Consider the following 72,089-nt stretch of genomic DNA (forward strand, 5'->3'; position numbering starts at 1 on the left):
AAGCTAAAAGAATTTTATTATTATAGTAAAAACCAGTTCATCAAGTATCATAGGTTTTCTTACATGATAAGCGAGGAGATTTATAACGCTTTGTTGAGAATATCATTTGATATATACTGTCTGTAATAATTGAAATTACTCTTTGTGCAAGTTTGATGCTTATGCGAAATTTACTTATTACTCTGAAAAGAAATTTAACGTTTGATTAGACGTTTAATTCTATTTTTCAGACGAACCTCGTGTCAACTAAGCTTAAAATGCTTCCAACTCTAAATAAAAAAATCTTTCAAGTCATCATGCTAGCCGCTGTTGATATCGTGTTATTTTTAATAAGATCTAATCATAAACTAAATTTCTTTATAAAGTGAAAATTGCTTGGTTGTACTCAACGCTTCAATGTGCAAGTTGTTCGCATGGCTTTCTGATAAAATCTAGCTAGGATCTTTCATGACTGCATTGTTACATATGTTACGTTAAAAAAAATATCATTGCAGTTAAATAAAAATGCTTATTGAGTGTAGCAATTCATTGACCATTTATTTTGTTGAATTAACTCATATTTTTTTTGCACAATGGAACGCTGTCTTTGCATTTTGTGTTACATCACTGTAACGTTATACTATCTTTTTTTATAAATTGTTTTACTGTAGATTCAGAACATAGGTTTTTTTTTAAGAACTGGTCTACACCAGTTTATTTATTCTATAAATTTCTTAATAAGATAAAAAAGACCTCTGTTGACACATCTTTATACGGGTCTGTATGTGTATACCGTCTAAAATTGTAAGAATTATATATTGTGCATATTAATCCTCTTAATCAAACTTTCAATTTGACTCTAACCTGGATTTAGATTTTTGTCCCACTTTAAATACTGTTTTAAGGATGACCAGCTTACAAAGTTATAAACACTTTCTTGTATCTATAGATAGTGATCCTTAAGTTGACAATTCAGCAATGATTATTGTCAAAGGTTGAATCTAGTTTACATTGTAAGGTTAGTGTTCAGTTTTGTACCTAAATATTTGCCGACAAACCTTTTCTAAATTTAAATTGCGTCACATTTGTTATCCTTATATTAAAGTTGAACTAATTTCCCGATCATACGCCTTTATCATCGCGTACATGTGCAATGCCCAAGAGACCGTTTTACCTTTACTCTTGTACCTTTATTTATCAATGTACTAGAAGTTTCTACTTTAACTTTTGTCTCTATAAATATTGCTCTGCGAGCATAGTAAGTTAGTTAGCGCGCCGCGGCAGCAGAGAAAACTTCTCTCCGCTTGCCTCCACTTGAGAACATTTTTATAATTTAAGCACTGTAAATATATTGTATAAATTTTTATTGCACATTTGCGTTACATTTATTTTCCGCTGTAAACCACTTCCACATCTACACGACTGAAATAGATTGGGAGCAGCATAAAACCCCTTCCCTCGTGAACATTTTGGTAGCAGAGCGTGGTTCCAGGGACCGACGGTCAGTGCACGAGTGGACATGTACTAGTGCTCAGTGAAGCCTTGAATTCTGCCTTGACCGTTTGATGCCGTGTAGGTGAACGCGCTCTTGCAAAGCTGCAGTAGTGAGTCATTCAAGGAATCAGAGTATGTGCATGCTCTCCGTGCTTGAATTTGCCAAGGCGGGCGGCCGTTAGCTGCCCAACACTCAGCCCTTTTATCAAGCGCTTCATCGTGACATTGACTGCTTCATGGCAGACGTCAAGAAACTCAAAATTTTATTTAAGCGTCAACAGGAGTTGTACAAAAGCATCAGCAATGCTAACAAAAACCTCAAGAAGCGTGGCAAGGATAAGTTTACTCGTGCAATCATCGAGAGCCGTATACAGCAACTACGAAGAAACTGGGATGACTTCAAGGACACTCATCTCAGGATTCTCAACATTGCTCCAGACGATACTAAGGACATCGGCTATTTCAATGAAAACAGCTACGAAATCGCCGAAGAAGCTTACCTCAATTCGGCAGCTTATTTGGCTGAACAGCTTGGAAAACTTCCTGCATCGCCCGCATCAGACCCAGCTCCTGTTCTACCAGCTAACTCTCGCAACCTGCCGTCCATTGCTGTGCCCACATTTTCCGGACATTTCAACGACTGGCTCGATTTTAAGGATCTGTTCTCTGTGATCATAGTCAACGATTCTCGACTTTCCAACGTCAAGAAGCTTCAGCACCTCAAGACGCATGTGCAAGGCGAGGCGGCTGAATTGTTGAGGACGATCCAGGTAATCGATGCCAACTTCGAGGCTGCATGAAAAAGGTTGGAGAATCATTATTCAAACAAGCGGCGCTTTGTTGCCACGCTAACCCGCGATGTGCTAGCCGCGCCGGCTGTAAGCAACGAATCGCCGCTCGAACTCAAGACATTGCTCAGTGGCACTGTAAATGCCTTGGCTGCACTTAAACAGCTTAAGCGTCCAACGGACCAGTGGGATGACTTGGTGGTTGCTGTTACAGCTTGGAAACTCGACGCTCGAACTTTCTGAGAATGGGAGTCATCGCTCAGCAGTACCCACAAGCCTCCTGCTTTTCAAACGCTCGTGCGTTTCATTGAACGAGCATCTCGATGCTCGAGATCGTTGCGTCTTCTACAGAGAAGGCAACACGGAAGAAGGACAAGACGGCGTCTTCTACTTCGCACGCATATGCTGCCTTTACGGAGAAATGCCGCTTCTGCCAAGGTGAGCATTTCATACTACGCTGTGCCGATTTCAAAGCAAAATCGCCACACGAACGCAAACAGTTTGTTGAGGCCAAGAACATGTGCCATAATTGCCTTGGCCCTCACAAACTCGCAAGCTGCAAATCAAGCAAACGATGCCTAACTTGCAACGGGCATCACCATACGCTGCTGCACGAGAATCCTGCCACTACAGTGTATCTTGCATCTTCTGCATGGCCTGCTACACTCACAAAAGGGAGTCGCGTATCCTGTCATTGGATGGCATCGCCAGACTCTCCAAACATCCAAACACTACGCTGTTGCCTACTGCGCTCGTCCGAATTCAAGGCCTGGACGGACACACACTCATCGCTCGTGCCATGCTCGACAACTGCTCTCAGCGATCCTTTGTTGCAAAGAGCCTGCTAAGTAAACTTCGCCAGGAATATGAAGAGGCCAGCATGGAGGTCATTGGCATCGGTGGCATCAAGATTCCACGAGTTCATGGAAAAACTTACCTTACTCTCGCCTCCATGGTTAGTGAGAGGAAGCTCACGTGCGAAGCTCTAGTGCTCTCGCTCATATCCGGCTACAGGTCAAGAAACTTCAAGCTTCCAGGCGACTGGAAGTATCTACAGGGTTTGGAGCTTGCACACGACGTTCGAGCCGATCTGACGGAAATTAAGTTGCTGCTAAGAGCTGATGTGCTTCCACGAGTTCTTCAAGAGGGCTTACGCATCGGACTACCTGGGACACCCATGGCCCAGCGCACCATATTCGGCTGGATGCTTTTCAGTCCATTACATTATTGACATTTCAAAATACAGACTCTAAGTTTGTTTTGCATAAGTGCAGTGCTAATTGTTAATACTCCGTTTACCCCAAACCGTAGTATGGCTGGCGGTATGTTCAGTTTTGTACTTAAATATTTGCCGACAAACCTTTTCTAAATTTAAATTGCGTCACGTTCGTTATCCTTATATTAAAGTTGAAGTAATTTTCCGATCATACGCCTTTATCATCGCGTACATTTGCAATACCCAAGAGACCGTTTTACCTTTACTCTTGTACCTTTATTTATCAATGTACTAGAAGTTTCTACTTTAACTTTTGTCTCTATAAATATTGCTCTGCAAGCATAGTAAGTTAGTAAGTGCGCCGCGGCGGCAGAAAAAGCTTCTCTCCACTTGCCTTCACTTGAGCACATTTTTATAATTTAAGCACTGTAAATATATTGTATAAATTTTTATTGCACATTTGCGTTACATTTATTTTTCACCGTAAACCACTTCCACCTCTACACGACTAAACTGGATTGGGAGCAGCATAAAACCCCTTCCCTCGTGAACATTTTGGTTCCAGCAGAGCGTGGTTCCAGGGTCTGACAGTCAGTGCAGGAGTGGATATATTAAGGTCTCGAAGGAACATTTCAAGGAACTCGAAGAAATAAGTAATAGTCAAGTGGCCATGGCTAAGACTATGGAAGAGGTGGTTGACAAGATGCTAGAGGCATCAAAGAGCAATCTAGAAGCCGAGAGGCTGCGCATGAAAAAATTAAAGGTAAATAAAAATTTTAGGGATAATCCTTATAAAATTTTTGACTTTGAAGTTAAGAAAAGTACCCAAAATTGAAGCATAAATAGAGTTATAATAGATGATTTAAATTTTATAAAAATATCAATTCAAAGCGATTAAAAGCATACACAGAAATTAAACTTTATTATTTGGATCGATTATATAAAATCAGAGCTGATAATTAATAATCAATACGATGTTGTTGACTTAAATCAATGATCCAAAAAATTTTACTAAGGAGGCCATAAATAAATGAAAGAATTTAGTAAAAGACATAATTAGTAATCGCTTTGATGAATGTTATCATGAAATGATTCTGGACGTTCAAGAACTGAAAGAGATCATAGAAAAATTAATTGGCTAAAAACAACTAAACTAAATGTGACTCATACATCTGTAAAAGCTGAATTATATCAAATTAGGATAAAAAAAAAAAATTAGATGATTTTTGTGTACACTTTGAATTCATATTTAGAGAGTTTAAAATATGAAAAGAGGCTAATCCTCTAACGGATCGAGAAAAAAGAGCAGCTTTCTATCAGGCGGTAGTTGTAACTGTCCCTGAGATCAGAAGTACTGATCTTATTAGAGGACAAACGACTCATGAAATGAGCGTAGAGGAGATAACATCGTCTTATTTCAGTTACAAGCAGGAAAGACAGAAGAGGTTAATAGAGGACAGATGTATGAAAATCCTTAAGCCCATACAGCGTACACCCAACAGGGAGCTAAAGTTTTAGAGGACCATTGCTACCCATGCAACAAAGATGGTCACTGGGCTAATGATTGCCCTGTACATCCCAAGAACTTGTAGTTTTGCTACTATTGCCAGGCAGTATGAAATCCCACAGGCACGGACTGTCCCTAAGCTAGAGGTAAGAGTAACAATAATATCAATAATTATAATGCTCATAAAAATGCGATTGATAAGTAACAGAATGTTCAAAATTTGTCTAACAATAAAGATAAGCCCAATAAGATTATTCTAAGTAGAGTAAACAAAAACAATAACAATAAGAGAAATCAGAGCAAACTTAGAAGAGCAGCAACTCAGTCGTCAGAGAAAAAAGAAGAAACTGGAAAAACTAACCAAGGTAAGAATATTTCATACACATATTTTATTGCTTATTTAGGTGAAACCTATCGCATATTTAATAAAAAAATTATTCTATCAAATTTTTAAAATTCAAATGAATTGAATCAAATTAAAATAAATTGTCTGGCATAAGGAAAAATGGTACATGTAATTTAATTTTGAAAACAGAAAATTGAGAGAATAACGTCGTTGAATCAACAGAAGTTTTTACGGTTCAAGATATTTCAGATAATCTACTATTACTTAGAAGGTTAGCAAACGTTTGGTTAAGAATTTACTTGGATGACGAGGTATTTAGAGTTTATAATAAGATCTCAAATATAACAATCTTAGAAGGCGATTATTAAAAATCCAATTGGACGGGACGATTTAAAGAGTTCTATCATAAAAACAAACAAAATCGCAAAAGCAAAGAAAATATAAATTACTGTTGTAGAAATCCAATATTTCCAAACAATGAATCCTTTTAACAATTGCAGTTGGACAGCACAAAAATAGGATTGTCCAATCCAGAGGGAAAGACACCTACTTTAGGAAAAAACCCTCCTGCAACTGGGTCGGAGAGAGAAAAACTCATTAAATTAGAGTCAACTAAAACTGCACAGAAATCAAAAAAGACTCCAATCAAATGGAACCCAAATCTGATGACCAGGCGAACTACGAACATAGATAAATTAGAATCAATAGAAAGCATAGAGAGCATGATCAGTTAGGATAAGTAAAAGAATAGTAGTTTAGAGAAAAACAAGTACACAAAAGGTATGATATGGCACTTTTAGTTAGGTCACGCATCTCTAAGTTATTTATAAAAACTTTAAAAATACGAGAAAAAGTAAAAAAATTTTAAGTTTCATGAATCTATACTGGATAGTGAGGTTTGTATAATGGCAAGAATGCATCGACTCCCATTTAGTGAACTAAAAGCAAGAACACAAACGCCTTTTTAAATTATACACACAGATATCATGAGACTTATTAAGCCAATCTCATACCCCGATAACAAGAGACTTACAATTGTATTTGTAGACAAATATTCAAGACAAGCTAGGGCTTATCCTATTAAAATAAAATCGGAGTCATAAAGTGCACTTGAAAACTTTTTTATATCAGGAAGAAATCTACTAGGTAAAAATGATAAAGTGTGCTTCCTTAAATCAGATCAAGGTACATAGTGCACTGGAGGTAAATTTCTAGAGATTCTTAAAAAGAACAGCATAGTCTGAGTTTTTACCACCTTAGACGCCGGAGCATTATGGTTCAGCAGAGAGATTTAATGATATATTACAAAGGACAATTAAAACATTCATGTTTGACTGAGGCCTACCCAAAAGCATGTGAAAGTTAGCCAGAGAATTTGCTGTACATGCATACAACAGATTACCACACAGAATAATGAAGTTTGAAAAACCAATAAGAAAATTTGCCCCAGAAGTAAAAGTCCGATTTAATTAAATAAAGAGGTTTGGATGTTTAGTGTACTGTTACGTAGGATAAAGAAGCTGGTAAGGAGGTGCAGCACGAAAAGAACTCAACTCGTTGGTCAATTATTTATTAGCTTCTTGAAGGCAGAGGCGTGTGTGTGTTTCGCGCGGTGTTTTCTACTTATCGTCCAGTCTCTTGCCTAAAAGACGCTCGAGTGCCCCGATTCGTGTCTCGTAGGGCCTTATATAAGCTCGTTTACCCTATCGGTGTCCTTTACTAGTGTAGGCTTGTAGTTACTAGGGTGAGTCAGTATGATATGCCCAGCATATCGTACGTAACACGTCCGAGGCCGCAACATCGTTCGTCCTCGACGACGCTGAATTGTGTCTGGTGGCCGTTGTACCTATGATTGTGTGTGTGATGCGTGTGTTATGTTGTTTGTGTTGTTTTTCTCACATACAATGTTTCACTCATACTTTCATTCTTTTAGAAAACCGCCGTTCTCTGTACATTTTCACATTCAATCGTCCTTCCCATTCTGTACTCGAGTATAATTGTGTATGACAATTCTGTTTATGTATGCGCTCTGCCTTCTGTTACATTTTTGTTTAAAAAAATTTAGTGAATTAGTCATGTGATTACTACTAGTTTACATTTAATGATGTTGTTCGTATTTAATCAATATATTTATACTTTACATGTTCGTGTTCACTTAAGTATCTATAATTGGAGATTTTGCTTTTCTTTTTCTTTTATCTTTACCTATTTTCCAAACTACTGGATTAATGGAATTAAGAGCAAAGCTTGTAATTAGAGGATTTAAGGTAAAGAATGTGTACGATCTGAAAGAATTTTACTCTCCAGTCACTAGACTAGCTGCGGTTAGAGCAGTTCTAGCAATGGTTAACGAATATGACTTAGACATTATTCAAATGGACGTAACATCTGCTTTCTCAAACGGAAAAATTAAAGAAGAAATATACATAAAGATCTCAGACGGTTTATAGGTTGACGAAAATCCTTAATTGACAAACGTTTTCTAATTTAAGAAAGCTCTGTATGAATTAAAAATAAGTTAAAAGAGATAAAACAAAACATTTAGTACAAAAATGCTAAAGTAAGGCTTAGAAAATAATCTTTATAAACCATGTTTTTTTGGAGGGAAAAAGAAAAATAAATTTTTGTAGTACTTTATGTAAATGATTTACTAATAGTAGGGAACTCTCAAGACAAAATAGATTAAATCATAAAGAGTTTGAGCAAAGCGTTCAACATAAAAAACTTGGGTAGACCTAAAGTTTTTCTTGGCATGGGTAAAGAGAGAAATAGATCCAACACAAAACTGAAATTGCATTAGAGTGCCTCCATAATGAATATCTTAGAGTTATTCAATATAAAAGAGTGTGAACCAGATAATACATCCATAGCAACTAGACAAGTAAGTAACAGATCCCGAATGATGTAAACTGGAAGAAAAAAAACTTGAGAGTACCACAGTTAAAGATGAATTCAAAAGAGTACCATTTATACAAGCTATGTGGAGTATAGTATATTGAGCTAATCCTACACGACAAGACATAGCTTTTGCAGTAAACTGTTTTCCCCAGAGTCAACTCAATCCATCAAAAGAAAATTGGCTGTAGGTAAAGAGAATTTTTAGGTACGTCAAAGGAAGTCCAAGTATAGGCATAACTTTTAGAGGCAGAGCTGAAACACTAGAGGTGTCGACAGATGCAAGTTTTAGAGATTGTAAAGACTCAACCTCCACAGGAGGCTATATAATAAGACTGTTAGAAAAAAAACAATTGCATAGAGAAGCTATAAGCAGACTTACGTCATACTGTTTACTTGTCAAACCGAATACTTGGCAATGAGCGATGCTTGTCAAGAATTAACATCACTAGACAAGTCAATGCGATACATATTAGAAGGAACTCGAATGCCTGTTACAATTTGATGTAACAACATATCGACTATCAAGTGAACTATAGTCAAAGGTTGCCATAAACTTAAGACTTTTAACGAGGATAAAAAAAAATAACGAACAACCTACTAAAGAGAAAAATTCAGGAGTTAAAAAATATATGTAAGTAACGCATAGAGACTATATAAAACAGCGTGTGGGTTAAAAAAAGGTAAAAGTCCTGTAGATAGATACAAAAAAAATGTTGCTGTATAATATAATACAACCCGGAGTGCTTACGGTTCACTTGCTTAATTTACAATGAATAAAATAATAAGGTAACCAACAATCACCGGACAATTTTAGGCACTAACTGATCACTTACTTATTTTACAATAAATAAAATAATAAGGCAAGCACCAATCCCCACTCAACCAGTGTCACTTACTAATCGCTTTAATTATTCATGATGAATATAAAAATAAGACAAGCGCATATCTCCACATAAACCTGGGCAGTTACTTGTCACTTGCTTAGTTGAAAATAAATAAAATAATGAGGCAAGCGACAATCACCAAGACACTCGTGGTGCTTACTGGTCGCTTTCATTATTCATGATGAATGTAATGATGAGACGAGCGCAAACCCTAACACAACTCGGGGCGCTTACTGGTCACTTACTTATTTTACATTCCATAAAATAACAATATAAGCACTAATATCCACAGAATCTGAGGCGCTTTCTCGACACTTATTTAATTCACAAGAAAATAAATAACAAGACAAGCAACAATTATCCTGGAATGCCAACTGGTCGGTGTAAATAAAAATAAAATTAATTAGGTAAAAATGCGAGTGCTTATCACCTGACTATCCAAAGCACTTACTGCTAACTACTAGTTGAGCTTAATTTGCACTAAAACTGTTTTTAAATGCTTTTTAATGAAAATGAATTCTACCGGAAACTACCCCAGGTTGTGTAACAATCAGCGCTCATATTATTATTTTATTTATTATAAATAAGTAAAGAAACTAGTAAGCACCCCAGGATATGTGAGAATCTTAGCTTGCCTTATTATTTTATTTATTACGAATTAAGTAATTAATCAGCAAGTGCTGTGGGTTGTGTGGAAATTGGCGCTCATGTTATGATCTTATTTATCATAAATCGATAAAGTGACCAGCAAGAGCCCTGGGCTGGGTGAGGATTGGCGCTTGTTTTATTATCATATTTATCATAAATAATTATAACGACCAGTAAAAGCCACAAGTTATGTAAAGATTAGTGCTTGTCCAAATAATTTGTTCATCAAAAATTAAGGAAGCGACCCGTAAGCGCCACGGGTTGCGCGGCGATTGGTACTTGCCTAACAATTTTATTGATTATAGTTAGAGAAAGCAACCAGTAAACGCCCCAGATTGTGTGGAGATCAAGGCTTGTCTTATTATATTTATCATAAATAATTTAAACAACCTGTAAAGACCACGGGTTGTGAACAAATTGTCACTTGCCCTATTATTTAATTTATTGTGAAGAAAGTAAGCAACAAGTAAGCGCCCCTGGTTGTGCGTAGATAAGTGCTTGTCTTGTTGTTATTATTATAATGAATGTTCAAAGGAACTAGTAAGCCCTCTAAGTTGCCTAGTGATTGTCACTTGCCCTAATATTTTATTTATTGTAAAATAAGTAAGTGACCAGTAAGCACCCTGGGTTCTGTGGCAGTTGGTGCTTCTCTTATGAATATTTTATTATCAATGATTAAAGCGACTAGTGAGCGCTGAGAGTTATCTGGTGATTCTCGCTTGTCTTATTATTTCATTTATTGTAAAATAAGTAAGCGACAAGTAAATACCTAGAAAGACCCAGGAATTGTAACTTACCTTATTATTTTATTAGTTGAAAATTAGTTTAGTGACAAGTAAGTGCCCGAGTTTTGCGGGGATTGGCCCTTCTCATTTTGTTATTTTTATCATCAATAGTTGAATGGACCAGTAAGCTTTCAAAGTTGTGTGGGGATTCACGCTTGACTTATTATTATATTTATTATAAATAATTAACGAGACCAGTAAGCACCCTAGTTTGAGTGGGGATTGGCGCTTGCCTTGTATTTATACTTATCATAAGTGAAAAAAGCGATTTGTAAGTGCTACAAGCTGTGTGGGAATTGGCACTTGCCTTATGATTTTGATAATTGTTGATTAAGTGAGCCACCAGTAAGCACCCTGGGTTATTTAAGGGTTATCGCTCATGATATTCCTTCATTTATTATAAATGTATAAAGCTATAAGTAAACACCAACGATTTTTGTAAAAATTAGTGCTTGCCTCATTATTTTATTAATTGTAATCAAGGTAAGCCACCAATGAGCAACCTGGGTTGATGAGGGATTATTGCTTATGTTATTATTCTGTACATCATAAATTCGACGCCTGAGAAGAAGACTATTCCAGACCAAAGGTTTTACGAAGACTATTCCAGCGCTATGTACTCCAAGCACAACAAGCCCAACTCACTGCTTTAATGAATAGAATTCCATCACACTACACTGCGATGAAAATAAACCCTCGGCGCTACGTTGCGACGAAGAGAATCCCTCTACGCTATGCTGCAACATAAAAAATTCCAGTGCTCTGTACTGCAAAGAAGAGAATTCCTCTGCTCAACGTTGTGACGAAGAAATCCCAGTGCTTTGTACTGTGACGAAGAAAATCCCACCCCACTATTTTGTGACAAAAACAGTTCCTTCACATTACATTGCGATGAAAATAATCCTTGTGCTCTACGTTGCAACGAAAACAATTCCAGTGCTCTGTACTGCAACGAAGAGAATCCCCTACGCTGCCTTGCAATGAAAAAAATTTCTCCGTGGTTGGTTGTGACAAAGGAAATCGTAGCGCTCTGCCGTAAGAAGAAAACAATGCCCTTACGCTACGTTGTCATACATAGAATACTAGTACTCTGGGTTGAATTAGGAGAAACGCTGAGTTTTTGTTATTGTTAATTAATTAGTAAAAAAACTATTAAGTTGTGCGAGCAGGTAAGTTCAGATGCCAAGCTCTTTAAAACCATGTGGCTCTGATGATTAACATCTTTAGTTTATTAATTGATAAATAAATGAACAAATAAATAGGTTACTTGTCAGTTAAAGGGCAGAAAACAAGCTTTGTACAATTTTTAAGGCATTTCACTGAAAAAATATGGACCCTGCCTTTGTCTGGTAGACAGGAGCGTAAAAAAAATATGTTATATTAAAAACAAGTTTTCCTTGGTAGCTTTTCTGTATTATTGCGTATGAATAAACGAACGAATGTATGGTAAGTAATCGGAAACCTAGGTGAGTCAAAACATATTCACTCTGTAGGCCTGAGATGTATTTTTTCTCTTTAAAAATCTAAACCTAGATGAACGAGTGGCGGGTAAACGATCAAGACTTGAAAACACAAGCAAAAATTTAGTAAACTTTTAGGCTGAAGACTTATTTTTGTAAAGATGAACAACCTTTTATTTATGACTTTTCAGTGAAATTGTGAATCATTTTTTTTCAATTTCTTACAAAACTTTTGTAAGAAAAAAAAATTACATTTTTCCCATTATTTGTTCAAAGAAAGAATATAACTTGTAAAGAAGAATAGTAAACACAAACAAAAACTGCTCGAAAACCGATTACAATTTTTAAATTTTGTTATCTGCAGTACTGATGCTAGGCTTATGTAAATAATGTTATACCCTGCCATATGCAATACGATGTCCAGGAATAGATTTCGATTTTTTTCAATCTTATTTAATATGTATATTGGTACTGTTTTTCAGACATGGGACTATTGTACAGACATTCTTTAAGTGCCAAAATGTATGTATTTGATCAATAAGTATTTTGGCTTACAATACTTCTAATATCTTTGATGTTTATAAAACTACTTTGATTTATTTATTAACAAAACAAAATGTTTCTACTCATCATGTCCATAAGTTTGTTACCCTATTGCTAATTGTCACGTAGATATGTTACGTATTTAAAATACGTGTGTTAATTACGTATGAGAATTACGTAACGAAATGGAACAAATCGTTACGTAGCACAGTAACGTAGATGAATGACGTAACTACGATACGAAAATAAGAATTACGTAGATAAATTACGTGCACTAAATTCCGAAATAAATATGCATGTGAAACATCGGTGAAAGCAAATAATTTAAGTAACTTTAATGTGCATTAAATTATGTATAAAATTGCTTGAAGGTCATTCCTGTATGATTGCGTAATCCAGGTGAAACTGAAATAAGCTATACAAAAATTTCTTCTCTGTTTTATTGAAAATAATGGTACTGTATAATATACAATGAATTATAATTAAGATTATAATGAACAAAAGTAGATATAAATAATAATGTACATTATAACTTGTTTTAATACGAATATAAATTAGGCACTGGTGAAATAAATTTATTATTATTATCTGTACTGATTTGGACACAAATCTTTGCTATTGTATTAGTTTCAATCGGAATTAAAGCGTAACTAACTCTTGCAATTCTTTTAAGCGACGACACATGCTCTTTGCCAAATATATCTTCAGTTTTGACAGGACGAAAAATCATCAATTCTTCCATTTGAATTTGGTCAACTATAAAATTTAAGATCTGGACAACGTCCCCACTATTAGTTACTGCAAACGAATTGTTTGAGCGAAATGCACTGTTCCTGAGGGACGTATATACACACTGATTCCTAACCATTTTTCGATATATTTGGCTTTGATTAGATAAATTAAGAAGTCTTATCCACCTTAAGCTTACTGGATAGTTAGGCCCGCAATACATAGAGTTAGTTAATTTTAAAAATGATTTGGTTTCTTGTTTATCTAAGTATTTTACAAAAGGCAATACCTGTGAATCTGGATTTAAATCTATGTGACTTCTAAGGGTCAATTCACTTTCCACCATTTCGATTTGTCTGCTGATTTGGTTTAGGACACCTTTCGCGGCATAGACCATTCTTATTATACGACCATTGCCATTTTCGAAAAAATAGCCAAAATGAGACCACAGAGGACCCCAATCGGCAACTCTTTGCGTTAAATGCAAAAGCTAATGGACATTGTACGTCATTGCTGATCTAGAATAGTAATATTCCGTATAAACTACGAATTTTCTCAGCATCCTGTCAGCATTTTGCAAATCTTCTATGGTAATATTGTCCTTCATTAAAATAAAATAGGATTGTACTAATAAGTTCAAATGTTTAGCGTACGGTCGTAAACAAGAAAAAAGTAGTAAAATAGGCATGCTGTAGTACAGAACCCAGTTTTCCCATTCCTTTGCCTTCCAGAAGCTTCTATTAGTAATAGAACGGGTAAATCTTAAAATTTCCTTTGGGACCTTAACTTTTTTCAATACAACATCAATTTTATCGATATCATTCTTGCTCAATGAGTAAGGCATGTTACTAGATTCAAGCCAGTACTTAATAAACTAACTGGCAATGCCCAGATCAATGCAATGCATACTATCTGGAACAAAGCTTGAGCTCAACTTGAACTTTTCTAAATTAGACAGCGTAGTCAAGTGTGTAACGTCGAAAACAGGTTGCCCTTGTTGTATGCTTTATTCTGCATGCTGAAACATACCAACGTCGGTCCTGAGTTCCACTGCATCGTCTATAAGTGTATACTTGACACAACCGCTTCTTTCTTGACCAACATAATACCCAGGGTGCAGGTACCAGCTGCAACCGTAGTATCCATTATATTGCTTGATGCCTTGCATTGGGGCTCGTGCCTGCGAATGGACGCAGCAGCAGATGCAATAAACATAGATGTGTCGGAAAATATTTGCAACATTACATACTACACCTTCATTAGTTAATCTATTCATTTTTGTTACAAAAGGCTCTAAGAAAATATTCATATCAGGCTTACGCTTACCAAACCATAATCCACAGATTATAGGTGTAGAAGTTCTGACGTAATAGGGTAACTCATTTATCACAAGTTGTATTGGCCAAATAGAGTACATAGAGCTTTTAAATACCGGGGATCCATCGCTATTAAATATTGCAGTTAAGAAATTATTTTTCTTATTTGGTGGCAATGAATGTCTAAATTGCTTATATAAGCCACCAGTATGAAATTCGTAAATCGTCTCTTGCGCAACGTCATTCATAATATTTTCATAATGTCCATAATTTTGTTTAATTAGACGAGCGATTTCTTTTTCGGGATCTATGAGAGCAAAAAAATCTGTGTATGTTGGATCATCTAAAGAGAATTCTGGGAGACAAGTATTATACCTCGCACTATGGTCAACACTTCTATCAAATTTCTTAACATATTGTTTACAGTGAGGGCCCAAACAATGGTAATCTACATTATTTTTAATGTAAAAAATCTTGTCAATCATATAACCCGTATCATCGAAAATTGGGCGCACTAAAAAGCAATTCAACATTTTAAATAAGTCTGCTATAGCGATTTGAGGTAAATTATATACTAGACTTAATTTTAGTACGGCGAGAAGAATATCAGCACGGCTTACACTTAACGGGACATTAATTACTTGATTAATCTCACCATTTGGCAAAATTTGTTGCAAATTACTTAAGGGGGGTTTTGCATCATTAAGTACTTCTTCTACGACTTGATTCTTAGCGTCATGAAACTGTTCTTCCTCAGCATCATTGCCATCTTTACTTTCATTTCCGCTGATGTCTTGTTCCCAGTTACGCTATAAAAAATTTGCATTATAAGAAAAAGTATTAACTCCATAGCACCGTGTATACTCTAATATCAATGCACATAAAAAGATCATTAAAAATTAGTCAACGCTTCACACAAAAGAATTCTGCTCTAACAATTCATGTGTTTAATTACATTATACGGTGGACATTACTGAGGGTAATTACGCAAAGCCTATTACGTAGTTCAATTACGTCAATAAAATTCGTGCCTATTCTCTTATTACGTATGTCAAACCGTCAGTGCTTCACCCTCGTGGTCACTTGCTTAAATCACTTCATGTATGTAAACAAAGTATCATGACATGGCTGGGTAAAACGAATATCCGAATTAGTTTTTTTTTACTGATCTATCAAATTATTTAGCTACTTTAATTTGGAATGTATGAAGACCAGAACTTCTCCTTAAAATAGAGTTGCTTTTTACGTTGCAGATTTATTGATTGCAATTAGAGTAAAGTATGCCAGAAAGCAGTAGAGAGGCAAGACTCCAGCCAATGATGAAAAAATGCTCTTATTTGGAAATTAAAATTGAATTTAAGTAAAAAAAATAAATTTAATCGTAAAATGATTATTGACTAGAGTATTGCCTTTCTGGCATTTTGCCTCTTAGCTTACTAGGTTATCTTTCCCATACTGTATGCGTAAATACACTACGCAATGCAATGTGCAATCTGAGAATTCAGAAATTAAAAAAAAAAAAAAAATCTGTTAGTCACGAACTAGACGACAACACCTTGCAATCGAGTCAACATCTGACAATGAATGATTATCGTGGATCATAAATAGGAAGAAACCAACGAAAAGACTGTTGTTAGAAATAATTTCAAAGATAATAAGGTCATGTTATCTATCCTATCTCATTAGTTAATGTTTTGAACCATTTCCTATAAGCGTGTCCATTAGTAACATGCTTAACAAAATTTTTGAACAACGAGGAAGTGTATTTCATGCAATAATTATTGTTTGGTAGGATACGTACATGAAAATATTCATCTTCTGCATCAGATGGAACGAAATAGGCAAGATGATTATCGTTCACAAACCTGCCATGAATCACAGCATTTTTATCAGATATATTCGACTCAATCTCATCTGCGTCTTTGCGTACATTGGGCTCTTCTTCGGCTTATTCCAGTAACATGGAGGGTGAATGGAGCTGCTCATAAATGAGCTGCTGATGGTCTTCATGTTGAATTTTTACAAAAAATAATAATTGTCAACTGATAACATTCACAAAAAATCAAACAGAAGCCAAAGCATACCAGCATAATAAAGGTTATGAATTAAATGAAATATATTCCATTATGTGATCAACGAACGAAAAATTAGAGTCCATTATTGAAATAATTAAAGATGTTTTCTTACACGCCTGTTTTCGTCATCACAACAAGCATCATAATTAATTTGGGCTAAACGTCGATTGTAAGCTGTTGATCGTGGTACACTGAGATGCATCGTCTAAAAAATTCTTGTATCTGCGCATTGTATCTTTACTGCAAAAAAACGTTTTTTTATTAATACTAATATGTGTATGCATGCATAAACATAAGCCACTACTAGATTACTGAATACTGAAAGGTATCATGAATTCATGTTTGTCCAAGAAACCAGAAAGTAAAAAGTATTCATATTTAAATAAAGTAAATAATAGATTACTAGGTTAAAAGTCATAACACTCAATTCATAAAGGAGATAGTTTAAATAAATCAAATAAAGAAATGATAATGTTTAAGTATATAGGAAATTAGCTAACCTGCTATTGTTTAGTATGTATAGAACTGAGTTTAAATCAAACAAAAATTCTTTCTCTATCTCTATTTAGAAATAATGTGAGTTATTTTTGCGCCTTTACTGAAAGATCAACAGTCAGTGCATTTATGAAAGGCAGTATACAGCCGTTCTGCCGCCGGACTTTCCGTTTCCGTACCCCTAAGATTAAGACAGCAGCGTCACCACACTCATCCTTAGAGAATATATACATGGAGGAAGAATTGTATGCTCCGACTGCGAGACGAGATGAGAGAGACAAAAGACAAATAGCAGTACAACCTTTCTCTCTCTTACACGCCTCTGATTGGTTGGCCCCCTTCCGTACATATATATAGGTATAGTCGTATCCACGAGTGGCGGTCGTGGGGGAACAGAGCAGATATATGTAACCTAAGCTCTGATGAAAAAGAACTTATACATTACCAGAGAATATAGAATATATCCTCTTTAAGTATAGAAGGCCAAAGCGGAATTCCGAGCAATACACACTTAAACAATAATCTTCCATTACAACATAATTAAAACAACAAAATTTGAATAAAAATTTCCAATTTTAATTAAAGCCCTCATACCTGGTTAAACAGTTCATGTATGGCTTATGACTCAGTTGGAATGTTTGTCTTCGATAGCTGAGCGGTCAAGAATGCTCGATTAGCTTTTGCGCTCTGGGCTTTGAATCTGACCTCTGCTTTTTTTTTTTTTTTCACGTATACATTTTCATAACACTTGTTTTATTACATTTCGTTTGTTTATAGTTTTTATATATTTTTATAAATAAATTTATTATATAAAATTTCACACTTAAATAATAAGATTTAAAAAACTACTCTTGGCTAATGCCAACAAAATACTAATGCGAGCATAAATTCAATATTATACTATTACAATACGTCGTATAATTTATTTTTTAAAAAAAAAAAAAAACCATAGGTCAGATTCGAAGCCCAGAGCGCAAAAGCTAATCGAGCATTCTTGACCGCTCAGCTATCGAAGACAAACATTCCAACTGAGTCATTAGCCACACATGAACTGTTTAACCAGGTATAAGGGATTTAATTAAAATTGGAAATTTTTATTTAAATTTTGTTGTTTTAATTATGTTGTAATGGAAGATTATTGTTTTAGTGTGTATTGCTTGGAATTCCGCTTTGGCCTTCTATACTTAAAGAGGATATATTCTATATTCTCTGGTAATGTATAAGTTCTTTTTCATCAGAGCTTAGGTTACATATATCTGCTCTGTTCCCCCATGACCGCCACTCGTGAATACGACTATACCTATATATACGAAAGGGGGCCAACCAATCAGAGGCGTGTAAGAGAGAGAAAGGTTGTACTGCTATTTGTATTTTGTCTCTCTTATCTCGTCTCGCGGCCGGAGCATACAATGCTTCCTCCATGTATATATTCTCTAAGCACTCACCACACCTACTGGTGGACCTATGGAATTGCTTACGGAACGGGTGGTTTATGATTCACGTTTCCGTACGTTCCTTTGGCATTGAATTGTGTACACAGTAATAGGTATTTCTTTGAGCGTATTCCAAAATGCAGGCGCCCCGGGTATTTTGATACGCTCCAAAATTCCAAATTAGGTTGCCCGTCTTCCGTTACCAACTATGGGTGGAATAACTAAGGAACAGACGGCCGAACAAACCTGCCCTCCTATATATAATATGTATTTATACGTGCGCGAATACAGACTACACTATATACAATCTCTCTTCGACTTACATATTTCTCTTTTGGCTTTTGCAGAAGTAGCAACGTTAGTATTTATTAATGACGTTATTTATATAAAAAAACTAAATTTGCTTGTGACATATAAGATGCGTTTATATTACAATGTCTGTACAGATGGATGCTAATGAAGAATCACACTCAACAATGTTTGCAGCTGTTAAGTTTATCGGGGATAAAAGTACAAAAATATGATACGTGCCCATCAGCGACATAGAAGATTTTGTCGTGAATGAGTATTCGCATCCAAAACGCGTGAAGTATGGAGTTAATGACACTGGGGAGAATATATTTGAACCAGCGCAAATACTTGCTGTTGCTGGTGAGTATTTCAACATCCTTTTTGTAACTGATTCTTTATACTTTCGCTATATATGTCGTTGTATACCTGCTATGAATGTCGAAATACCTGTACTTATAGATAATATCAAGAGCCTTAAAGAAAACAATGCGAGATATAAATTCTGGAATATGCGAAGGAGTGATGCACTGCATATACTGGCACAACAAAATCAGGGTTTACAATCTCATGAAGAAGAGAACGATGATGTCGAAACCAATGAAGATGAGGCCAAGAAAATAAAGCGAAAAAACTTAAACAATAAAATGTATGAAAAAAAGGTAATTGATAAGTTTATCTAAAAATATGGTTACGTTGTGTACAAACAAATAGTTTTGTTTTCTTATCAGGGGAAATTACTTATCATATCTCATGATACTTTGCTATCAAAGATAACCGTGTTAGATAAACAGCCTCTCAAGACTGATTATTTGAAAGGTACAGATTATGATCATGATTTACATGATAAGGACAAATTAATCTTGGAACTTCGGAAGCAGATCAAAAGTTTGGAAGAAAAAATTAGTTATGACCATACAAGAGTGTCTAATAGTTGTGCTGACAATGAAATACAGAACACTGTGGACACACGTACACCAGCTAAATTAGCTTCTACAAGCACACCAACATACTCTCCGAAACCATCGAGTCCTAAATTACGACGCATGGACTCACCAGCTGAACCAAGTGGAACTGCAAGGTCCTCGTATGGCTCTGTGGCAGCCAGTAACGACTCACTAACTAGAGTAACCGGAACTTCAAGGTCCCCGTATCACTTACGTACACTCCCTCACGGCTCACTAGGTATACAAAGCAGAGCATTAATGTCCTCGCATAACTTACGGATACCAAGTAACTACACTCCACCTGGACTGATCAGAACTTCAAGGTCCTCGTACGGCTCAGTGACACCAAGTAAAATAACAGGTTAGGCAGGTGGCTATAAATATTTTTTATTTATTATGAAAGTAGGAACCTTCATAATTTGTTTGAAAATTTTCAATACTGTCAGTTGCTACTGCTATTGTTGGTGGTTATTTTAGATAATTACTTAGCTAAACCATCGAGTCCTAAATTACAATGCACGGACTCACCAGCTGGACCAAGTGGAATTTCAAGGTCCTCGTATCACTTACGTACAACCCCTCACGGCTCACTAGGTGTACAAAGCAGAGCATTAATGTTCCCGCGTAACTTACTGACACCTAGTAACTGCACTTCACCTGAACTGATCAGAACTTCAAGGTACCATCAATTACTTAGAAAAAAGTTACATAAATTTTTACCGTAAAAGCAACGATGAAGTTGTAATCAAGGAATTTTGACTTTTGTTTTTACGGTATTTTTACGATATTTTTTTGTAACTGAAAAATTCATCAAAGTTAGCTTTAATTTTTACTGGGAAACTAAGGTTATTTTTCCCCTGATTGAGGAAAAACATGACGTCCAAGGTCGATAATGTGTCGATAATACAGATATTGACATGAGTCAGTCGTTCAACCGAAGGTAAAAAAGTAATGTGAGAGCTAGCCCTTCTTTGTGTGTGCCTCTCATCAAAATTCTGTCAACTTTGTTAAGAGAATCGCGTACAAGGCATTATTTTTTTAGTTACTATTAGTAAGTGAAAGTGCTAACAGAATAAGGACACAACTAATGAACATGAATGGAGTGGATGCTGAGGAAGATGATTGTCAGTACCTGTATATTGTTATCATATATTGTTATGACACTCAATTTTTAAATGACACAGCTGTTACGCTTCAAGAGAACAAAGTGCATATACTGAACAGCCAAGAATAGTGTCGAAACGTTTATACGCGAGCTATATTATACGATAGCCTACACATACAGGCAACAAAGATTATCTCCCAAAAGTCTTATTTTAAGAAGACGTCAGATGGAGAGGCTATGTTTGATAAAGGCGTTTCACTAATGGAAAGCATATATATATCAACAATCCTACTGCTGTGTACATAAAAGGCTGAAATTAAAAAATTTCTTTCAGGCTGAATAATTAGTACTTTTTTTAAGGTTATCCGATTGCATAAAAAATATTTCTAAAATCCAGAGAGTTGCAGTATACTGCAGAAAATATGGCTAAGAACAGGTTAACCTGAATAAGTAGACAGTCTGTGGGATATGTCTTCTGATACTTGAGCTAGAGTCAGAAGCTCAACCGATCTGCAAGGTTAAGCAGCATTGAGCGCGGCTGGTAATTGGATGGGTTGGTGACCAGTTTAGTCTTACCGTATTTTCTTTGTTGTTAAAGTTTGCAGATCGATTAGCTGTTTCTTGGCAGTCACATACGACGTGAGGGATCATGGACATTTCTCCCAACAGAAAAAACTCCCACCAATGACAGGCCAGCATTTTTAATATCTCCCACCAATTAGGTGAGAGCCAGGTAGCTTTAGAACCTCCTCTAAAAGCGGGAAATAAGACAATACTCCCAACAGTGGCATCTAAAGTCGCGCGAAATTCAAATTGGCTACACCCGGCAATACGCAAAAACCCAGATAACTCGATGAAATTTCATACATAATAAAACAACCCCTAGCTTATTCACTAAATAACCCAATCAATAATAGCACAAACGCCTGTCACCCGATAACCGGGGGGGGGGGTACTTACTGGCCGCTCTATTAAAAAATAAAATGTTAATAATTAACACATAAACCTATCAACTGATGACCCTAAGCATTTATTAACCCCTCTATTTAATAATAAAGTACTAATAAATAACACAAGCGCCTATCAACTGATGACCCAGGGCGTTTACTGGCCACTTTATACAATAGTGAAATATTTATTAATAACGCAAACATCAATCCACTGATAAACCGGGGCACTCACTGGCCACTTCATAAAACATTAAAATATTAATTAAAAGACAAGTGTCAATCACCCGATAATACGGGGAGCTTACTAGCTACTTTATTAAATAATAAAATAATAATCAGTAACACAAGCGCCTATAAACCGATGACCCGTGGCGTTTACTAGCCACTTTATTCAATAATAAAATAATAATTAACAACGCAAGCGTCAATCCCCTGATAAACCGGGGCACTCACTGGCCACTTTATAAAACATTAAAATATTAATTAAAAGACAAGTGTCAATCACCTGATGATACGGGGAGCTTACTAGCTACTTTATTAAATAATAAAATAATAGTTAGTAACACAAGCGCCTATAAACCGATGACCCGTGGCGTTTACTAGCCACCTTATTCAATAATAAAATAACAATTAACAACGCAAGCGACAATCCCCCGATAAATCAAAGCACTCACTGGCGACTTTATTAATAATAAAGCAATGAATAATAACAAAGATGCCAATCACTAGGCAACCTAGGTCACTTACTGGCTACTGTAATATTTAATGATGCAAAAAATTATAACACTATCGCTAATCACTAGGTAACACAGGGCACTAATCTATCTTTTTTATTAATTATTAAATTACGCGGACGCTCAGTGGTCACAAGCAGTCTCTTTTTACTATGATAAATTATTAAATAATAACGAAAACACCATTTATCAGGTTATTAGAGCTTACTAGTGTCTTTATAAATTAATTTGGCTATAATTCACAGCTCAAGCGCTACAGGTAACATAGTAAGTGGCATTTATGTTATTAACTTATGCTTTATTTATTAATAAAGTAGCTAGAAATTGCTTTAAATAGCTAGTAAATGAACTTTTTGCAATATTTGTTACTTTATTAATTATTAAAGTAGCTACTTATGGTCTTAAAATGTCAGGTAATAGACGCTTGTGTTGAAAATAAATTGTTTAATACAGTGGCCAGTAAACGCCCTGAGTCATCGAGTGATAGGCGCTTGTGTTATTAACTAATAATATTTCCTTATTCAATAGAGTGGCCAGTAAGCCTGGAGTCATCGAATGATAGGCACTTGTGTTAATAATTAACATTTTAATGTTAAATAGAGTGGCTAGTAAGCACCCCGCGATATCGGGTAATAGGTGCTTGTGTTATTTATTTATATTTTACTATTTCATTATAAAAAGAAGTATATATTATATTGCACGACTAAATTTCCATAGCTGTGATATTTTTGATGAGCAGCTTGTGGCTATACAATTACTTCGTACGGATATATGTATAAAAAAACCAAAATATTGCGACGAAGTTGCAGCATCGAGCACGCGCAGACAGCGCCCTGGCTATGGTAAATCCCTTAGTTGCATATGTGCGTGCCTGTGTGTGTGCTCGGCGTGATTGGATATTGCCTCTCAGGCCATGAGTCGTGCGCGCGCGCTTGGTGAGTGGCGCTAACGTGACTTAGGCATGAGAGGTATGGCTTATTGGTTGGTGGCGGGTAAATGGTTCGTGACAGCGCCTCCACTTTTGGAGGAGTGGAATGGTCAAAAACATACGGACCAGACCGGTGGAGGCGCCGGCACAACTTGCCGGTCAAAATATTATGTGGGTAAGGAATAAGGGATGTTTAAGTTAATAAAAGCAGGCGCTGTTGATTAATTAGCCAATCCGAAATCGTTGATCGACGGTAGGCGATCGATCAAAGGGCTGGTAGGAATTCTTTTTGAGGTTTTGAGCTGGATAAAGGAAGCGGAGTGAGTCAGTATTCGATTTAGTTTTGCTACGTCACTTTGTTATGAGAAGTTTTCTTGGCTGACGTGAGATCATCGCAAATTTCGAGCTTGGGTTGTTGGCTAGCTCTCCCGCGTGTCCTGTTGACCAGGAAATCTGTCCTTGGGTCTTGGCTGGCTGGTGCGTTCCGTGGCTTGAGGGTTGTGAAGGACTGGGTCCGACGCCGACATCAGGTACAGAAGACCGCAAGGAAGCTAGGGGTCAAAGGCATTATCCGTGAGTTCCGTCTGATTAAGTTAGTGGCTGCGCGGTCTGGTGATTTGAGTCGCGAGGTGCACTTCGTGCCCTCCTCGATCAAAGCAAGTAGTGGCTGGGGTTCACGGACAGTGACTTTTAGGGGGCAAAATAGTGGCTCCTTGTAAAATCGAAAAAAAAAGAAAGAGGAATTTACAGCTGTGCGGGGTACTTTGGGTTACGACACCAGGGTACGGTGGTCGTACCAAAGAGGCCGGAGCTGCACAGTTGAACTTGTAGCGGTGGGCCCAGGGTAGAGGTGTGAGTGCGCCAAGCCAACCGGGTACAGCGTTACAATATGTTGGATTACGTGTCTTGGACCTGTCAAAGACACTTGTGTATCAATTTCATTGCAACTTCATGAGAAGTAAAATGGAAGATCAGTCCAAACTTTTGTACACAGACACTGATAGTCGTGTGTATGAAATAACGAACCAAAATATTTATAATTTAATGCGTGAGAATATTCAAGAATTCGATACTTCAGACTATCACTTGGATAATAGATTTAATATACCACTCGTTAGTAAAAAAATTGTTGGCTTAATAAAGGATGAATGTAATGGAAAGCTCATGTTGGAATTCGTAGGACTAAGGAGCAAAATGTATAGTGTAAAAATTGAAGATCAAAACCCCGTAAAGAAAGCAACAGGAGTTAAAAGTTCCATTGTAAAGACTACAATAACTTTTAATGATTATATAACATGTTTGTATGAAAACACTATTATTAAACGAGAGCAAAAAAACATAACATCGCGTCATCATCAGCTTTTTAGTGAAAAAGAGACAAAAATTGCACTAAGTGCTCATAATGACAAAAGATATTTGCTACCTAATTGTACAGACTCTCTACCGTGGGGTCATTGCAGCATAGTGGGGGTAAAATCATCCAATAAGAGGAAGGACTCGATAGAAGGGATGGTCAATCAGGTAGAAGATGCAGTAAGGGTAGTTACTGTATTGGATTAACCAAAAATAGACAGAACACTAGCAGATAAGTCGATAGAGGAGGGATCAGCACTATATAAGGAGTTGTCACAGCATGACAAGCTCATTCTACTCTCTAGCAGAGGTCCAAGTAAGGTTGAACTTAATCAACAGAAGCTGACATCATTTTTAAGTGAACCACTAAGTAAAAAATCTAAATACAGTGAAGGTAACATATTTTTATAGTCAATATTTGTGCATATTTATACAGTATATGTATTGTATAAATATTTTATGCTTTCTATCATATTTTTTTGTTTTTTTGTTCAAGATAGATCTTGCAGCACTCAACAAAATCGCTGACAGCGATTTCCTTCCAACAAGGAAACTTTCTAAATTGATTCCCAATCAAAACTACATGGTGTCGAAATTAAGAAAAGTGTATACTGAATTCGGACCTAAAATAGTTGAAGAACTTGATGATGAATTCTAAATTTTTCTGCAGACTAGAATAAGTTTAGCTCTCTATAAAAATAAAAAATTTTACAATGAATTGTTGGATGCTATAAATAAGTTATAATTGTTTATAGTGTACAACAGGAAGCACATCATATTTTCTTACGCATAGTGTAAAAAAAAAGGAAAAAATAAATTACAATTTTTTTTTAATTTTTGTGTATTTATTTCAAACGTTCCATGTAACTTTTTCATTATTATTTCATACATATTACAATCATATGACTTTAAACTTGAAGCAATAAAAAAAAAAATCTTAGTTATTTATTCGTCCAACTATTGTGAGTATTATCGGAGCCCAACCATTTAACGAAAACTTAATTACCACGCCTTCGAAAAACCTTCTCTATGAGGTATGTATCCGGATGCTTTGTTTTCTGCAGTTCTTGTTCGTAAAAACCTCCAGAAATAGGTTGATTTCGGTAATCTTTAAGATGATGTGTTGTTGGATTTGTTGTTGCTACTCGTGTGATTATAAATATTTCCGTCGACCAATTTGGTGTATACCCTTTTTCAAATCCTTGTTTGGTTTTGCTAACTCGTACTTTATCACCAATTTTGAATTTAGGCTTAGACTGACCACTATTTTGACATATTTTTTCCAACTTCCTCATGACTTAAATTTCATTTTCAACAACAACATCTTTCAGTTTTAAACTAATTGTTCGATGTTTTCTATTATTATAAAATTTTATTAATGTTTGTAACAAATTTAACTATTTATAATTGCCTTGCAAACTTAATTTTTTCCACATCAAATTTTTTAAAGTACAATTAAATCGCTCACATATAGACGCTTTGAGATTGCTGTAAGTTGAGTATAAATTTATTTTATATTTTTGCATGAGATTTTAAAAGTTAGCATTGTAGAATTCTTTGCCACGATCAGTTTGCATGTTTACGGGCATGCGTCCTTTTTTTAATATTGAATGCATTGCTGCAGTTACTTCTTCACCAGTTTTTTTCTTGACAGGTACAGCCCATGCGTATTTAAAGAAAACATCTATTATCTACAAGGTCTGCTTGCCAAGTCTCGTCTAAGCCACGTATATTGAATTTTCGGCGAGGACAGTTACGCCTGGCCGCCTAACGAAGTTCCTCAACGATTTGCTCCATGTGTTATTTGTATAGGTTTAAGTTTTTTTAATCAGCTTGAATAAATGGGAATTTTTTTTGCAAGTTGTACATAAAAATTCGAAAGCTATCTATTTCTTTTTCAAGTCTTTTAACTACATTAATCAAGTAAGCATAATTTACTGCATCTTGAGGACGTTATGGCGTTCCAACATTGCGCAGTCTTTTATTATCTAAGTCATACTGTCCTTCTACGGTAAGTTTGTATCCAATACCAGGAGGACCTTGGCTACCGCCTCCGGTCCTACCCAATTTTCGATCGAATACATCGACTCATTTCGATACTGAAGCAATAATAACATGCATCAATATATATATATATATATATATATATCTTTCCTCATAAAGCTCTTTGATAAGTGATATAATTTTATTGTCATGACTTGTATTTCCTGCCAACTTTTCAGCTATTAATAAGTGTAAACGATTTACTAATTCGTTAGGGTCATCCCAGTGTATATAATTTACTTGTTGCATCATTTAAGCAGTTTCATAATGGGGTAGCAACGATCCACCTTTTTTACAAACCATAAGATAAAACATTAGAGCAATAATTTTATTAAACTTATTGCTATTATTGGTTCGTATAGCTTCGTTTTTTTGAAACCCTTTTCTATGAACACTTGAAGCTTGTAATATTGTGTAGTATTCTTCCAAATCATCCTGCGTCAGTGGAGATTCATCAGGATGCTTTTTAATGAGTAACTCCATTAATCCAACAGTCGTTGGATAATTTATATCATTTATTTTGATACGATTGTTTTCAAAGTCTATTTGGAAATCACCTAGCTTATACACCTTATTTTCTTTTCGTACTCCATACTTAAAATCTAACAAATTTTTCTGATTCTAATCAAGTATTTGTAAATAAAAAATATTTACTTACTGACTTGAACAGAATCAATAGATTGGTTTAGAATAGTATTATTTAAATCATTATCATAGCTTTCACTAATGGCAGACTCAAATGTTGTATCACCTTCTATAATTCTTTTTCTATGTTTTTGTTGACTCACGTTATCAACTTTGTTATGTTCTTCATCGTTTTCACTATAAAGATAATTATAAGTAACAGAATTATTACAGTTATTTTTTTGTTTTTTTGTTTCGGCAACAATTTCCATTCGAGGGTTTATAAAGGGTTTAAAAGTTCCACTAAGCACTTTTTCAGCCTTATTTCTCCCAAACTTTAACAGTCTGTACTTTTAACCGCCTCTCGCGCCTTCACTAACTGACGTAGAACGTCTTTCTCTTGTTGATACATAATAATGATGCTCCAATATCTTGTAACAGACAGTAATAATTGTGCTAGGTATGCCGTAAATGTACAGAAAAATTATAAAAGCCTTTTTTATAGTGACCATTATTCATTAGCCAATCCTTATTTATAACAACAATTCCATGTTTATCGTCAATCCAGCAATTAGAGCATAAATTTTTTAATTAAATGTATGTGTTCGGGTTTTCTTACCAACCGAGCGGGGACCCGCGCCCTGCCATGCAACGTCGGTCGCTGCGCTCTCTTCCGGCTTCCTACCTCGTGCGTCACCGCGCTTCGCCAGTGGCACTTACTCGTGTACGAGGGCTCAGCAAGAAGAGTCGCACGCCACGCGAGAGAAGGAGAGAAGAAGGGGACGACGACTACACACCGAAGCGACTATCCTTTGTGCCTTATCCTTTATTTAAAGTGTTGAAAAGCTTTTGAAATCCCCTGCGACTAAATAAAGCAGTCAAAACAAACATTTGGTCCTTCGAGCCGGATTTCGAGGAGAAGAGCAGCCAACGCCGCAGCTAGGGTGGTCACAGTCTGCGATTCGACTTACACAGCGTAATGTTAGTACAGTTTAAAGAAATGTTGTGTAATAGAGGTCGTTGTGGTCGACACAGTTCCCACGATTCGACACAGGTGTTGGCCGCGACAAAGTCGTGCCGCCATTAACGCTTGCCTTGCTGGCACTCGCCTTATCAACAGCGTGCACACGGTGGCTGCCACGGTCGCTACAGAGCCCGCGGTCCAGCAGCTGTGCTCGGCCACGGCAGAGATAAGGCCGTACGGCTGTCGATACAACAATTTGTTCGGCGCCATTCGAACGTCAGAAAGCCAGGCTTTCGCGGCCGCCATTGTTAGCCGCGATCAAGCGCTCGCGGTGTCCTCATCAGCCGCGGCCACCATGTTGGCCTCGTGTGGCGCGCGTCTGCCTCGCGCGGCAAAGCTGTTGCGCTTTGCTGGCGCGGGGGGTCAACGCCGAGGGACAGTCTTTGAAGCTTGTGTAGCTTGCGTGCGCGTTGGCACGCGCGTGGTCTACGCACGTCCCTTCTGGCATCCTCGCCCTTTTGTGTTCTCGCTCACACTCTTTTTCTTTCACAATCCTTTTATCTATTTTGTCTGCCGTTGATGCGCCGCGCGTCAACAACTGTGTCGCGTCTGGCGATGACATGGCCCCGCCGCTCGTGGCCCGGAGGCAAGACATGCTTCGTGCAAACGTCAAGCTGGTGATCGCTTTTTCAGGTCGAACGACGACTGGACAAGCCTGCTCGGCTCCCAGAGCGCCCTCGCCGGCGTCATCAGCCGGTTCGCACGGGACGTCGAGAAGATCAACCCCCGAACTGGAGCCTAGGTCTCGTGGAAGTAAGGCTCGAGCTGCTGGACGGTTGCTGGAACACTTTCCAGGCCAATCACGTGAGTCTCCTGGAGTCTTCGTCGCCCGAGAAGCTTGAGTTTCTTGACCAGATGTACTCGACGGCAGAGTCGGACTATATCGCCTCTCGATCACGCCTCTAAAACGCAAGAAACACCCTCACGCCTCTCCCTAGCCCGGGCGGCGCCGACCTGGACCGTCATAACTCGAGACATGAAGCCCGCTTGCCCAAGATCAGCATCCCTGTCTTCTCGGGGAAGCGAAAGGATTGGAAAAATTTCCGGGACCTCTTCCGCGCGCTCGTCCACGACGATAAACAGCTCACCGACGTGGAGAGGCTGTTTTATTTAAAATCCTTGGTGGACGGAGACGCCAAGGCCGCTCTCGACACCGTTCAGACCATCGGTGCCAATTACCCAACGGCTTGGGCCTTACTTGAAGCGCGTTTCGAGCACCACCGTCTTCTTATCCATGATCATATCACGGCGCTCCGTAACATCAAGTCTCTGAAGGAAAAGTCAGCTCGAGGGCTTCAGGGTCTCCTTGACACCCTGGGAAAACATCGAGATCAGCTGGAAGCTCTGGGTCGCCCTGTGTCTCAGTGGGACGACTGGATTGTCTCCTGCGCGATAACTGGCATGGATCCGACGACCCAAAGCGCGTGGAAGGATGAGATTGAGCGACTGAAGAGCGCTGGCATGGACACCACGGCGGAAGTTGCCACTTTTGCTGCCTTGACGACTTTCCTTCACCAACAGTGCCGCGCGCTCAGCTCCGTCGAGGCCTCTCGCCCTGCTCGTTCAGCCACCACGGCCAGCATGCGCTCTCCGAACCCCCCGTCTCCTGGACGAAACTTTAGAGCCCTTGCTACCAGTGGCTCGATGCCGCCAGGCCCCTCGATTTGGTTGGCCCAGCAGCTCGGCACAGCGCTAGAAGTCAACGAGGCGAGCATTCATGGAGTTGGGAAAGGGTTGACCATCCCTTCGAGAACCCGAGCGCATCTTCGCCTTGAAACTGGATAGCATGCACCGCCAATCCACCTGACAGCGCTCTGCTTGCCGTGGCTCGGGCTCACCTCTCCGTCTGCCCCCTTGCACCCAGCCGTGATGAGACAGTGGCTCGATCTTGAGCCTTTGGCCGATCCAGCGTTTGGCACACCTCGCCGTGTAGACATTCTGCTCGGAGTCGAAGTTTACCACCGCCTCATCGAACCAGGTTACGTCCAACGTGACGAGCTCGTCGGACAGCGCACGGCTCTTGGCTGGACTCTCGTCGGCCGTGCCCCTGGCCTGGGTTCGAACGCCTTCATCGCAGGCACAACTCTGCACACGAACACTCAGTCGCCCTGGGATCAAGAGCTGGCTGCGCAGCTCCAGCGATTCTGGGAGATCAAGGAGGTGCCACATGTCAGCCGCCAAGCGCCTGAGGATGTGGAATGCGAGCGAATCTTCGCCGATTATCATCGCGCTGACGACGGGCGTTACATTGTGCGACTTTCGCTGAAACGTGACGCTTCGCACCTCCTTGGTGACAGTCTGCAGGGCGCTACCGCAGGCTTGCGCTCGTTGCATCGTCGGCTGCAGCGGACTTTCGAGATGGCTTCTGAGTACGCCCGGTTCATGGCAGAGTACATTGCCCTCGGTCATATGAACCCCCTAACTGATGACCGACTCACTGCATCGCACCGTCCAGTGCACTATATCCAACATCACGGCATTTGGCAGCACGGTGACCAAGGTCGCAAACTGCGCGTTGTTTTCAACGCTTCGAGCCCAACTTTCAGTGGCTATAGCATAAACGACGTGCTCTATGCCGGTCCTCGGCTCCAGAATGCTCTCCTCAGTGTGCTCCTGCGTTTGCTTCGTCACCGGATTGCGTTCTGTACTGACGTTCGCATGATGTTCCGCCAGCTCCTGATTGACGAACGCGATGTTGACCTGCAGCGCATTCTGTGGAGCTCCGACCCCAAGCAGCCACCTACGCACTACCAACTGCTCACCGTTACCTACGGTGCCTCGTGCTCCCCGTACCTGTTACTACGGGTCGTACAGCAGCTGTGCAAGGATGACGGCCGCCGCTGGCCCAAGGCCGTCTCAGTGGTGATGAACGATCGCTACGTTGATGACATCCTTTCCGGCGCTGATGACATCGGCTCGGCCAAGCGTCTGCGCGACCAGCTGATCAGACTTTTTCAAGCGGGCGGTTTCCCTCTGCGAAAGTGGGTTGCCAGCACGCCCAAGCTTCTCGAAGACTTTCCCGAAGACGTCCGCCTCCGTCCAACTTGGAATCAGCTCAGTGTTGAAGGCCTCGTCAGCGAACTGGGCGTAGGCTGGGACCCGCCTTCGGATTTCTTCCGTTTGACGCCGCCCGTTGTCGAATCTCAAACCACAAAGAGATCCATGCTCGCCGCGCTCGCAGGCTTGTTTGATCCGTGTGGCTGGCTTGCCCCGATCGTGTTGAACGCTAAGCTTTTACTGCAAGACCTGTGGCGCGCGCGCTTGGACTGGGACGAGAACGTACCGTCCTCCATGACTCGCCGCTGGACCGCTTTCACCGCCGAGCTGCAGGCCATTTCCGGGTTTTCTCTAACTCGTTGGATTGGTATGTCTCCGTTGTTGAATGTCCAGCTGCATGTGTTTTCTTACGCCAGTCGCCGTGCTATGGCCACTGTTGTATATTCGCGGTTGCGGTCTTCTGATGGGCCCGCTCTCTGCCACATACTTCTCGCTCGTACTAAGCTTGCGCCCATCCGCGCGCTTAAGCCGATGACCGAGCCTGCCGCTCGCATGACCATCCCACGTCTAGAATTGGGAGCGGCCCTCATCGCCGCCAAGCTTCTTTGCTCAGCAGCCAGCGAGTTGGGAGTCGCGATCGAGCACTGCCACGCTTGGTGCGACTCTCAAATTGTGCTCCACTGGAAACGCTCCGATCAGCCGGCCAACAACGTGCTCGTCGACAACTATGTCGCTCAGATCCAGGAGGTCCTGCCACCCAGTGCCTGGCGATACGTGCCGTCGCAATCGAATCCAGCCGACTTAGCCACTAGGAGTGCCGACATGAGTGGCTTCTGACAGCAGCCCCTGTGGTGGAGAGGCCCCACGTGGCTAGCCCAGGACGACAAGTCTTGGCCCCAGGAGACACTGCCATTGCCCACGCCCACGCTCTCACTCTGCTGCGCCTTCCGCGCGCCTGAATCGGACCTGCTGCAGCTCTTCTCGAGCTTGCACGCTGTACTGGGCCTCCTCGTGCGCGTTCGTCGATGGGTGCGACACCGCTTGCAGCGCATGCCCACCCGTTCTGTGCTTTCGCCGTTGACGCCGTCTGAGATTGAGAACGCTTTTCTGGCCTCGGTTAAGTCAATCGATGACGTTTGGGGATGAGTTGGCACTCCTGTGGAAGCGTAAACGTCTTCCGAAACGGAGCCTTTTGACCTGTCTTGCCGCCTTCCTCGATGTCGACGGTGTTCTGCGTGTTGGCGGGCGGCTCGATCACTTATCGCTGTCTTACGAAGAGAAGCACCCTCTTCTCCTTAGCGGAACATCGCCGCTTGCTCAACTCGTGGTCTCTTGGGCTCACGCACGCGCTCTCCACGGTGAATATCGCGTTACCAGTGCATACGTCTCCAGGCGTGCCTGGATTCTCGGCGGGCCACGCAGAATCAAGGCTCACATTAGAGGATGCGTCATCTGTGCTCGGTTACAGGCGCGCTCTTCAAGCCAGTTGATGGCTCCGTTGCCCGCGTCTCGCGTCACGCCGTCTCGCGCTTTTAGTCACACTGGAGTCGATAACGCCGGGCCCTCCTCCGTGCTTACATCGAAGAGACGGGGGATCTGGACCACAAAGGGCTACATCGCTGTCTTCGTGTGCATGACCACCAAAGCCGTGCATCTGGAGCTTGTCGGCGACCTTTCCGCGGCCACCTTCTTGGGTGCACCCGTTTCACCGGTCATCGAGGCCGACTATCCGAGCTTTGGAGCGACAACGCCACCTGCTTTCGTCGAGCTGATTTGGAGCTCCGCGAGGCGTTGCAGGGCACAGAATTTAACTAGGACCTAGTCGCCGGGACTCTTGCCTCCCAGGGGGTTTCCTGGCAGTTTATTCCTTACGGTGCGCCACATTTTGGAGGACTCTGGAAGGCCACGGTCAAGTCGACCAAGAGCCATCTACGCCGTGTGCTCGGCTCTCGTCATCTAACGTATGAAGAGTTCTCTACGGTTCTCGTTGGAATTGAGGCCATGTTGAATAGCCGCCCGTTGACGCCCTTGTCTGGCGATCCCTCTGACCTCGAAGTGCTCACGCCTGGACATTACCTCATCGGGGCTCCCTTCGATTCCATCATCGAAGCTACCCCCGCTGCAAAAAATTTGGACCCGCTCACGCACTGGGAGCTCGTCAAGGCCGTTCGCGCCCAATTCTGGACGCGCTGGAGCCGTGAGTATCTAAATACTCTCCAACAGAGGCCGAAATGGAGCGCTGTCCATTGGAACTTCACGGTGGGGGACCTGGTGGTTCTTCTTGACCCTACGCTGCTACAGTCCAGCGGATGCTAGCCTCTGGGCCGTATCAACCGCATACACCCTGGATCCGATGGACTAGTCCGTGCTGCTGCCGTCAAGACGGCCACCGGCAAATACGTGCGGCCCATTGTAAAGCTTGCGCGTCTTTCTGTGGCACCTGCAGACTCTAGCCTTCTTGCGACGGACGATCGAGGGACTCCTCCCGCTTCGGCGGGTGGTGGCTAGGGTTTCGCTCTTGGATCGAGGTGGGCGGGATGTTTGGGTTTTCTTACCAACCGAGCAGGGACCCACGCCCTGCCATGCAACGTCGGTCGCTGCGCTCTCTCCCGGCTCCCTACCTCGTGCGTCACCACGCTCGGCCGGTGGCACTCACTCGTGTTCGAGGGCTCAGCGAGAAGAGTCGCACGCCACGCGAGAGAAGGAGAGAAAAAGGGGACGTCGACTACACACCGAAGCGACTATCCTTTGTGCCTTATCCTTTATTTAAAGTGTTGAAAAGCTTTTGTCATCCCGTGCGACTAAATAAAGCAGTCAAAACAAACAGTATGTTATGTGTTAGTTTACATGATCATCATAGTTATGCCTCAAGTTAACTTCATCCTAACAAAATAATACTAAAAAGTTAGTATTATCCCTTGCACGATGCTTTGGTACTTGAGCATATGACTGACAAAGATAGAAGCAGTCCACATTTTTGTGTCTACTCATGCAGAAAAAAGCTTTTACATTATCTTGTTTTTTACAAGCTATATCATCAAAAATTATTATAGAATTTGGTAAAGCATCATCTGGTAAGATTACAGTTTTGTGTTCGCTGAAAGGTAGGTATTTGACACCCTCTATAGGCTCCAATAGTTCTTTTAAAAACTTGTACTTTGGTTGTTGTAGGGATTTTGAATACACGTACACATTTCCAAACTTAACTTTATTGGGATGCACGATCAAAGCTAATAAGCTACTAGTTTTACCATAATTAGATGGACAGCAGAATACCGCGCGAATACTGTCAGGGAGTAGTTCGCCATGTCGATTCAAACGCTTTTCTTGTTTTACAATAAAGTCAAAATTAGGAACTTAAAATTTTATGGATTGCTCTTTGATCTCTATGTCTATACTGTAGGAATAATCAGTTTAAACTGTCCTTTTAATGAAATAGTACAACGCTTACATAGTTTTAGCTCTTTATTTGTCAAAGAATTTGTCTACTATAAATACATTATTCATTTTCTCGAACGCTCAGTCACAATCCAACCTCTGAAGACTAGTCATGATCATGCATCGTAAGACAGGACATGGTCTCGTAAATAAAATCATAAATTCTTTACCATTAGAGCTTCATTTTCCTGGCTATCAGTACTCCAATCCAGGTACTAAGCTTGCTAAGCGTCTTGCTAGAGGCGATCCAGGGGTAAATCCGCTGGATGCAGCGTGCAAAGAGCATGTTATAGCGTACTCAAAAAATCGACAAGATTTGAAAGCCAGACACGAAGCAGATAAAATTTTAGCTGAGAAGGCCTGGCAGAGAGTTAAAGCTTTAGATTTAAGTATTGGTGAAAGAGCAGCAGCTGCCCTAGTGACTGGCGCTGTGAAGGTTAAAAGTAAATTTGGCATGGGGCTGAAGCAGAAGAAAAAACTGGGTATTAAAAAAAAAAAAAAAAAAAAGGATGGGTGGATTAAAGAGAAAAACATGTAGTGCTTTAAGTGCAGTTATAAGGCTGCCTTACAAGACATGAATACTAAAAGCAAAAGTGCTTGAGATGACATTAGTAGTGCTCTGAAGGGTGCTCGTAGTGCAGTTAAAAAATCGGAAGGTAAAAAAAATGTTACGATCCCGCACATCTTAAGCCTTCCTACCCAGATTGGTGGAGCTTTACCTTTGGTTCCCTTGTTTGCTGGTTTGAGCGCAACCAGTGCTATAGCCAACGGAAAAGCTGGAATTATGAAGAGCATGAATGCTGCTAAGTCAGCCAAAAAACAGCTAGCAGAAAGTCAGACACACAATCAAACCATAAAAGCTTTCGCCATTGGGAAAGGTCTTTATCTTAAACCACATAAAACAGGTCTAGGAGTCTATTTGAAGCCTTACGCTGGAAAAGGTTTAAAAAAAAAACGTCAAAAAAAAAAGTTAAAGAAGCAAAATTACCTAATCGAGCTCTGACTAACATAGATTTAATGAAATATTTTAAAATCTTAAAAATTCCCCATTTTCGTGAAGTATTCATGAGAAACAATTTACCGCTGATGGTCCACGGTTTTGTGAAACAGCTATAGTAAATCTTGATAATGAGAATGTACCTGGAACTCACTGGGTGGCTTATCGAAAACGTGGTAATAATGTAGTGTACTTTGACAGTTTTATAGATCTGCAGCCACCTATTGTCTTAATGTTGTATCTTAAAGTTAATGAAGTGAAGTATAATCATAAGCGATATCAAAAATTTAACTCCTACAACTGCGGTCATTTGTGCTTAAGGTTTCTTTTAAAACAAATATAACTTTCTTACATAGGAAGAAACGGCCTAACTACAATTTAACAACCATAGAAGAGACATTAACACTAAGCCTTTTCAGTACTTCTTCTGTTTTAGAAGCACAGTTTTTTCCACCGATTGAATTATCACCAAAACACAACTATGTTCTTTGCTTCGCAGAACTTTTGTCATTAAACTCAATCCCTAATATTAATAAACATTGTCATAGATTTAATGTTAAAAATAAGGTTATTGTATAACTAACAGGCAGTTATAAGATTAAAGATACAAGATAATTTTTGATTGAGGTATGACAACCTCGCAACATAACTCTCGATATTAAGCCAAACAATAATACGCTTCGAAGTGTCATTAAGTGCAGTCATACTAATAATTTCGGACCTAAAGATTCTATAGGCCACCTATAAGGTTTTACTCAGAGAGTTCTAAAAAGTAATACCACTCATATTTCAGACTTACCAGTAGCTATTTTGAAGATTAACGCATTAAAAGTTGAACGTAACATCACGAGTGGAGCTTACATAAACAGCCACAAAGTACACACGATTCATGAATTTTTTCCTGCTGATATAAAATCATTGAAGTTCCTTTACAAATAATTTATTTACCAATTATTGGACGTATCATTGATCATATAAAACTACGCATTGTAGATCAGGATAGTGATTTAGTCAATTTTCGGGGAGAAGTCATAACTATAAGATGGCACATAAGACCCTCTTTATAATGGGCATTATTTATAATCAGACAAATCATAAAGGCAGCTCAATATGCACTCCAGCACTCAGTCCACAACGAGCTCTCAAAGCTTTAAGACGTCAGAGGACAAGGTCCATCAAAGCATCGAGACATTCAAGAAAACGATTGACACACAAAAACTAACTCATTAAAACATTTAGTTTGGAAAAAGAATCGGTCTAAAAATAAAAAGCCCTGGTGAAAACTTAATTGGATAATTTTTTGTGCTATACAAAATGGACGAGATTCTAAGTATTTAGTCTCCAGTCACATTTGACGAATTTATTGCGCACTATGAGATTTATGCTCATCAGCCATATGCATCATAAACATATGGGAATAGCGATAAAATTCGCATTTCAATTTAACATCAAGACTTGTGTCTTTTACCATCCAGAAGTTCTCTACATGTTTACGGAAGATTGGTCTAAGCAGCTGAAAATACAGCAGTAACAAATACTGCATTAATAAATAACGCTATCTGTCACTTATTTGAAGAAATACGATATGAAATAAATGCCATAGAAATAGACAAGTGCGAAAATGTTGGACTAACAACCCTGATGAAAAATTGGTTATCGCTTTGTCCTGATCAAAATAAATCTGTGATAATTGCAGGTTGGCTTGGCGTTGAAGAAGAAGATGATAGCCTTACTAATAACAACGGCTTCTTTGACATAATACTTTCACTGAATATGGTTTAAGGTTTTGCTGGAGACTATCGTGAGATAGTTGTTAATGTAAAACATGAGCTTTTACTTTCAAGATCAAGAAACGATATAAATGCCGTGTTGAAAACTCCAATTAATGCCAATGCTGCTGATCCTGCGGCCGCAGCAACTTGGGAAGACTTTAAAATAGTAATATTAAAGCTTGAGTGGCTTATGCCCTACGTGGTAATGTCAGATTCTCATAAAATTCGTTTACTGAATTATCTGCAAAAAGATAAGCTTGTATCTATGAGTTTTCGAACTTGGGAATTATATGAGTACCCCCTGTTACCTAGCACATCAAAACATATCAGGACGGTCAAGACATCTAATCAGTTGGAAAAGCCGCATTATGTTATTTCAGCCTTTCCAACAAACCGAAAAAATCAGAAAGATGTAAGTGCTAGTATGTTTGATCCCTGCAACATAAGAAACGTGAAACTCTGTTAAAATTCACAATATTATCCATATGGTGATCTTAATCTTAATATAACGCGTAATCAGTATGCAGTGCTATATAATATGTATGCTGATTTTCAAAATTCATATTATGGCAAAGATTGTACGCCTTTATTAGGCAAACATTACTTGCTCAATCGAATACCTTTAATTGTCTTTGATTGTTCCAAACAAAGCGAGTCATTAAAAAATACTTTAGTAGATGTGAGGCTAGAATTTGAGTTGCATAACAATTTTTCTGCCAATACATCAGCTTATTGCTTAATTTTGCATGACCATATCGTTCAGTACAATCCAATGAGTGGGGATGTCAAGAAACTCATGGTCAAGAAACTCATGTAAAAGCTATATAAAGTCGATTCATGGGCTCTGCGAGCATCAGTTTATTCTCAGCCATCATGGATAAAGGTCAGAGCAACAGTTGGAGTAAAGAGGAAGCAGAAAATAAACGATAACAAGAAGAGTGGAAAAAATTTATAAAGAAAAACGAGAAGAAAGATGTGAAGGTTGGAAAAACAAAATCTGTGGAAAAATCAAAAGATGAAGACTGTAGAATTGTTTGATAAAATTAACTTGGTTTTATGACTTTAATCAATAAGACTTATAAACTGAGTAGAAGCAACTTAACAACTAATGTTAAGTATCGAAAAATTCCTACAAAGGACGGTGATAATAGAAACAAGATATCTTGGCTGAAAAACTGGGTCGATAAGTATTTAACCAACAAAGGATCTTGTCCTACAAATGAAGGTTATTGTTTTGTGGAAAAATACTCTTTATTTATAGTGGAACGTACACAGGCTGCGAGGCAGCAAATAAACACATTAACGTCGCGTCGAGTCTCCTTTGTTCTCCTCTTCTCTCTTCTTCGTCTTGTTGAGCGAGTGGCGGCTCACACGTCTTGCTTGGCGGTCGGCTCGAGCACGATTGATGGTAGCGCGCAGCACCGAGCGCCTTGGCGGAGAGAGCGATCGGGGCGCGGGGGGGAGTACTCGGCAGGACACGACCGCGCAGCCAGCGCCCTCGTGGCCGAAAAACTCACATACCGCCCGCCTTGCTCCCGGAGCGACAATCAAACGCCGCCCGCCGAAGGAATCTGGGCATCAGATGAAACAGTCGCCGATGGCGGCGTCTTAGCGAGATCTGGGACCGGAAGCAATGCAAGCTTGGCGACGGGCCGCAGGTACTCCCCGGTGGCTGTTTTTAGAGTGGCCGCATGGACGAGACCATCGGGTCCTGGATGAACGTGGGTGATGCGGCCAAGAGGCCAGCGCCCATCCGTCCGAAGTAAAGTTGAGTCGAGAAGAACCACGGTGTCACCCACGGCAAAGTTCCGGCGAGGGGTACGCCACTTCGGTCGCTGCTGGAGTGTGTTCAGGTACTCTCGACTCCAGCGAGACCAAAACTGAGCTCGAATCGCCCTGACGAGGTCCCAATGAGCGAGAGTGTCCAGCCTTTCCGATGGGGGCCCAGCCTGGATGACGGCATCAAGAGGGGCGCCGATAAGGAAATGGCCCGGAGTGAGGACATCAAGGTCTCCCAAGTCGTTGGAGAGAGGAGTGAGCGGTCTACTGTTCAAGACCATCTCAATGCCAATGAGAACAGTCAAAAACTCTTCGTAGGTCAGGTGCCGAGAGCCCATGACGCGTTGGAGGTGGCCCTTAACCGACTTGACACCCGACTCCCAAAGACCACCAAAATGAGGCGCCCCAGGCGGGATGAACTGCCACGAAACACCTTGATCAGTGAGCGTTCCAGCAACAAGCGCCCAGTCAATCTCCGCGTCCTGAAGAGCTTCGCGCAGCTCGAGGTCGGCCCGTCGGAAGCAAGTGGCGTTATCACTCCACAGCTCGGCCGGGCGTCCACGGCGACCGGAGAAACGGGTGAGAGCGCCGAGAAAAGAGGCCGTTGAGAGATCGCCAACGAGCTCGAGGTGCAACGCCTTCGTCGTCAAGCACACAAAGACCGCAATATATCCTTTGGTGGTCCGGACGCCTCGTCCGCGCAAAGCGAGCACGTGGAAAGGGCCCGCGTAATCAACCCCAGTGCGACCGAAGGCTCGACAAGGAGTGACCCAAGAGGCTGGTAGAGGGGCCATAAGCTGGGTGGATGCCCGCACTTGCAGCCGGGTGCAGATGATGCAACGGCGCAGGTGGGCCTTGATTCGTGTCCTGTTACCGATAATCCATGCCTGCCGGTGCACATATGCGCTAGTAAGCCGGAAGCCACCGTGGAGGGCTCTGGAGTGCGCCCGGGCGATGATGAGTCGAGCCAGAGGAGAGGAACCGGAGACAATTAGCGGATGCTTCTCCTCATAGGTCAGCGACGAATGTGCGAGCCGCCCGCCGACGCGCAAGATCCCATCGGCATCCAAGAATGGAGAGAGGGCCGTGAGCGGGCTTGTTTTTGGTAACTGCTCACCCCTTTGCAGTCGAATAACCTCCGCCTCGAATGCTGGAGCTTGACTCAGACGGACACAAGCCAGGAAAGCGGCGTGGAGCTCGGTCGGCGTTGGTGGCGAGAGCACGGGGAGAGCGGGCTCGCGATGGAGACGGCGCCGAATCCACCGCCGCACACGAACGAGCAATTGCGTTAGGACGTGGAGACTGGAGAATTGCTCAAGCAGGTCGAAGCTGGACGGTTGAACGGTGCAGCAACTGATGAGAGCCGGCGCTGCAGACGGGGTGAGGGGATAAAACTGGAGAGGAAGAGTAAACCACTTTCGTATCAGAAAAAAAATTTCGAGCCCCCCGAGTCACGCAACATAAAGAACTTTGTTCTAAAAATATAAGAAAAGCCTTTTATTACTATAAAAATACAATGCAGTGTTCGTATATCGAAGGAAATTAAGAGATTAACTGGAAAGTTTGAATCTAGTTGAATACTATTTGAACTTTCATGTAAACGAACTATTTTCGGCTTACGAAAGTAAGAATTTGTATTTATCAAGATGTTTCTACTACGTATTTAGTTTATTCAGTAGACATGTATACTTATTGTTATTTACGTATGAAAGAATGTAGCAGAAACACTTTTGAATCCACAAAAATTAAAAGATATTTCTGTACGGAGTCACATGGGTGAAAAAATCCTACTGTTGGCCAACATAACCTTAGCAGCTTTTTTCGGATCATCATGCCTCTGTTCTTTTACTCATTGTACTTAATTTCAATAAGAGAGTAAAATGTTATGAAAGTACTTTTTGTTAATGCTAGACAGATCAAGTTCAATTTGCACTTTTATTAAAAATATTCGTATCCTAATAGTTTTTTTAATTTACCAATTGAATTAAATTTTTTCATTTTAGTAAGGCATTAATTTTTATTTCACTTAATAATGCTGTCCAACATATTTTCCCTATACGTTCTAGACTAACGTTATTTAAACTTCACATGCTACTTTTTTTCCAAGCCAGGAATTATGAAACCAGACAGGATACTTTTCTCTGTATGCAAAAACTAGTTATACTACAAAATACGTCTGAACTGTTGATTATAGACGATTGAGTGGCACACCTTTGTTGTTAAATGTTTTGTTTTTTTAATTAAAAAAAATATGTTATAGTTATCTACATCCACTTATTCTTTTTTTTTTTTTAAGATCTTTTACCTAAAAGCCACTAAATCCATCGTCTCTACCATTATTTCGTCTGTCACGAGTATTTAAATAAGTAAATCTATCTGATGGACCAATAATGAAATTGAATTTTATCATATAACATATTTGTTTATTCAATTTGTGTTGTAAAAAATATTTTTATTTTTTCCAATTACGAACCAATAAAAATTTTTTTCTGTTCCAGGTTTGCAACGAAAGAGTAGTTTTTTATGCAACTGGCTTTATTAAAAAACCAACTACTTACACGGTTCTTTGCAAACTCTTAGCTTTTCCACTTGGTCTACCTAGAAAAGTGGTCCTTAGTTTGAAAAAAGGAGATCCACTCTTAAAATTTTTAAACCATCAGTAAGTATTTTTTGATGAATATATGTTAATTAAAAGTCATACTATTTTTTTTTTTCAGCATACAGAAATACAGAGAAAATGGTTTACTATCTTGGGAAAAAAAATCACATTTTTTAATAAAAGATACCGAAAAAGATCAATCAACTCCACAATTAAGTACTACCGACATCATTCCATTGCTAGTGTTATTGATTAGTGGATTTGTCATAAGCTTTATAATTTTTTTATTCGAAAAGTATTACAGACACTTAATATTATATTTAGTAAAAAAACCTTGTAAGAAGATCAAAAAAATTAGGAAAACTAAGAAAACCAATACTTTATACAACAATGGCAAAAAGTTTTCAGTTTATTCTCAATACAGGGATGTGCAACCACGCCCTCCGTGGCCTTATACCCCATAAAAAGCATTTTTTAACAAAAACGAAAATAAGCCTTAAATCTAACGCATATATGATTTATCTCAAGAAATGGAGTAAATCACCATTTTTAGTATAATTGTAATATTTTATAGTTTATTGAATTTTATAAGAACGTAGCAAATCAAAAACGAATAAATTTAATATTAAGAGGAAAGCTGAGTACCCTAAAATTGTCTGATAGAAGTACGATGATTAAATGTATTCAAATTTTGCTTGTAAGTGAATTAGTGGTGATACTTGGTGTGGATTTAAGAAAGAAAAAAGTTTTTTGTAGTGGAAATGTAGACATCATATAAAAGTTTTTGTTAATTATGAAGAAACAATAAAAAAAAGTTCAAGTATGAATCAGACTTTCATTTATGACAAATTAGTCAGTATTTTTTAATTCGTAGTTACTCGTTTTCATCACCGAATTACAAAAATTACAACAGTAATCATATTAAAAGAGAATGATCAGATTAGTGTTTTCATATTATTTCATGGATCCATTATCAACTTTTTTCTTTTATATTTATAGACGGCTAACAAAGGATTCCAACTGTCCTTTGTCGATTCTTCGAAAGATTATAGACAAAATAGGTCAGTTTTTGCTTAAAATCTACTTGCAATATGACTCGTGAAATGATTTAAATAATTTAATTAATAGGCTTAGTGCTACAAAATCTCCAATAAATTTTGTTTATAGTTGTTGATAAAAAATTAAATAAATAATGAAATTAAAGTTCAACCATTATACGTTCTGAACTAATTTTTTTAATTTATTTTTTTTTTATTCGTTTTTCAAGTTTCTGTTTTACTGAGCTATATGGATGCAATACTTATTTTTATAGAGCTTCGTTCTTCCTGTGGGTCTCGTAACCCCTTTATTACCTGAAAAATTTTGATTCTTTATTCTCATCTCATGTTTAAAGAACTTCGTTCTTACCGTGGGTCCCATCACCTATTTATACCCGCTAATTTGTTTCTTGTAATTTCTTTAATTTTTAAAAATTACCTTTATTTTTTAATTTCTTTTATTTCATTTATTATTAAATCTTTTTTATTTGATCTTCTTGTTTTTTTTTTTTTATTTATTTCATTTTTATTATTTCATTGAATTTTTTATGTCTTCGCACCTTTTTTTGATTTTCATTTTTTTTTTTTTTTTATTTTTAATTTCATTATTTCTTGAACCTAAATTTTTTCATTCAATTATATTTAAATAAAACATTAATTGTTTGGTGCAGCCTCCCAAGACACGCGACATAAAGAACTTCGTTCTTAAAATTAATTAATAAAATGACATCATTGTATCCTTTTATTTTTTACGTAATCTTTTCTTTCACTGAGGAAACGTATAATTCAAAATTTAAAACACTTTAAAGTGTCTATACTTCAACAGCTGCCTCATTCCGTGGAGGAAAACGAATATACAAGATGTCGTCGGAGTCGAATCCTGCCTCGACTCTATTCAAATCACACTGATCTGGGATGTCAAACGTCTTAGTGGCTTCGTTGAGTTGATTTTTCTTGGTACCCTGAACTAATACCAATTTTCCTCTGACCTGAAAAATTAAAGCATTGTATTAATTAACAAGAATGAACAGGTAGATGGAGAACGTGATAAAAGCTTTTTGTTAACTACGACAAAACTTGTTGAAATTGCTTTTTATTCTGACCAGATTACATAGAAAAATACGTTTACGAACAAACGCACCTGCTCTGTTTGTTACTAAATAAATGCTGAAAATTGATGAGATTTTCTTTTTTAATTTTAAGTGTATCTTTTTTTTAGGTACCATATTAAAAATGTCCAACGATAACTTTTTGTTATTTGTTTATCTACCAAAGGATACTATGATTAGTTTGTTTACTGCAAAGTAATACCTAGTGTAAAAAGTGCGAAAATTTCTATCAAGAAATTCGAGTTTTTAAATTTCATTAACTTATTCATTACTTAATCAAAAATCTTTAAGATTTAAAATTCATACCTGAACTTTGATGTTTTACATTTAACCGAATGGCAACCAGTTTTACTTGATAGAGTATATTTTAATACGAATAAAAAATGTCAATGACGTATTTTTAGCAAGTATTTTATCACTATTGGTAGCGTACTTTATTACGATTGCCTAAATTCTATTCGTTGTTTCGACTCAAATAATAAATTCTCCTACTTTTGCAGAATATTTTTTGTTGATTTACGTAAATTAATACATTTTTATACACATTAATATCAATTAAAAAATATTGTACTTCAACACTTGACGTGCTGTACTCATTTCGGAACGATACGTTGTATGCATTTATTTGTTTAAGGTCTTTTTTTTTAACAGTATAACTTTCTTAAAAGCGTTACTTTCTTAATTTCTTGAATTTAACGACAGCAGAAAAAAATGAATAGTGTTAATAAATTTTATGGCATACTGTCGAAAAGTTTATTCCTAATTCAAAATGTGTACTACATTTCGGTTGTATATTGACAACCCTTTTAAGCAAAAAGTAAGCAAAAAGTAAGCTTGCTTTCTGCTTGAAAAGGGTTGTCAATATACAACCGAAACGTTGTACACACTTTGGATTAAGAATAAACTTTTCGTCAGTATGCGATAAAATGCATTTACATTATTTAGCGTTACTTTCTGTTGACACTCTGCAGCCACTCATTCCTAGACGACTCATGAGTGCTTACAGTTTTTGCTTTGACGAAACTATAAGGCACACATTAAGGTTATCTAAAAAAAACGGTTTCTTTAAGTAAAGATGAGGATGAGGATGTGATAGGGGAATCTCAGAGAATAGAGCACAAGATAATTAAAATCGTTAATGATCATACTAGTAGTTGCGACAGCCACTACATTCCGAACCCAAAAAATCAAAAAATATAAAATATTTTTTGTTATTCATACATGTTTTTCTCATAACATGAAGAAAATTTTAAAATGTTTTTTTCAGATCCATAAAGAATATAACATATAATGTTAAAAAACAGTATAAATTAATTACAATACGTTTTCATTAAGCGCCATAATTTTTTTATTTAGCAAGCAGACACCCTAATGCATAGCATGTCATAGTATTCGCAAGTATAATCTTTTTTGCTCAGTTATTGGTAATGAATGTAACAATTATGAATTTAAATAAGTATCTAAAAATATTTAGCCGAAATAGATGAATTCTTTTAAGATTGAAAAACAGCTCAAGATAAACAATTGTAAAAAAACATGAAAATGATAGTAAGTATCGTTAAAAGCACGTTGATACAGTTATTATAATTTTTAATTCGTATAAAAGTATACTTTATTGAGTAAAATTGGTTGCGTTACAGTAAAATGTAACAATTCAACAAAAAGTTTTAATAATTTATTTAACAATCTTACATAATGGAATTTTCTAAAAAATTGGAGTCAGAATTAAAAAAAAAATTTAATTTATTTTAAATCAAAGTCCTTTGCGTCATTAATAACATTCATTCATAATAACATAATAAGACTTGATCCAGAGCAGCCAAATAAAATTTGAAATAAATAATCGTTTTGTGATGTCATTTTCCATATAAGATAAAAATCGTTTTGTATGGTTCAGGATCCCTATAAGTGGTAACAAATTTTTAATGTTTAACTCTTTCTATTAAAAATGTTTAAATTCATAAATTTGTAAAATTAAAATTTTAAAAAGCGATTTTCGTACTTTTTTGCCCTATAACTTTTTAAACAGTAGGTGTGATATGATTTTACCAACATAAATTGAAAGATAATCACATATTGAACAAATTATATCTAGTTATGTTTTGGACTCAAAGGTTAAAAAAAAAAAGATTTTAAACGAAACTGTTTATTTAGATCTTATTTACTTAATTATTAAAGTTTGAATAACATCAACTTCATGCACATTTTCGACACTTCTTAACAAAAAATTCATTAATTTGATGATTTTTCTGCTCCCTGGAAATCTTCATAGACTATTCTACCTAATTTTAGGATAACTAATACAAAACATAAATGCTTAAAAATTTATTAAAGAAAAAGACAAAGAAAATACAGTTAAAAGTCTATTAAATTATATGGAATACACTACAATTCTGAGTATAAAAATATCCTCTCTGAAACAATATTGTGTACATAGGTGGTACAATTATCGTATGGATTAGTATACCAACATTGATTGAGCATGGGTTCAGTTATTATTTTAATATTTAATAAATTAACGGTTATAAACAATATATAAGCGCACAATTCAATAATAATAATATATAGGCTGGCCAGTAAAAGACTGAACTCTTTCATCAGATCTTTTTTTTATTATTAAAAGTCAACTTCCTACTGCTTACGCTAATTATATCTCAAACATAACGCTCACACACTTAGTTCTGGTCTTTATTGAGCTCAAAATGTAATTTTATCTAATAAATAAGAAAACCATCTTGTAATACCGTTATTTTCAATAAAGTCGTAGTACATGCCAGTGAATGTCTCTTTAGGACGTTCATCACACATAGATTTCTTTGAACAGGTATTATTCACATCGAACATTCATTCGAAATAATGTAAAAAAACGCCCCGAAAACTTGCTGATTTTTTAACTTTACCCTTTTTTTATGTGTAGTTTTAAAAAATAGCATTTAAACATGTAACTTTGTGAAAAAACAACGTAAAATTGCATTTATACGATCTTTAGAAATCTCCTTATTTCTTTTGGTATAAAAGATTACTTTTGGATAAACTTGCACAATTATCAAATGGATCCACGAGTTGGTTCTTAAATTGACTTAAAGGAAGGGGATCAAGTGTGCGTAAAAACGTATGCGTGAGTACATCCACATGAGAAAAACAATGGCCAGCTTAGCTACTCTAAATCTTAAAATTGGGACAGCTTGCAGCAGAGTGGGTAAGAGCCTTTTTGTTTCAATTGATTAGAAGGAAAAAAAACAACTGATAAAATTTAAAATGTCTGGTGTAGTGTGGTTGCGTTAGGTGGTGTAGAGTGGACCGGAAGTACGTCACGGTGGGTGAGGCGAAGTGGAGAGAATGAAGCAAAATCCACTTCTGTCATACCATTTTCTCAAGGCAACTAATCAGAAACCGTTGATTTGTCCTCATGCGTAACGCTCCTATAAAGGTATAACTTAAAAAATTTTGATACTTACAATGACCTTAATAGTGTCTTTGTCGAATTCCGTACAGTCGAACTCCTCCTGATGGACCCTCTTTTGAAAAAAGAAAATTTCATTGAATTTTGAAAAAAAATCTTACAGAACTTCAGGTATATAAATGCAATTTTAAAATGGACATACCTTATCGCCAACAGATAAAGGGTAATAATCTTTGCTTGGTATCAGGTCCAATTGTCTTGACTCTCCAGTAGCGTTCCTGGAAGACATAATCAGACAAGCCTCACGGCCGGAATAAGAAAGGCCAGCCTTCTTAAGATCTTCTTTATTTTGGTCATAAACGTCAAGCATCAGTTGCGTCTGCTGCATATCATCGGACATTTTCCACAAATAATGTGATATAACTGCTTAGGTGATAGGCGAGAAAAGTCTCACAAGCAACTAACGAACAATGAAACGATTTCCAGTGTTGCTGCTGTACGTGTAGCGTTCATGACATCACTATCGTTCATAATTGATACCCGTTATCTCGTCTACTAAAAGTTTCCGTGGCTAACTTTGTTAGTGATACTCGCTAGTGTGCGCTTAGGTACGTGTTTTGTTGTAGAAAAATAGCTAATACAATTGTCTATTTATTTTTGCTGCTTACTAAAACTTTTTTTTTAAAGCCAAAGGTTTATAATACGGTTCTCCATTCCGAACCTTTAATAATTACTGTTAGAAGGTATGTGTGTAAAAAGGTACTATGGACATCTCTTACGTACGCGTGAGTGTCAAAATAAGGGTAAAACTCGTTAAAATCGTCACCTTCACCAAAAGCCATCTCAGCGCAGTGGGTTGGAAAGTTCTTTGCTATCAAAATTATTTACAAAATCTCTTAAAACTGCTCCAACAACAAGAAATGTCATCTTTCGATAGAGATACATTTTTGATGAACGTACACTAACACGATTCTCCAAAGATAACATTGCGAGGGACGTGAAGAAGCTTTATCTCCTTGGCGAAAGGGACCGATGTTTGCGTGTTTACGTGCTACGTAAAAAAAGAAAGAAAGAAGAAAATGTTACACTATAGTCGATCGAAGCTTGGTTAGAAATTGCTTCAATTTTTGCGACTTTTCAGGTCAGCTCTTTATGATAGAACCCGCACTCCTTCAGACAAGCTAGAACTCAACGATAAATATTCTTACAAATGAGATAAAATGAGTAACTTTATAGCATTATTTTATAGTTTTAATTGGCAAGAATAAATTTATTTGAATAACAAATCAAATAACAAACTCCATTAAAATGCTATCTTTACGGTGTTGATAAAATTTTGTCCCTACTTTCCATTCCAACAGTGTCAAATTCTGTTGCATACATCCACTGTAAAGATTGCTGTAGTAACATCACTATGCTTAGCATAGGTAAAATAAAGACCTATGCTCAGTATAGGGATTTTACTATCGGTTTGTAAAATGTTTTTCCCGGACAGTAAAATTAAATGTCAAGATAGTAGTTTTTACCGAAGCCGAAATCTTCAGAAATTTTTTGCGATACTGTAGTAATTTTACCATCCCAAGCGTACAAGTCATATCTTCGATATGAGAAGCACTACCGTACTGTTCGTAGTTCCTTTTTTACTAAAAGGGTTATGTTCTTATTTCTTTACATTACAGACACATCGTCACACACAATTGAGAAACGTGATGATTTGTAGAGATCCGAAATATTTAGCTATTGGTCTACTAAGGTGTATACCCACGATGTCATGAACTGATACATAACCTGAAAAGTGTTTACTTTTCAGAATGCTTTCGCTATATACAAAATATACCTAATACTTACTGATTACAAATTTGTAAGAGCACTGATGATAAATTTACTTTTAATTCTTATCACAATTATTCATTATAGTGCGAGAGCGTAAAGCACGAACCGTAAATTAGGTAGAAACATACATGTACATTTATGTAGTCAATGCAAGATTTCCTTCCCCCAATCGAGAGTAATAGCTGCATGTAACTTTAATACTAGATAATACTTTTATTATCTCGTGTAATTTGGATCAATGTACTTTTACATTTGGAGCGCAATATTACTATTATCTCGTATTTTTCCGAGGGATGTTAAACGTATTTTCACTATCGGAACGTAAAATCTTTATCGTCTTGTAATTTAAATAGCCGATTGTATTTATCATGCAGCTAGTAAAATTGACATGCTGAGCAAAGGACTTACCGTTACCTATGCTGAGCATTTTGATTTTAATAGCGGATAGTAATATCAATACATTGCTAGTGAAATTACGATGCTCATGACATAGTTTTCGCTATCAGATATCAAAATCACTGTACTCAGGATAGAAAAAAAAGTTACTATGCACAAGTGATTTTACTACAGCATTTTTTACAGTGTAGGCTCTGAGTACATATTTTATTTATTAACCTCGTCTAAGCTACCTAGTAGATTGCAAACTCTTTTACAGTAGAGCACAAAATATACCCCTATGCGGATAAACGATCAAACTTATCTAGTCACTTACCGCTTGAGTTGTCATTAAATGCACACGCTACACGAAGTCATTGTCACAATAAAGACTAGTCATGTGCATTTTTACTTCTGCCTTTAGGTACTAACAGTTACATGCAAAAAACTTCAAAATCACCAAATCACAATTGATTCAGTTGCTTTGTTATTTGCACATCCCATTTTTTCCGAATGCACTACCTACTTATTACTTTCATAGCCAAATATTTCCTACTTTTTACCTTAAAATAAATAATAACTTGCTGCAAGACGGTAAACAGTGATCAATATTACTCGGAAGCAAATAGTTCTCCACTTGTATCATTGAGTAGTTCTATGCAATAAGAAAGCAATGCTTTATTTTTTTTTTCAAGCATGTTTATCTTGTTTCCGAAACAGTCTTCTATTATGCTGGAATGATCGCTGGTTTAATTGTTTCGTCTATTTTTGATGGGACTGTGCAAATGTTTGCAACGATTGAATTTAAGTTTTTCTCGAACTTTGAGTGCAAAACTACATGCGAAAAATTAACTATTCTGGCTGCATAGTTTAAATGAATGGCTTTTAATATTTAGTTAATCGAGGAACTTTGAAAGAAACCGCTCGTCTAGTTAACATCATTAGAAATGAAAAGTCCAGAAGTTGTCACAACCAAAAGCTTAGAGTTACTTGAATAAAGGGGATGCTAATGACGAGTTTAGCTAAGAGTTGTAGAGTCAAATGTATCTGTCAGTCTACGTTATCGTCTAAATTTTCATAGCTATCGTGTTTTTCCGACATTAAGGCATGTCTGATATGTTTTTTTCTTACACTATATTTGGTCCCGAATGTAAGACATACATACCTTCGAATTAGGACAAGCCCAAGGACATGCCCTGTATTACGTCTCCACTCTAATTATTTAGGGACTCATGCCATATACTCGAAACATGTCTTATTGTAAGAAAATCCAGTAAAAGTAATATCACACATATGTATGGAGGAATTACATAACGAGTGGTCAGTTGTCACAGCTTTCGTTTCTTGTTTGTTGTGAACGCATACCTCAGTTTACTAAGAAAAATTAAAAGAGCTCTCGATTTTCTATTCCATTTACACTTTTTTTGCAAGTGTGGGCTCTCGAATAACAGTAGTCATACCTATATAAAATTTCCAATACGTTTTTAAAAATAGGAGACGATTGTGTACCTCTGGAACCTATCGTGTACGTAAAACTGCGGCATTAAAATCTCTCGTTGTGTACGCTTATATCGTATTTTCATTGTTATACCCAGTCAAATGAGGCAGGATGTTGCAGCTCGACATTTGGCATAAACAAAAACGACATTATTATACTTATATAAATATTGTATTTATACCGGAAAACTCATGGGGAACACTTAAGAAGGCTCTTGCGATCTGCTAAAATCTATATTCTGGTAAGTTTGATCGATACAGTTAAAATTATCAAGTAAGAGACGACAGCGTGTTTTTTTCATGAATTTAAGACAAAGACGTTAACAGCTACTGACATTCAACTCAAATTTTTTAAAATAATCTTCATTTTTTTCAATATTATTTAAAAACTTTTTCTTCAAAATATTTATATTTTTTTCGAGAAAGCATGATGTTACACGTGGATTACACGCAATACGTAATGTCTAAAAGTACGGCTCCCTAATATTAATATGACGGTAAGCAAACTTTGGCAGGGACTATCTTAAAAGTTTTCTAAATAGCAGATAGAAATGTGGGTGCCGTCAGGTTAATCATATTTTTTCCTTTTAAAAAACCACTTGTTTATTGTGCAATACTTATGCAAGAAATCAATTCAGATTTCTGACTTATCGTAAAAAAGGCACACCCTTTTCATAAAATTAAAACATGTACGCAAATAGTTGCTGTTCCTGAGAGTTTTCAGTTTGTAAAGAATAGAAACATTAAGTATTCTATTATTTTCAACTAGACTTTCTCTTTCGTAACTTATTTAATCTCCAGTAGTGAAAAGTAGATCAAATCAGATTCTATAACAAGTAGGTAAGTCAACATGTCTTTACTAATACTAGTTTCCCGTTAACCATCTGCGAAAAAATCTTTGTCTTGTAAGGATATTGACATACTACATATGAAAGATTATTACATAGATTGGACACTTATTATTGAAATATCAAAAGACACCCAAAATATCGAAAACTTGGGGAAAAAGCATTTTGTCGAGCTTGCGTTAACCAAAGTAGGGTAGAAGAAAAAAAGCTCACGAGTCGAAGTTAATTGGCAGTTGAATGTGGAGAGTAGGAGGAAAAGTAGCTCGTATTTGCTGCGAGTGGATACGTGGCCTCACCAAACATTGTACTTGGTGGGAGCAGTGGACGTCAATGTTCGATTAGCTTGGTGTTGTTGTGGTGGTGTTAGTCACGATTTCGGGGATGGCTCAATGTATTATTTACTTTGTGCTGTAGTATTGATATTCAAAACCTCTGACGCATGTATTGGCTCATTTTATGGAACATTTCTCGGGGTGCGCAGAGAATCATATAGAAGTATGAGTAGCAATGAAAAAATACAATGATTTTTATTAATTTCGTTTTAAAAAGTGCCAAACATAGATAGCTTTTACATTTTTGTTTACGACTTGTACTCCTCGGATATACAATTTAACTTATAAATTACAGGAGTATTATCTTTTTCTGCAAAAAATGCAGAAACCAATCTGGTTATGCTGGAAAAAGTCAACATTTTATATTGCAATCACAGTTTTTGATTGTATCTAAATAATTAGTTGAGATACATGTAGCACTGTAAAAGTGACAAGAGCTATTTGAATAAAGTGTACTGATTCTCTTTGAGATTGTATCTTAAAAAATTGTTTTCATAAAATTGTTATCTTGAAAAAAGTTTTTTACAAAAACTACAATTAAATGTAACTTTTAATTTTATCAATACTTTGAACCAGATTTAAAAAATAACAAAAATAAACTATATTAATTTGTAAATTATTATTTAAGTAGACAGTGGAAAATTTTTATACGCTTATCTAACAATGCATGAGAAGTGCATAACTCAACATTATTTCGGTTCTGTCTGTCTATTACTTTATTGATATGTATTTTTTATACCCGAAATTAAAAGCTTATCCCATAAAAATTAAATAGTAGTTAGTAAAACTATCGCTTCATATATTTTCATGTTCTCATTCTAAATGTTCCAAAAAATATTGTAAGAACAAATGAGCTTCTTTCGAAAAAAAGTAAGTATTTTTTAAAAAATAAAAAGGAAAAGGTAGATTTATTAAAACTTATATGTATATCAGGTAAACAATAACATTACTTTTTTAATGAAGCTTTAAAATATGATTTTAAATTGATACTTAAATTAATATTTCAGTTTTAGCAATAACTATTATAAAAGTAGTGGTAATCTCAAGAAGAAATTAATGTACTATAGTACAAGATACAATAATAACCTTGAATACGTGTAATAACCTTGAAACTTTATAATTATTTTTCAAAAAGATAAAATTTAAAAATTTAAAAGAAAATTAATTTTACGAAACGGTACTCAACATTAATAATAAAATTTATAAGCATTCAATTTTAAAATAACCTGAAAATCCAGCCTAATTATAAATATTTGTTTAATTTTAAAGTTTTGAGTGCATATAAATTTTTACACTGAAATTTTTCTAGTGCTTACAAAAAGTTAAAGCTTATTTATAACCCTTTTGCTTTATCGAAAAAAACTTGTATCGAATACCACTAACTCTCTGAAAAAGTATCAAGGATCGCAGCACGTTCGCACTCAACACTTCGATAAAAAAATATTTTGTCTTACGATGCAGGGTTATGTGAAAAGTGATTGTAACTCGCAGAAGAAAAACAAAATTCCTTAGATCACGAGCATTTGACACATAAGGCAAAGCCAAAAGCATACGTTACATAAACAGATACTATTTTTCACAAATTCGGATACGTGCGTTTTCTTATAATTTAATTTGAGCCTCCTAAGTTTATTTTCTAATAACCGCTTCGCTTATCTTCCTTAGTTCTTTTGTGACCTAACATCTGATCGACAAACATGTCCGCTGAACGGCGCGCATCAATATAAATGGCAGGAGGTGTGGGTCAAGGGAAAAAGAAAAAATAGTTTGTTTACTAATTCAGTACAATCATTTTGATTATAATCGAATGCCTTTTTGTCTTGCTACTCTCTTGGGTTATAGTTTAAAAATGTTTGTCATTTAACATCATCACAGTCCTCGACACAAATTAAAAAACCGTTTACTTAGTCTTCGGGACCCTTTGGCGCAGGACGTAGTCTTTAAAGTAGCTGAGGAAAGTCTCTGCTACGACTTACTTTAATATTTCGTGTATTATTTGTATTCTAGAAAGTCTAAGTGGGTCATCTAATAAACGTGCATGAAGCTTTTGACGTACACTTGGATTTTCTGTTAAAGTTGTTGAAAGAAATTGTAAGCTTCAAAAATGCTGTTCTTATAACTTAAGTTTTTTTTTCAAGATGACTTTATGCGATGTATAAGGAGTTGTAAAATAAAATAAGTGAAAAAGAAGATTAAAATTTCATCTTAAATTATGTGTGTAAATACATATAATCATACAAATAATCGTTTCGAAAAGCAATTATGTGTCGGGTCTAAAATTGTTCGGTCAAAAGATTTTTTTTTTCGTTCTGATATCTCCTTTGAAAAAATACGTATATTATGAAAACTAAACTGTGAGAATAATCCTTATTCTTGTTTAATTTAGAAAAATTAATTTTTCTAGATTCTCTCGTATACCTATTACGTGTACTCACGTCATGTATTACATAATGATGTTCAAGTTAAAATAATTTATTCTACTGTAAGATGAACAATTTTAAATTAATAAATTGAATGAGTAATATCGTGACAAACATTGAGCAAATATAATAAAAAAGGCGCCTTTTACAGGTAATATGACCAATTTGTTTAAGACGAAAAAAACCTTACTGTTTTACGAATTTCATATTCTTGTTAAAAACATATTTAGATGAACACGATATAGTCTTATTTTCAAGAATTCGAATAAAATAAATTATTAAAACAATTTATCTAACTATGCAAATAATATCTAGGTTTTCTTTACTTCTTTTTAGATCAAAACGATGAAGTTACCCGGTCTTGTGGTGTTTTTCGCCATTGTTCCATTTATACTGTCTCATTTGACACAAAGTATAGAAAATTATGTGCCTTTAATGATTGACGTACAAAAGCTGTATAAAACCACTAGTGTAGGAATTGTATACAAGGAAAACAAAGGTGAGAAGTGTTTAATCACGAATTAAAAAGGTCAATATTAAAAATTAATAATTTTGTTGTGAAACCACAGATATACATTCAGTTGTGAAAATTGTTCGAGAACTGTCACGTCATTTCATTTACTCGGTGGCCGTTGCCATCCCAGACCTTCCGGCAAAGTACCCAAAAATAAAAAATTACTCAAAAACGCTTTTCGTTACGTTTATTAATACTGACGACGATTTCAAGAAGTTCTCAAACTTTACGAGAGATAATAATCTATCACCTCACGTGTGGCTGCTGATATTGCAGCCAGCAACTACTGAAGAGATTTATAGTATCTGCCAAGATCCGAAAGAAAATCATCTCCACTTGAATCTTGCAAGCGAAGTACTGGTTAAATGTGGTAAAAGTAAAGAGATTAAGGAGTGGTACGCCGTCAGTACTGCAACTGGTATTCGAGTTGAAAAGTTTCTGGAGTGGAAGAAAGGGACTGGGCTAATTGTAAAAGAGAGTCTAAATTTATTTGAGAGACGGAAAAATTTTACCGGTGCTTCGATTACAATACATACGAAGGTTAAGAATTGTTTTGGTTTGCTTATTAGAAAAAAAAATGATTGTACTTTGAAAGAGTGATTTATTTTGTGGAATTCTTTGTAGCCATCTACTTTTTATGCTGAAATGATTGAAGACTTGAAATCTAAGACAGGATTATCTGTCAAGTATAACGACGCCTCCTATATTACTGAGGACAATAATAAAACATCAAGTAATTCCACAACATCGTTTAATGATAGTAGTATCCTTCAACGCACATTGATAACCAAAGAAAAACTAGATGACAAGGATTTAACGATTGAATTATCAGATGTGCAAGATATGTTTGTTTATAAATTACCTGACACCATGGATATCCCATGGCACGCATATTTTGAGGTAAAAAAGTTTTTTTTTTTTTTAGTTTTACTAATTATAGCACTCAAAGACACTTTTTTTTAAAAAAGGTTTTCAACAAGAATATCTGGATTTATTTGATTGTTGTCACAATTTTTTCATCAACATTATGTACTTTAATCATAAGCATGAGTAATGATAGAAGAAATTTCATACATAAACTATCGGATGGTTTTATAATTGTATGGCGGATTTTCTGTCACCAGGAATTTGAAGGTACACTTTTGAAAATACTTTTGCATAAAATTCATTTATTGACACTTTTTTTTGTGAGTTTTAATTACATTGCATAAGATTATTTAAATGATTTAAAATTATTACATACCATAATATTATAGGTTACGTTTAAGTTATCCCAGGTGTGCGTGCCCTAGTAAAGTATTTCTTCACAAAAGTAACATTTAATATACAAAAAGATAAGTGGCATATTTACAAATTTATTTTTGCATATAAATGAATTATTCCATAAACGACGAAAAATTAAAACGCCATTTATAAAAATTTGGTTTTAAAAATTGTTTAAACCAATAAAAAGTTAAGTTTTGCTTAAGTTACAACATAAATTATATTATTAGCTTCTGTTTAACTGAAAAACAGGGGGCTGAAATGGCATTACCAGTTCTGATATAATACAAAATTTTTTAATTTTAACGACATCTTTACTTAACTGTATATTCGACTACGTGACAAGTTTTGCTAAAATGGAAACGATTAACAAAGAAGTGTTTGGTGGGTTGGGCCCTTTAGATTAAAATTTCCTTTTTTTTAAATTTTTTTAAATTTTAATCAAAAGATGCTCTTTAACTAGTGAAAATAAACCCTTGTACAAAAAATGTAGTTGAAAGGTAAAAGCGCTTAAAATTAAAGTGTCCATCAGGAGTCTAAAGGGCTAAGAGACGATTTGGTTGCTCTAACTAGGCAAAACAAATTATCTTGATTTGAAACTGATTATATAAGCCACAACAGAATAACTCTACACACTCAGTTATTTAGATTTTTATGATTTTTTAAACCTTAAAATTAATGTATTTCAAACGAGAGTCTGCGCAGTCTTAAAGTCATTAAAAAAAACTTTGTAAGTCATTCTAAGAAAAGTCTTCAAAAGACTTCAGACTTTTTGCCAGGACTTCAAGAGTGCATATAGTCATTAAAATAGATTTTAAGTCATTAAAAAAGACTTTATAAGTCATTCTAAGTCTTTCAAAGATCTCGTAAGTCACCAAAAGACTTTGGAGTTTGCAGCCCCTTGATTTTAAAACACTGAATAATTATTAAGAATTATAAATCGACTGTTCCTATATTTTTTACAAAATTTTCAGATGTACAGTATAGCCCCCTTTCGCTGAAGATTGTAAGACTGTCGTTGTATCTGACAGCATTTATTCTTATTTCAATGTATGCTGGTTGTTTTACCAGCTTTGTGACAGTGTCGATACCGACGATCCCATTTAATGATTCGACTGGTCTCCTCAAAGATGGAACTTATGAATTAATTGCTCAAAAAGGATTAAACCTTTCAAAGTATTTATTGGTAATTTCAAAATTTTGACAGATTATAAAATATCTCAAAAATGTTGGACAACTAATTTTATAAGTTTTTATTAGGACTCGAAAGATGATGTACACAAAAACTTGAGCTTGTTTGTAAGGAAAAACGGTAGTTTACCAACAAATCTTACAGAAGGCTTACATCAGGTAATTATTTTATAAATATATTTATCTGTTAATTGCTTAAAAAAATATGAACCAGTACATCATTTATTATGATAGTGGGCAGAATGATTTCTACTTCTGTATATTTCAAATTGTTTTAGTTGTGTCGTATCGTAGATGAAACTGTGTGATTAATAAACATCTTTAGCTTAGTTTTGTTGTGAAATAGTTAGGTTTTGGCTTAATGTCATCAATTTAATTTTTATGCCAAAATATGATAAAACTACAAAAAAGAAATACTGCATTTTCATTACTTGAAAGAAAAATAAGAACATGTTTATTTTTAATATCAATGAAGATAAAGTAGTCCGTTACACGTTGAACTTGAGTGAATTACAAACTCTTTAAACTTATTGTGCAATTACTTAACAATTTTGGAAAAATTCAGTCCATCGTGACGGTTTTTAACGTATTTTTACATAGGTCCTGATTATTTTACATAATTTCTCTCTTCTATGTAATATTGGTACTATTGAAAACTTAAACTCAATTTTCAAACAATCGTTTTTTTAAAATTTATGTCATACTTGCAAGACACACACCTTAGTGCATTTAAGCAATGATTTTATAAAATTTTATATGTGCATAGAGCTTACGTTTCCAAACAATTTGAGCGTTTGTGAGATTGAATATCTTTATTATAAATAAAGATATCGACCTGCAACGTTCGTAAATGCTTGCAACGAGTGTGTTATTAGTATTGCAAAATAAAAAATTTATCTACACGTCTCAATTCTTACTTTACTTGCGGTGCTTACGCGCTATATGTACCAGTTATTCAATGCAAAAAAAAGTCAATTCAATGCGGGAACTTTTCTGCTACAGCTGAGATGAGGTCTGGTGCTCCATGACAAAAGCATGTTTCAGTGCCTTAAATCTAATCAAGTTTGTAAGGTCGAATTATTGAAAAAAAAATTTTGAACCAATCTTGATGAAACTTGATCCATAAATGAAATGTACTACAGACTACTTATTTTTAATGTACATTAAAAACTAATGAAAACTAATAACATTTTTTAATTTTTTTCAAAGCACAAAGTGTAAGCATATATTTTTTTTGCAGTTCTATCTTACTTTGGCATTTAAAATAAAACTTTTCAAATTTTATGAGTTTCATGTTTAAGCTGATCAAACGATAAAAAATACCCTCTGAAATATTTTTCTCACGAGCTCTAAATGTTGAGATTTTTTAAAAATATGTAAAAAAAAAATAAAAGTTCTATTATTTTCCACAAATTTTTTATACAAAATAAGGTTAGCATTACCGTACAAATATTATTGATTCTCATGTTATTCCAGAATAAATTCAATATCAGATTTTATTACATTAAGCCAATGCTTAAACTTTGTGGTTTTGACGACACAATGACGGGGCACATTTTAAAAGTAGTAAGAGTTATTTTAATTTAAAATCACTTGAAGAAGTACAGCTTGTGTGATGCAAAAGATTTTATGACTAGTTGGCCCGATTGTAACCGTCATATTTGTTGCTGAAATTCATGTTTTTTGCTGTTATAGACACATACTTCTCTTTTTAATTTCTTTGTGTTATACCAAAAATTGAAAAATCATAAATAAATGTAATATCATATATGTACGTAATTTTTGACGGCTTAGGAGTAGTTGCATTTATGAGCGACGGAAAAGAGCAATTTTAAAGCAGTGTTACATTGGTAACCAATTTGAGAACCGAAAAAATAATAGTTGGAAAACATGTTTTTACTCACTTGACAACTTAATTTTTATTTTTCTGCACACCTCTGACTTCCACCATGTTTCTTTAACCTCATCACATAAGAAGTAATGTAGGAATTTATAGCAGAGGTAGGAAAACAGGCTGTCTCTATGAGGTTGCCTAAAATAAGAGCTTGGGAAATAAAAAAGTTGATGAAAAAAAAAAAAAAAACAATAAGTAGTTTAGTACTCACGATGGTTAAACTTCGTGAGTACTGTATTTATGCAACAGGTTCTCACGAAGTTCAACCATCGTGAGTACTAAACTACTTATTGTTTTTTTTTTTTTTTTTCATTCGTTTTTCAAGTTTTTGTTTTAGTAAACAACATGAATGCAGTACTAACGTTTACAGAGCTTCATTCTTCCTGTGGGTCGAGCGACCCCCTTGTTACCTGAGAAATTGTGTCTATACCCATCTCATGTTTAAAGAACTTCGTTCTTACCGTGGGTCCTATGACCCATTAGTACCCCCTGGTTTGATGTTCTAATTCCCTTTATAATTTTTTCATTTGTTTTTTTTTTTTCTTTTAATTTCTTGTTTTCTTATTTTCTTTATTTCTTGTTGCATTTTTTTTTTCATTCCCTTTTTTATTTTTATTTTTTTCATTCTATTGTCTTTATTCATGTCTTTTGTAATTTTATTTTATGTTATATATATATATATATATATATATATATATATATATTTCATTTCATCAATTTAAAAAAAAAATTTTTTTTCATTTACTTTTTTGCGATTTTATAGCCTATTGATACAATTTTTGCTTTATTTCTATATAATTACTCAATGACATTGTGCCACTATTTAATTATCAAATTAAAAATAAGTGCCCATAAAAACCATTAAAATGATATGAAACTCGAAGTATATTTATATAATGATGTTACAGAATTTATTTATAAGTGATTGAACGAATTACTTAATTTATGTTATTATGTGATAACGTAACATAATTTATTTATCGAATTCGAAATAAGCGCCTTTAAAAACCATTGATACGTTCTCCAACTCTATTTTACATGTTTATTTTAATTTTTTTTTTTTTTTCTTTTTTAGATGTATTATTTAGAAAACAAATATACATAATTTATAAAACGAATACTTAATTGAATGTTTTATCAGTGAACACATTCAAAAATAGAATGTTATAGTTACGATCCACACCATAAGTACAAAAAACCGAGTTGCTGAAGTCGGCAGCGCTTGTAGCAGAGTGGATAAGGTACTAAACCTTATATGCAGGATGTCAACGGTTCACATCTCTTTATTGGAAAATGTTGTTTTTTTTTTTTTTTTTTTTTTTTTTTTTTTTTTTTTTTATTTAGAATTGTAAAAGAAAAAAATTCAAAGTGAAATAAAAATTATTGTGGGTAAATGAAATATAAATTTGTTTAAAAATTAATTGCTTGGGAGTTTGAGGGGGAATGGTGGAAAAAGGTGTGCAGAAGAGTAACACGGCACGGTTGGCAAATATACATATATAGTGGGGAGAGGAAAAGTGTATAGAGAACAGTAGGTGAGGGCGACGGGGTGAGGGGATAAAACTGGAGAGGAAGAGTAAACCACTTTCGTATCAGAAAAAAAATTTCGAGCCCCCCGAGTCACGCAACATAAAGAACTTTGTTCTAAAAATATAAGAAAAGCCTTTTATTACTATAAAAATACAATGCAGTGTTCGTATATCGAAGGAAATTAAGAGATTAACTGGAAAGTTTGAATCTAGTTGAATACTATTTGAACTTTCATGTAAACGAACTATTTTCGGCTTACGAAAGTAAGAATTTGTATTTATCAAGATGTTTCTACTACGTATTTAGTTTATCCAGTAGACATGTATACTTATTGTTATTTACGTATGAAAGAATGTAGCAGAAACACTTTTGAATCCACAAAAATTAAAAGATATTTCTGTACGGAGTCACATGGGTGAAAAAATCCTACTGTTGGCCAACATAACCTTAGCAGCTTTTTTCGGATCATCATGCCTCTGTTCTTTTACTCATTGTACTTAATTTCAATAAGAGAGTAAAATGTTATGAAAGTACTTTTTGTTAATGCTAGACAGATCAAGTTCAATTTGCACTTTTATTAAAAATATTCGTATCCTAATAGTTTTTTTAATTTACCAATTGAATTAAATTTTTTCATTTTAGTAAGGCATTAATTTTTATTTCACTTAATAATGCTGTCCAACATATTTTCCCTATACGTTCTAGACTAACGTTATTTAAACTTCACATGCTACTTTTTTTCCAAGCCAGGAATTATGAAACCAGACAGGATACTTTTCTCTGTATGCAAAAACTAGTTATACTACAAAATACGTCTGAACTGTTGATTATAGACGATTGAGTGGCACACCTTTGTTGTTAAATGTTTTGTTTTTTTAATTAAAAAAAATATGTTATAGTTATCTACATCCACTTATTCTTTTTTTTTTTTTAAGATCTTTTACCTAAAAGCCACTAAATCCATCGTCTCTACCATTATTTCGTCTGTCACGAGTATTTAAATAAGTAAATCTATCTGATGGACCAATAATGAAATTGAATTTTATCATATAACATATTTGTTTATTCAATTTGTGTTGTAAAAAATATTTTTATTTTTTCCAATTACGAACCAATAAAAATTTTTTTCTGTTCCAGGTTTGCAACGAAAGAGTAGTTTTTTATGCAACTGGCTTTATTAAAAAACCAACTACTTACACGGTTCTTTGCAAACTCTTAGCTTTTCCACTTGGTCTACCTAGAAAAGTGGTCCTTAGTTTGAAAAAAGGAGATCCACTCTTAAAATTTTTAAACCATCAGTAAGTATTTTTTGATGAATATATGTTAATTAAAAGTCATACTATTTTTTTTTTTCAGCATACAGAAATACAGAGAAAATGGTTTACTATCTTGGGAAAAAAAATCACATTTTTTAATAAAAGATACCGAAAAAGATCAATCAACTCCACAATTAAGTACTACCGACATCATTCCATTGCTAGTGTTATTGATTAGTGGATTTGTCATAAGCTTTATAATTTTTTTATTCGAAAAGTATTACAGACACTTAATATTATATTTAGTAAAAAAACCTTGTAAGAAGATCAAAAAAATTAGGAAAACTAAGAAAACCAATACTTTATACAACAATGGCAAAAAGTTTTCAGTTTATTCTCAATACAGGGATGTGCAACCACGCCCTCCGTGGCCTTATACCCCATAAAAAGCATTTTTTAACAAAAACGAAAATAAGCCTTAAATCTAACGCATATATGATTTATCTCAAGAAATGGAGTAAATCACCATTTTTAGTATAATTGTAATATTTTATAGTTTATTGAATTTTATAAGAACGTAGCAAATCAAAAACGAATAAATTTAATATTAAGAGGAAAGCTGAGTACCCTGAAATTGTCTGATAGAAGTACGATGATTAAATGTATTCAAATTTTGCTTGTAAGTGAATTAGTGGTGATACTTGGTGTGGATTTAAGAAAGAAAAAAGTTTTTTGTAGTGGAAATGTAGACATCATATAAAAGTTTTTGTTAATTATGAAGAAACAATAAAAAAAAGTTCAAGTATGAATCAGACTTTCATTTATGACAAATAAGTCAGTATTTTTTAATTCGTAGTTACTCGTTTTCATCACCGAATTACAAAAATTACAACAGTAATCATATTAAAAGAGAATGATCAGATTAGTGTTTTCATATTATTTTATGGATCCATTATCAACTTTTTTCTTTTATATTTATAGACGGCTAACAAAGGATTCCAACTGTCGTTTGTCGATTCTTCGAAAGATTATAGACAAAATAGGTCAGTTTTTGCTTAAAATCTACTTGCAATATGACTCGTGAAATGATTTAAATAATTTAATTAATAGGCTTAGTGCTACAAAATCTCCAATGAATTTTGTTTATAGTTGTTGATAAAAAATTAAATAAATAATGAAATTAAAGTTCAACCATTATACGTTCTGAACTAATTTTTTTAATTTATTTTTTTTTTATTCGTTTTTCAAGTTTCTGTTTTACTGAGCTATATGGATGCAATACTTATTTTTATAGAGCTTCGTTCTTCCTGTGGGTCTCGTAACCCCTTTATTACCTGAAAAATTTTGATTCTTTATTCTCATCTCATGTTTAAAGAACTTCGTTCTTACCGTGGGTCCCATCACCTATTTATACCCGCTAATTTGTTTCTTGTAATTTTTTTAATTTTTAAAAATTACCTTTATTTTTTAATTTCTTTTATTTCATTTATTATTAAATCTTTTTTATTTGATCTTCTTGTTTTTTTTTTTTTATTTATTTCATTTTTATTATTTCATTGAATTTTTTATGTCTTCGCACCTTTTTTTGATTTTCATTTTTTTTTTTTTTTATTTTTAATTTCATTATTTCTTGAACCTAAATTTTTTCATTCAATTATATTTAAATAAAACATTAATTGTTTGGTGCAGCCTCCCAAGACACGCGACATAAAGAACTTCGTTCTTAAAATTAATTAATAAAATGACATCATTGTATCCTTTTATTTTTTACGTAATCTTTTCTTTCACTGAGGAAACGTATAATTCAAAATTTAAAACACTTTAAAGTGTCTATACTTCAACAGCTGCCTCATTCCGTGGAGGAAAACGAATATACAAGATGTCGTCGGAGTCGAATCCTGCCTCGACTCTATTCAAATCACACTGATCTGGGATGTCAAACGTCTTAGTGGCTTCGTTGAGTTGATTTTTCTTGGTACCCTGAACTAATACCAATTTTCCTCTGACCTGAAAAATTAAAGCATTGTATTAATTAACAAGAATGAACAGGTAGATGGAGAACGTGATAAAAGCTTTTTGTTAACTACGACAAAACTTGTTGAAATTGCTTTTTATTCTGACCAGATTACATAGAAAAATACGTTTACGAACAAACGCACCTGCTCTGTTTGTTACTAAATAAATGCTGAAAATTGATGAGATTTTCTTTTTTAATTTTAAGTGTATCTTTTTTTTAGGTACCATATTAAAAATGTCCAACGATAACTTTTTGTTATTTGTTTATCTACCAAAGGATACTATGATTAGTTTGTTTACTGCAAAGTAATACCTAGTGTAAAAAGTGCGAAAATTTCTATCAAGAAATTCGAGTTTTTAAATTTCATTAACTTATTCATTACTTAATCAAAAATCTTTAAGATTTAAAATTCATACCTGAACTTTGATGTTTTACATTTAACCGAATGGCAACCAGTTTTACTTGATAGAGTATATTTTAATACGAATAAAAAATGTCAATGACGTATTTTTAGCAAGTATTTTATCACTATTGGTAGCGTACTTTATTACGATTGCCTAAATTCTATTCGTTGTTTCGACTCAAATAATAAATTCTCCTACTTTTGCAGAATATTTTTTGTTGATTTACGTAAATTAATACATTTTTATACACATTAATATCAATTAAAAAATATTGTACTTCAACACTTGACGTGCTGTACTCATTTCGGAACGATACGTTGTATGCATTTATTTGTTTAAGGTCTTTTTTTTTAACAGTATAACTTTCTTAAAAGCGTTACTTTCTTAATTTCTTGAATTTAACGACAGCAGAAAAAAATGAATAGTGTTAATAAATTTTATGGCATACTGTCGAAAAGTTTATTCCTAATTCAAAATGTGTACTACATTTCGGTTGTATATTGACAACCCTTTTAAGCAAAAAGTAAGCAAAAAGTAAGCTTGCTTTCTGCTTGAAAAGGGTTGTCAATATACAACCGAAACGTTGTACACACTTTGGATTAAGAATAAACTTTTCGTCAGTATGCGATAAAATGCATTTACATTATTTAGCGTTACTTTCTGTTGACACTCTGCAGCCACTCATTCCTAGACGACTCATGAGTGCTTACAGTTTTTGCTTTGACGAAACTATAAGGCACACATTAAGGTTATCTAAAAAAAACGGTTTCTTTAAGTAAAGATGAGGATGAGGATGTGATAGGGGAATCTCAGAGAATAGAGCACAAGATAATTAAAATCGTTAATGATCATACTAGTAGTTGCGACAGCCACTACATTCCGAACCCAAAAAATCAAAAAATATAAAATATTTTTTGTTATTCATACATGTTTTTCTCATAACATGAAGAAAATTTTAAAATGTTTTTTTCAGATCCATAAAGAATATAACATATAATGTTAAAAAACAGTATAAATTAATTACAATACGTTTTCATTAAGCGCCATAATTTTTTTATTTAGCAAGCAGACACCCTAATGCATAGCATGTCATAGTATTCGCAAGTATAATCTTTTTTGCTCAGTTATTGGTAATGAATGTAACAATTATGAATTTAAATAAGTATCTAAAAATATTTAGCCGAAATAGATGAATTCTTTTAAGATTGAAAAACAGCTCAAGATAAACAATTGTAAAAAAACATGAAAATGATAGTAAGTATCGTTAAAAGCACGTTGATACAGTTATTATAATTTTTAATTCGTATAAAAGTATACTTTATTGAGTAAAATTGGTTGCGTTACAGTAAAATGTAACAATTCAACAAAAAGTTTTAACAATTTATTTAACAATCTTACATAATGGAATTTTCTAAAAAATTGGAGTCAGAATTAAAAAAAAAATTTAATTTATTTTAAATCAAAGTCCTTTGCGTCATTAATAACATTCATTCATAATAACATAATAAGACTTGATCCAGAGCAGCCAAATAAAATTTGAAATAAATAATCGTTTTGTGATGTCATTTTCCATATAAGATAAAAATCGTTTTGTATGGTTCAGGATCCCTATAAGTGGTAACAAATTTTTAATGTTTAACTCTTTCTATTAAAAATCTTTAAATTCATAAATTTGTAAAATTAAAATTTTAAAAAGCGATTTTCGTACTTTTTTGCCCTATAACTTTTTAAACAGTAGGTGTGATATGATTTTACCAACATAAATTGAAAGATAATCACATATTGAACAAATTATATCTAGTTATGTTTTCGACTCAAAGGTTAAAAAAAAAAAGATTTTAAACGAAACTGTTTATTTAGATCTTATTTACTTAATTATTAAAGTTTGAATAACATCAACTTCATGCACATTTTCGACACTTCTTAACAAAAAATTCATTAATTTGATGATTTTTCTGCTCCCTGGAAATCTTCATAGACTATTCTACCTAATTTTAGGATAACTAATACAAAACATAAATGCTTAAAAATTTATTAAAGAAAAAGACAAAGAAAATACAGTTAAAAGTCTATTAAATTATATAGAATACACTACAATTCTGAGTATAAAAATATCCTCTCTGAAACAATATTGTGTACATAGGTGGTACAATTATCGTATGGATTAGTATACCAACATTGATTGAGCATGGGTTCAGTTATTATTTTAATATTTAATAAATTAACGGTTATAAACAATATATAAGCGCACAATTCAATAATAATAATATATAGGCTGGCCAGTAAAAGACTGAACTCTTTCATCAGATCTTTTTTTTATTATTAAAAGTCAACTTCCTACTGCTTACGCTAATTATATCTCAAACATAACGCTCACACACTTAGTTCTGGTCTTTATTGAGCTCAAAATGTAATTTTATCTAATAAATAAGAAAACCATCTTGTAATACCGTTATTTTCAATAAAGTCGTAGTACATGCCAGTGAATGTCTCTTTAGGACGTTCATCACACATAGATTTCTTTGAACAGGTATTATTCACATCGAACATTCATTCGAAATAATGTAAAAAAACGCCCCGAAAACTTGCTGATTTTTTAACTTTACCCTTTTTTTATGTGTAGTTTTAAAAAATAGCATTTAAACATGTAACTTTGTGAAAAAACAACGTAAAATTGCATTTATACGATCTTTAGAAATCTCCTTATTTCTTTTGGTATAAAAGATTACTTTTGGATAAACTTGCACAATTATCAAATGGATCCACGAGTTGGTTCTTAAATTGACTTAAAGGAAGGGGATCAAGTGTGCGTAAAAACGTATGCGTGAGTACATCCACATGAGAAAAACAATGGCCAGCTTAGCTACTCTAAATCTTAAAATTGGGACAGCTTGCAGCAGAGTGGGTAAGAGCCTTTTTGTTTCAATTGATTAGAAGGAAAAAAAACAACTGATAAAATTTAAAATGTCTGGTGTAGTGTGGTTGCGTTAGGTGGTGTAGAGTGGACCGGAAGTACGTCACGGTGGGTGAGGCGAAGTGGAGAGAATGAAGCAAAATCCACTTCTGTCATACCATTTTCTCAAGGCAACTAATCAGAAACCGTTGATTTGTCCTCATGCGTAACGCTCCTATAAAGGTATAACTTAAAAAATTTTGATACTTACAATGACCTTAATAGTGTCTTTGTCGAATTCCGTACAGTCGAACTCCTCCTGATGGACCCTCTTTTGAAAAAAGAAAATTTCATTGAATTTTGAAAAAAAATCTTACAGAACTTCAGGTATATAAATGCAATTTTAAAATGGACATACCTTATCGCCAACAGATAAAGGGTAATAATCTTTGCTTGGTATCAGGTCCAATTGTCTTGACTCTCCAGTAGCGTTCCTGGAAGACATAATCAGACAAGCCTCACGGCCGGAATAAGAAAGGCCAGCCTTCTTAAGATCTTCTTTATTTTGGTCATAAACGTCAAGCATCAGTTGCGTCTGCTGCATATCATCGGACATTTTCCACAAATAATGTGATATAACTGCTTAGGTGATAGGCGAGAAAAGTCTCACAAGCAACTAACGAACAATGAAACGATTTCCAGTGTTGCTGCTGTACGTGTAGCGTTCATGACATCACTATCGTTCATAATTGATACCCGTTATCTCGTCTACTAAAAGTTTCCGTGGCTAACTTTGTTAGTGATACTCGCTAGTGTGCGCTTAGGTACGTGTTTTGTTGTAGAAAAATAGCTAATACAATTGTCTATTTATTTTTGCTGCTTACTAAAACTTTTTTTTTAAAGCCAAAGGTTTATAATACGGTTCTCCATTCCGAACCTTTAATAATTACTGTTAGAAGGTATGTGTGTAAAAAGGTACTATGGACATCTCTTACGTACGCGTGAGTGTCAAAATAAGGGTAAAACTCGTTAAAATCGTCACCTTCACCAAAAGCCATCTCAGCGCAGTGGGTTGGAAAGTTCTTTGCTATCAAAATTATTTACAAAATCTCTTAAAACTGCTCCAACAACAAGAAATGTCATCTTTCGATAGAGATACATTTTTGATGAACGTACACTAACACGATTCTCCAAAGATAACATTGCGAGGGACGTGAAGAAGCTTTATCTCCTTGGCGAAAGGGACCGATGTTTGCGTGTTTACGTGCTACGTAAAAAAAGAAAGAAAGAAGAAAATGTTACACTATAGTCGATCGAAGCTTGGTTAGAAATTGCTTCAATTTTTGCGACTTTTCAGGTCAGCTCTTTATGATAGAACCCGCACTCCTTCAGACAAGCTAGAACTCAACGATAAATATTCTTACAAATGAGATAAAATGAGTAACTTTATAGCATTATTTTATAGTTTTAATTGGCAAGAATAAATTTATTTGAATAACAAATCAAATAACAAACTCCATTAAAATGCTATCTTTACGGTGTTGATAAAATTTTGTCCCTACTTTCCATTCCAACAGTGTCAAATTCTGTTGCATACATCCACTGTAAAGATTGCTGTAGTAACATCACTATGCTTAGCATAGGTAAAATAAAGACCTATGCTCAGTATAGGGATTTTACTATCGGTTTGTAAAATGTTTTTCCCGGACAGTAAAATTAAATGTCAAGATAGTAGTTTTTACCGAAGCCGAAATCTTCAGAAATTTTTTGCGATACTGTAGTAATTTTACCATCCCAAGCGTACAAGTCATATCTTCGATATGAGAAGCACTACCGTACTGTTCGTAGTTCCTTTTTTACTAAAAGGGTTATGTTCTTATTTCTTTACATTACAGACACATCGTCACACACAATTGAGAAACGTGATGATTTGTAGAGATCCGAAATATTTAGCTATTGGTCTACTAAGGTGTATACCCACGATGTCATGAACTGATACATAACCTGAAAAGTGTTTACTTTTCAGAATGCTTTCGCTATATACAAAATATACCTAATACTTACTGATTACAAATTTGTAAGAGCACTGATGATAAATTTACTTTTAATTCTTATCACAATTATTCATTATAGTGCGAGAGCGTAAAGCACGAACCGTAAATTAGGTAGAAACATACATGTACATTTATGTAGTCAATGCAAGATTTCCTTCCCCCAATCGAGAGTAATAGCTGCATGTAACTTTAATACTAGATAATACTTTTATTATCTCGTGTAATTTGGATCAATGTACTTTTACATTTGGAGCGCAATATTACTATTATCTCGTATTTTTCCGAGGGATGTTAAACGTATTTTCACTATCGGAACGTAAAATCTTTATCGTCTTGTAATTTAAATAGCCGATTGTATTTATCATGCAGCTAGTAAAATTGACATGCTGAGCAAAGGACTTACCGTTACCTATGCTGAGCATTTTGATTTTAATAGCGGATAGTAATATCAATACATTGCTAGTGAAATTACGATGCTCATGACATAGTTTTCGCTATCAGATATCAAAATCACTGTACTCAGGATAGAAAAAAAAATATTATTTAAAAACTTTTTCTTCAAAATATTTATATTTTTTTCGAGAAAGCATGATGTTACACGTGGATTACACGCAATACGTAATGTCTAAAAGTACGGCTCCCTAATATTAATATGACGGTAAGCAAACTTTGGCAGGGACTATCTTAAAAGTTTTCTAAATAGCAGATAGAAATGTGGGTGCCGTCAGGTTAATCATATTTTTTCCTTTTAAAAAACCACTTGTTTATTGTGCAATACTTATGCAAGAAATCAATTCAGATTTCTGACTTATCGTAAAAAAGGCACACCCTTTTCATAAAATTAAAACATGTACGCAAATAGTTGCTGTTCCTGAGAGTTTTCAGTTTGTAAAGAATAGAAACATTAAGTATTCTATTATTTTCAACTAGACTTTCTCTTTCGTAACTTATTTAATCTCCAGTAGTGAAAAGTAGATCAAATCAGATTCTATAACAAGTAGGTAAGTCAACATGTCTTTACTAATACTAGTTTCCCGTTAACCATCTGCGAAAAAATCTTTGTCTTGTAAGGATATTGACATACTACATATGAAAGATTATTACATAGATTGGACACTTATTATTGAAATATCAAAAGACACCCAAAATATCGAAAACTTGGGGAAAAAGCATTTTGTCGAGCTTGCGTTAACCAAAGTAGGGTAGAAGAAAAAAAGCTCACGAGTCGAAGTTAATTGGCAGTTGAATGTGGAGAGTAGGAGGAAAAGTAGCTCGTATTTGCTGCGAGTGGATACGTGGCCTCACCAAACATTGTACTTGGTGGGAGCAGTGGACGTCAATGTTCGATTAGCTTGGTGTTGTTGTGGTGGTGTTAGTCACGATTTCGGGGATGGCTCAATGTATTATTTACTTTGTGCTGTAGTATTGATATTCAAAACCTCTGACGCATGTATTGGCTCATTTTATGGAACATTTCTCGGGGTGCGCAGAGAATCATATAGAAGTATGAGTAGCAATGAAAAAATACAATGATTTTTATTAATTTCGTTTTAAAAAGTGCCAAACATAGATAGCTTTTACATTTTTGTTTACGACTTGTACTCCTCGGATATACAATTTAACTTATAAATTACAGGAGTATTATCTTTTTCTGCAAAAAATGCAGAAACCAATCTGGTTATGCTGGAAAAAGTCAACATTTTATATTGCAATCACAGTTTTTGATTGTATCTAAATAATTAGTTGAGATACATGTAGCACTGTAAAAGTGACAAGAGCTATTTGAATAAAGTGTACTGATTCTCTTTGAGATTGTGTCTTAAAAAATTGTTTTCATAAAATTGTTATCTTGAAAAAAGTTTTTTACAAAAACTACAATTAAATGTAACTTTTAATTTTATCAATACTTTGAACCAGATTTAAAAAATAACAAAAATAAACTATATTAATTTGTAAATTATTATTTAAGTAGACAGTGGAAAATTTTTATACGCTTATCTAACAATGCATGAGAAGTGCATAACTCAACATTATTTCGGTTCTGT

General features: G+C 35.7%; 5 protein-coding genes and 1 pseudogene across 7 annotated transcripts; 2 read left to right on the forward strand and 4 right to left on the reverse strand.

The window, feature by feature from the left end:
* Positions 1–7,774: 7,774 nt before the first annotated feature.
* On the reverse strand, positions 7,775–14,121 carry LOC149373648 (uncharacterized; annotated as a pseudogene).
* A 16,340-nt stretch (positions 14,122–30,461) lies between these two features.
* Positions 30,462–32,426, forward strand: LOC149373649 (uncharacterized). The gene has a single exon (XM_089596960.1). It carries the CDS (start codon positions 30,462–30,464, stop codon positions 32,424–32,426), a length of 1,965 nt encoding a protein of 654 aa, XP_089453086.1.
* Positions 32,427–32,718: 292 nt separating this feature from the next.
* On the forward strand, positions 32,719–37,806 carry LOC149373650 (uncharacterized). Its single transcript, XM_089596961.1, has 4 exons — positions 32,719–33,387; positions 33,435–33,786; positions 35,204–35,509; positions 37,721–37,806. The coding sequence occupies exons 1-4, from the start codon at positions 32,719–32,721 to the stop codon at positions 37,804–37,806; spliced, it is 1,413 nt and encodes a 470-aa protein (XP_089453087.1).
* A 1,537-nt stretch (positions 37,807–39,343) lies between these two features.
* On the reverse strand, positions 39,344–43,593 carry LOC149373651 (uncharacterized). Its single transcript, XM_089596963.1, has 2 exons — positions 43,582–43,593; positions 39,344–40,969 (listed from the first exon to the last, which is right to left on the reverse strand). The coding sequence occupies exons 1-2, from the start codon at positions 43,591–43,593 to the stop codon at positions 39,344–39,346; spliced, it is 1,638 nt and encodes a 545-aa protein (XP_089453089.1).
* Positions 43,594–43,922: 329 nt separating this feature from the next.
* On the reverse strand, positions 43,923–48,196 carry LOC149373652 (uncharacterized). Of its 2 annotated transcripts, none has more exons than XM_089597048.1 (3): positions 47,926–48,195; positions 47,779–47,838; positions 43,923–44,200 (listed from the first exon to the last, which is right to left on the reverse strand). In XM_089597048.1, the coding sequence occupies exons 1-3, from the start codon at positions 48,121–48,123 to the stop codon at positions 44,024–44,026; spliced, it is 435 nt and encodes a 144-aa protein (XP_089453174.1). In that variant the 5' UTR covers positions 48,124–48,195; the 3' UTR covers positions 43,923–44,023. The 2 variants fall into 2 exon arrangements, with proteins under 2 accessions (XP_089453174.1, XP_089453175.1); XM_089597049.1 differs by lacking the exon at positions 43,923–44,200 and adding an exon at positions 46,137–46,222 and having other exon boundaries at positions 47,926–48,196.
* Positions 48,197–64,405: 16,209 nt separating this feature from the next.
* Positions 64,406–68,679, reverse strand: LOC149373653 (uncharacterized). 2 transcript variants are annotated; one of them, XM_089597053.1, is made up of 3 exons: positions 68,409–68,678; positions 68,262–68,321; positions 64,406–64,683 (listed from the first exon to the last, which is right to left on the reverse strand). In XM_089597053.1, the coding sequence occupies exons 1-3, from the start codon at positions 68,604–68,606 to the stop codon at positions 64,507–64,509; spliced, it is 435 nt and encodes a 144-aa protein (XP_089453179.1). In that variant the 5' UTR covers positions 68,607–68,678; the 3' UTR covers positions 64,406–64,506. The 2 variants fall into 2 exon arrangements, with proteins under 2 accessions (XP_089453179.1, XP_089453180.1); XM_089597054.1 differs by lacking the exon at positions 64,406–64,683 and adding an exon at positions 66,620–66,705 and having other exon boundaries at positions 68,409–68,679.
* Between the last annotated feature and the right edge of the window lie 3,410 nt (positions 68,680–72,089).

The sequence above is a fragment of the Copidosoma floridanum genome, unplaced genomic scaffold (genome assembly GCF_036245765.1).
Source record: "Copidosoma floridanum isolate Cflo_tuat_1 unplaced genomic scaffold, Cflo_Japanese_pri ptg000030l, whole genome shotgun sequence".
NCBI classification, from domain to species: Eukaryota; Metazoa; Arthropoda; class Insecta; order Hymenoptera; family Encyrtidae; genus Copidosoma; species Copidosoma floridanum.

Coding starts and splice junctions, on each gene's coding strand:
- LOC149373652 (XM_089597048.1), bottom strand. CDS start 48,123: ATGTCCGATGATATGCAGCAGACGCAACTGATGCTTGACGTTTATGAC. Junction 47,839..47,925: donor CTTTATCTGTTGGCGATAAG/GTATGTCCATTT, acceptor TTTTTTCAAAAG/AGGGTCCATCAGGAGGAGTT. Junction 44,201..47,778: donor AAGACACTATTAAGGTCATT/GTAAGTATCAAA, acceptor TTAATTTTTCAG/GTCAGAGGAAAATTGGTATT.
- LOC149373649 (XM_089596960.1), top strand. CDS start 30,462: ATGAGACAGTGGCTCGATCTTGAGCCTTTGGCCGATCCAGCGTTTGGC.
- LOC149373650 (XM_089596961.1), top strand. CDS start 32,719: ATGACGTTTGGGGATGAGTTGGCACTCCTGTGGAAGCGTAAACGTCTT. Junction 33,388..33,434: donor GCTCCGCGAGGCGTTGCAGG/GCACAGAATTTA, acceptor CTTGCCTCCCAG/GGGGTTTCCTGGCAGTTTAT. Junction 35,510..37,720: donor GAAGCAGAAGAAAAAACTGG/GTATTAAAAAAA, acceptor TGATAATTGCAG/GTTGGCTTGGCGTTGAAGAA.
- LOC149373653 (XM_089597053.1), bottom strand. CDS start 68,606: ATGTCCGATGATATGCAGCAGACGCAACTGATGCTTGACGTTTATGAC. Junction 68,322..68,408: donor CTTTATCTGTTGGCGATAAG/GTATGTCCATTT, acceptor TTTTTTCAAAAG/AGGGTCCATCAGGAGGAGTT. Junction 64,684..68,261: donor AAGACACTATTAAGGTCATT/GTAAGTATCAAA, acceptor TTAATTTTTCAG/GTCAGAGGAAAATTGGTATT.